Here is a 72089-nt window from a genome sequence, read left to right as displayed (position 1 = left end):
CACACAAGTGGCTCAGGTAGTGCAGCTCATCCAGGATGGCACATCAATGCGAGCTGTGACAAGAAGGTTTGCTGTGTCTGTCAGCGTAGTGTCCAGAGCATGGAGGCGCTACCAGGAGACAGGCCAGTACATCAGGAGATGTGGAGGAGGCCGTAGGAGGGCAACAACCCAGCAGCAGGACCGCTACCTCCGCCTTTGTGCAAGGAGGAGCAGGAGGAGCACTGCCAGAGCCCTGCAAAATGACCTCCAGCAGGCCACAAATGTGCATGTGTCTGCTCAAACGGTCAGAAACAGACTCGATGAGGGTGGTATGAGGGCCCGACGTCCACAGGTGGGGTTGTGCTTACAGCCCAACCCCGTGCAGGACGTTTGGCATTTGCCAGAGAACACCAAGATTGGCAAATTCGCCACTGGCGCCCTGTGCTCTTCACAGATGAAAGCAGGTTCACACTGAGCACGTGACAGACGTGACAGAGTCTGGAGACGCCGTGGAGAACATTCTGCTGCCTGCAACATCCTCCAGCATGACCGGTTTGGCAGTGGGTCAGTCATGGTGTGGGGTGGCATTTCTTTGGGGGGCCGCACAGCCCTCCATGTGCTCGCCAGAGGTAGCCTGACTGCCATTAGGTACCGAGATGAGATCCTCAGACACCTTGTGAGACCATATGCTGGTGCGGTTGGCCCTGGGTTCCTCCTAATGCAAGACAATGCTAGACCTCATGTGGCTGGAGTGCGTCAGCAGTTCCTGCAAGAGGAAGGCATTGATGCTATGGACTGGCCCGCCCGTTCCCCAGACCTGAATCCAATTGAGCACATCTGGGACATCATGTCTCGCTCCATCCACCAACGCCACGTTGCACTACAGACTGTCCAGGAGTTGACGGATGCTTTAGTCCAGGTCTGGGAGGAGATCCCTCAGGAGACCATCCGCCACCTCATCAGGAGCATGCCCAGGTGTTGTAGGGAGGTCATACAGGCACGTGGAGGCCACACACACTACTGAGCCTCATTTTGACTCCTTTTAAGGACATTACATCAAAGTTGGATTTGCCTGTAGTGTGGTTTTCCACTTTAATTTTGAGTGTGACTCCAAATCCAGACCTCCATGGGTTGATAAATTGGATTTCCATTGATTATTTTTGTGTGATTTTGTTGTCAGCACATTCAACTATGTAAAGAAAAAAGTATTTAATAAGATTATTTCTTTCATTCAGATCTAGGATGTGTTGTTTAAGTGTTCCCTTTATTTTTTTGGGCAGTGTATGATTATATATATATACAAAATGGTGCAGTTAGTTTTTATTTAATTATTTCACCTTTATTTAGCCAGCTAGGCAAGTTGAGAACAAGTTCTCATTTACAACTGCAACCTGGCCAAGAATAAAGCAAACAGTTCGACACATACAACAACACAGGGTTACATATGGAATAAACAAAACATACAGTCAATAATACAGTTGAAGGAAATCTTTTTACAGTGTGTGCAAATGACATAAGAAAAGGGAGGTAATGCAATAAATAGGCCATGGTGGCGAAGTTATTACAATACACCAATTAGACACTAGAGTGATTGATGTGCAGAAGATGAATGTGCAAGTAGAGATACAGGGGTGCAAAGGAGCAAGATAAATACAGTATGGGGATGAGGTAGTTGGATGGGCTATTTACAGATGGGCTATGTACAGGTGCAGTGATCGGTGAGCTGCTCTGACAGCTGGTGCTTAAAGCTAGTGTGGGAGGTAAGAGTCTCCAGCTTCAGTGATTTTTGCAATTCATTCCAGTCATTGGCAGCAGAGAACTCGAAGGAAAGGCAGCCAAATGAGGAATTGGTTTTGGGGGTGACTAGAGAGATATACCTGCTGGAGCGTGTGCTACGGGTGGGTGTTGCTATGGTGACCAGTGAGCTAAGGCGGGGCCTTACCTATCAGAGACTTGTAGATGACCTGAAGCCAGTGGGTTTAGCGACGAGTATGAAGCGAGGGCCAGCCAACAAGAGCGTACAGGTCGTAGTGGTGGGTAGTGTATGGGGCTTTGGTGACAAAATGGATGGCACTGTGATAGACTGCATCCAATTTGTTGAGGAGAGTGTTGGCGGCTATTTTGTAAATGACATCGCCAAAGTCGAGGATCGGTAGGATGGTCAGTTTTATGAGGGTATGTTTGGCAGCATGAGTCAAGGATGCTTTGTTGAGAAATAGGAAGCCGATTCTAGATTTAATTTTGGATTGAAGTATACAGAATGGTGTCGTCTGCGTAGAGGTGGATCAGAGCAGCAGCAAGATCGACATCATTGATGTATACAGAGAAGAGAGTCGGCCCGAGAATTGAACCCTCCGATTTGACACACTGAACTCTGTCAGAGAAGTAGTTGGTGAACCAGGCGAGGCAGTCATTTGAGAAACCAAGGCTGTTTAGTCTGCCGATAAGAATGTGGTGATTGACAGAGTCGAAAGCCTTGGCCAGGTCGATGAATACGGCTGCACAGTAATGTCTGTTATCGATTGCAGTTATGATATTGTTTTGGACCTTGAGCGTGGCTGAGGTGCACCCATGACCAGCTCTGAAACCAGATTGCATAGCGGAGAAGGTACGGTGGAATTCGAAATGGTCGGTAATCTGTTTGTTAACTTTGCTTTCGAAGACCTTAGAAAGGCAGGGTAGGATAGATATAGGTCTGTAGCAGTTTGGGTCTAGAGTGTCTCCCCCTTTGAAGAGGGGGATGACCGTGGCAGCATTCCAATCTATGGGAATCTCAGATGATACGAAAGAGAGGTTAAACAGGCTAGTAATAGGGATTGCAACAATTTCGGCAGATAATTTTAGAAAGAGGGGGTCCAGATTGTCTAGCCCGGCTGATTTGTAGGGGTCCAGATTTTGCAGCTCTTTCAGAACATCAGCTATCTGGATTTGGGTGAAGGAGAAATGGTGGGGGCTTGGGCGGGTTGCTGTGGAGGGTGACGGGCAGTTGACTGGGGTAGGGGTAGCCAGGTGGAAAGCATGGCCAGACGTAGAGAAATGCTTATTGAAATTCTCAATTATAGTGAATTTATCGGTGGTGACAGTGTTTCCTAGCCTCAGTGCAGTGGGCAGCTGGGAGGAGGTGCTCTTATTCTCCATGGACTTTATAGTGTTCCAGAACTTTTTTGAGTTTGTACTACAGCATGTACATTTCTGTTTGAAAAAGCTAGCCTTAGCTTCCTAACTGCCTGTATATACTGGTTCCTAACTTCCCTGAAAAGTTGCATATCACGGGGGCTATTCGATGCTAATGCAGATTGCCACAGGATGTTTTTGTGCTGGACAAGGGCAGACAGGTCTGGAGTGAACCAAGGGCTATATCTGTTCCTGGTTCAAAATGTTTTGAATGGAGCATGCTTATTTAAGATGGTGAGGAAGGCACTTTTAAAGAATAACCAGGCATCCTCTACTGACGGGATGAGGTCAATGTCATTCCAGGATACCCCGGCCAGGTCGATTAGAGAGGCCTGTTTGCTGAAGTGTTTTAGGGAGCGTTTGACAGTGATGAGGGGTAGTCGTTTGACCGCAGACCCATTACGGATGCAATGAGGCAGTGATTGCTGAGATCTTGGTTGAAAACAGCAGAGGTGTATTTGGAGGGCGAGTTAGTTAGGATGATAGCTATGAGGGTGCCCGTGTTTACGGATTTGGGGTTGTACCTGGTTGGTTCATTGATAATTTGTGTGAGATTGAGGGCATCAAGCTTAGATTGTAGGATGGCCGGGGTGTTAAGCATGTCCCAGTTTAGGTCACCTAGCAACACGAGCTTAGAAGATAGATGGGGGGCAATCAATTCACATATGGTATCCTGGGCATAGTTGGGGGCAGAGGGTGGTTTATAGCAAGCGGCATCGGTGAGAGACTTGTTTCTGGAAAGGTGAATTTTTAGAAGTAGAAGCTCGAATTGTTTTGGTGCAGACCTGGATAGTAAGACAGAACTCTGCAGGCTATCTCTGCATTAGATTGCAACACCGTCCCCTTTGGCAGTTCTATCTTGGCGGAAAATGTTACAGTTAGGGATGGAAATTTGAGGGTTTTTGGTGGTTTTCCTAAGCCAGGATTCAGACACGGCTAAGACATCCGGGTTGGTAGAATGTGCTAAAGCAGTGAATATAGCAAACTTGGGGAGTAGGCTTCTAATGTTAACATGCATGAAACCAAGGCTTTTACGGTTACAGAAGTCAACAAATGAGAGCAGCTGGTGAGTAGGAGTGGAGCTAGGCACTGCAGGTCCCAGATTAACCTCTACATCACCAGAGGAACAGAGGAGAAGTAGGATAAGGGTATGGCTAAAAGCTATAAGACCTGGCCGTCTAGCACGTTCGGAACAGAGAGTAAAAGGAGCAGGTTTCTGGGCACAATAGCATAGATTCAAGACATAATGTACAGACAAAGGTATGGTAGGAAGAGAGAACATTGGAGGTAAACCTAGGCATTGAGTAATGATGAGAGAGATATAGTCTCTAGAGACTTTTAAACCAGGTGATGTCATCTCATATGTGGGAGGTGAATAACATGGTTGGTTAAGGCATATTGAGCAGGGCTAGAGGCTCTACAGTGAAATAAGACAGTAATCACTAACCAGGACAGTAATGGACAAGGCATATTGATATTAGAGAGAGGCATGCGTAGCCAAGTGATCGTATGGGTCCAGTGAGTGGTTGGGCTGGGGACACGGCGATTCAGACAGTTAGCAGGCCGGGGCAAGCAAGCTAGCACAAGGGCCTTAGAGGGACGTCGCGATGGGGGAAAGTCTGTTTTTGCCTTCTCGTGCGGTGATGTTGATAGACCAGTCATGGATTAGTAGGGTTCCAAGTAGCAGAAGGGTCCAAGTCCAATTGGCAAAAATGGGTATAGTGGTCCAAGAAACTGGCTGATGGATCAGCTAACAGTCCAACATGCTCTAGATAGCTAGCAGGCCGCGGTTAGCAGAATGGCCCTTCAGGGGACATCGCGCCTGAGGGACCTGTTGGAATCCTCGGGCAGATTATTTCGGTATTCCAGTCATGAAGGATCGGCGGTGTTCCGTGCCCCGTACCGGCAGTAGAAGGGGTCCGGATATTGTAGCCCAGGAGTGGGCTTCAGGAGTAGCCCAGGAGCCCTAGCCGGGAGATGGGCCTAGCATGGGCTAGCTCCAGGCTAATTGGTGCTTTCTCCGGGATGGAAACGTTAGCCAGGAGTAGTCAACCCGGGTTGCGGTTAGCTAGCTGCGATGATCCAGATGAAAAGGCTCAGAGTTTGAGGTAGGAATCCGGGGATATGGAGAGAAAAATTGGTCCGGGATGCTCTGGTTTGAAACGCGCTGTACGAACTTTCGAGAGCTTTCCAAGCTAAAGTTTAGCTGATGACCGCTAGCAGTGGTTAGCTGGCTGGTAGCTAGTTAGCTGGCTAGCTTCAGTTGAGGGATTCCAGTTCCGAGGTAAGTAGAAATACTTTGGAAAAGAAAACAGATCCACACCACATTAAGTGAGGCGGGTTGCAGGAGAGTATTTTGAAGTATATATATATATATATATATATGTGTGTATGTATGTATGTATGTATGTATGTATGTATGTATATATACGATACACTACCGGTCAAAAGCTTTAGACACGTACTCATTCAAGTGTGTTTCTTTATTTTTACTATTTTCTACATTGTAGAATAATAGTGAAGACATCAAAACTATGAAATAACACATATGGAATCATGTAGTAACCAAAAAAGTGTCAAACAAATCAAAATATATGCGATATTTGATATTCTTCAAATAGCCACCCTTTGCCTATATGACTGCTTTGCACACTCTTGGAATTCTCTCTTCCAGCTTCATGAGGTAGCCTGGAATGCATTTCAAATAACAGGTGTGCCTTCTTAAAAGTACATCTGTGTTTGAGCCAATCAATTGTGTTGTGACAAGGTAGGGGTGGTATACAGAAGATAGCCCTATTTGGTAAAATACCAAGTCCATATTATGTCAAGAACTGCTCAAATAAGAATAGAGAAAAGAACAGTCCATCATTACTTTAAGACATGAAGGTCAGTCAATACGGAAAATGTCAAGAACTTTGAAAGTTTCTTCAAGTGCAGTCGCAAAAACCATCAAGCGCTATGATGAAACTGGCTCTCATGAGGACCGGCACAGGAATGGAAGACACAGAGTTACCTATGCTGCAGAGGATAAGTTAATTAGATTTAACTGCACCTCAGATTGCAGCCCAAATCAATGCTTCACAGAGTTCAAGTAACAGACACATCTCAATGTCAACTGTTCCGAGGAGACTGTATCAATCAGGCCTTCATGGTCGAATTGCTGCAAAGGCACCACTACTAAAGGACACCAATAAGAAGAAGAGACTTGCTTGTGCCCATAAACACAAGCGATGGACATTAGACCGGTGGAAATTTGTCCTTTGGTCTGGAATCCAAAATGTTGATATTTGGTTCCAACCGCTGTTCCTTTGTGAGATGCGGTGTGGGTGAATAGATGATCTCTGCATGTGTATTTCCCACCGTAAAGCATGGAGGTGGAGGTGTTATGGTGTGGGGGTGCTTTGCTGGTGACACTGTCAGTGATTTATTTATAATTCAAAGGCACACTTAACCAGCATGGCTACCACAGCATTCTGCAGCAATATGCCATCCCATCTGGTTTGCGCTTAGTGGGACTATTATTTGTTTTTCAACTGGACAATGACCCAATACACCTCCAGGCTGTGTAAGGGCTATTTTACCAAGAAAGAGAGCGATGGATTGCTGCATCAGATGACCTGCCCTCCACAATCCACCGAACTCAACCAAATTGAGATGGTTCGGACTGCAGAGTGAAGGAAAGCAACCAACTGGTGCTCAGCATATGTGGGAACTCCTTCAAGAGTTCCAGGTGAGGCTGGTTGAGAGAATGCCAAGAGTGTGCAAAGCTGTCATGTTTTGTCTATTAAAATAACATCAAATTAATCGTCAATACAGTGTAGACATTGTTTATGTTTTAAAGACTATTGTAGCTGGAAACGGCAGATTTTTTTATGGAATATCTACATAGGCCCATTATCAGCAACCATCACTCCTGTGTTCCAATGGCACGTTGTGTTAGCTAATCCAAGTTGATCATTTTAAAAGGCTAATTGATCATTAGAAAACCCTTTTGCAATTATGTTAGCACAGCTGAAAAATGTTGTGTCGGATTAAAGAAGCAATAAAACTGTCCTTCTTTAGACTAGTTGAGTATCTAGAGCATCAGCCTTTGTGGGTTCTATTACAGGCTCAAAATGCCCAGAAACAAAGAACTTTCATCTGAAAATCATCAGTCTATTCTTGTTCTGAGAAATGAAGGCTATTCCATGCGAGAAATTGCCAAGAAACTGAAGATCGCGTACAACGCTGTGTACTACTCCCATCACAGAACAGCGCAAACTGGCTCTAACCAGAATATAAATAGGAGTGGGAGGCCCCAGTAAACAACTGAGCAAGAGGACAAGTACATTAGAGTGTCTAGTTTGAGAAACAGACGCCTCATAAGTCCTCAACTGGCAGCTTCATTAAATAGTACCCTCAAAACACCAGTCTCAATGTCAACAGTTAGAGGCGACTCCGGGATGCTGGCCTTCTAGGCAGAGTTGCAAAGAAAAAGCTGTATCTCAGACTGGCCAATAAAAAGAAAAGATTAAGATGGGCAAAAGAACAGCGACACTGGAAAGAGGCACTCTGCCTAGAAGGGCAGCATCCTGGAGTCTCCTCTTCACTGTTGACTTTGAGACTGGTGTTTTGCGGGTACTACAGTATTTAATGAAGTTGCCAGTTGACGATTTGTGAGGCGTCTGACCCCAAACTTTTGAACGGTAGTGTATATATAACTGCATCATTTTGTTTATCTCTGTCGCCCCACACTTTCACCATTAAGATAATAAAGCATTTGACCTTTCCATTGTGTTAACGATGGAGGATTGGTTCTTTTCCAGTTTTGAAGTGTACGTTTTTTTTAGATGATTGACGAGAAAAGTATCATTCAACCCATCGGGTATCTCACTGCATCCTCATATGCCATGTCTTGAAATATGCAGACAGATGAATTAAAAGGCCATTTACATTGTAATACCTCTGACAGCCAACTTTCTAACTCCGCCAATAACTTTTGAAATGTATAGCATTCCCAGAAGGCATGGATTATTGAATCATTGTTAATTTTACACTTTTTTATTTTTTTATTTTTTATTTCACCTTTATTTAACCAGGTAGGCTAGTTGACAACAAGTTCTCATTTGCAACTGCGACCTGGCCAAGAAAAAGCATAGCAATTCGACACATACAACAACACAGTTACACATGGAATAAACAAAACATACAGTCAATAATACAGTAGAAAAAAAGAAAACAAAAAGTCTATATATAGTGAGTGCAAATGAGGTAAGATAAGGGAGTTAAGGCAATAAATAGGCCATGGTGGCGAAGTAATTACAATATAGCAATTAAACACTGGAATGGTAGATGTGCAGAAGATGAATGTGCAAGCAAAGATTCTGGGGTGCTAAGGAGCAAGATAAATAAATAAATACAGTATGGGGATGAGGTAGATAGATGGGCTGTTTACAGATGGGCTATGTACAGGTGCAGTGAGCTGTGAGCTGCTCTGACAGCTGGTGCTTAAAGCTAGTGAGGGAGATATGAGTCTCCAGCTTCAGTGATTTTTGCAGTTCGTTCCAGTCACTGGCAGCAGAGATGGGACATTTGAGACATGACTGCCGTTTTGCTGTAGAATTTGTGAATTTTGTCTCGTGTAATACATTCTATACATTAGTTTATACTGGATTAAGCGTACATTTTAGTTAACTGTAATTTCATTAGTTATGTTCCAACGTTCCTACAATCTTTTGCCAATATCAGTTCTTTTTAAGTCTTGGTTCCGGTAGTTTATATTTATTTCTAAGAGATTGTCAGTTGGATATGCTCTCTGGAAGGTTTTCTATATCTTACCTATCATATGAACATCCTTTTCTGACTCAAATAGGGTTCCCTCAATATTGCTCTGATGTCCAAAATATGTAAAATATACATTTCTTGACATGAAACTTTTAAGTTACATGTATTTGAAAATATATACATTGGTCAGTCCAAAATGTCTTGTTAATTATGTCATTGAAAAGTGAAAAAATGAAAGATCATATTCCTGCTTAAGTTCAGACATTTTATTTTTTATGGGCTTTTTCTAAAATAGAGATGTATTTTTCTTTCAATTTAATTTCTAACTCATTTTTAAATTTAGCCAAGTACAGTGCCTTGCGAAAGTATTCGGCCCCCTTGAACTTTTCGACCTTTTGCCACATTTCAGGCTTCAAACATAAAGATATAAAACTGTATTTTTTTGTGAAGAATCAACAACAAGTGGGACACAATCATGAAGTGGAACGAAATTTATTGGATATTTCAAACTTTTTTAACAAATAAAAAACGGAAAAATTGGTTGTGCAAAATTATTCAGCCCCCTTAAGTTAATACTTTGTAGCGCCACCTTTTGCTGCGATTACAGCTGTAAGTTGCTTGGGGTATGTCTCTATCAGTTTTGCACATCGAGAGACTGACATTTTTGCCCATTCCTCCTTGCAAAACAGCTCGAGCTCAGTGAGGTTGGATGGAGAGCGTTTGTGAACAGCAGTTTTCAGTTCGTTCCACAGATTCTCGATTGGATTCAGGTCTGGACTTTGACTTGGCCATTCTAACACCTGGATATGTTTATTTGTGAACCATTCCATTGTAGATTTTGCTTTATGTTTTGGATCATTGTCTTGTTGGAAGACAAATCTCCGTCCCGGTCTCAGGTCTTTTGCAGACTCCATCAGGTTTTCTTCCAGAATGGTCCTGTATTTGGCTCCATCCATCTTCCCATCAATTTTAACCATCTTCCCTGTCCCTGCTGAAGAAAAGCAGGTGTCACGGTTTTCGTCGGTAATGGAGGACCAAAACGCAGCAGGTATGTGTAAGCTCATCTTGACGTTTATTAACTTCCCAAAATGAACACCAAAATAACAAAACAAGTGAACGAACGATATACAGACAGTCTGGCAAGGCACAAGGCTAAACACAGAACAATCTCCCACAAACACACAGACAAACATACCCAACTAATATAGGACTTCCAATCAAAGGCAACACCACACAGCTGCCTTCAATTGGAAGTCCACCCCAATTAACTCTACATAGAAACACACTTACTAGACTACACATAGAAATACATAAACATAGACCATAAACCAAAAACCCGGAAATACTAAATCAAACACCCTTTTACCAAAACACCACCCCGAATCACATAAAACAAATACCCTCTGCAACGTCCTGACCAAACTACAATAACAATTAACCCTTATACTGGCCAGGATGTGACAGTACCCCCCCCCCCTTAAAGGTGCTAACCCCGGAAGCACCTTAAAAAAAACAACAACCCCAAACAACAAAAACAAAAATTCCCCCCTACTAAAGGGAGGGAAGGGAGGGTGGCTGCCGTCAACGACGGCACTGTGCTACACCCCCCCCCTCCCCAACCCACCTATATCTGGAGGTGGCTCCGGTTCTGGCTGTTCCAGGCAGTCGGGCCACTCTGGCAGCTCGGGCCACTCTGGCAGCTCGGGGCAGTCTGGCAGCTCGGGGCAGTCTGGCAGCTCGGGACAGTCTGGCAGCTCGGGACAGTCTGGGCAGTCTGGCAGCTCGGGACAGTCTGGGCAGTCTGGGCAGTCTGGCAGCTCGGGGCAGTCTGGCAGCTCGGGGCAGTCTGGCAGCTCGGGGCAGTCTGGGCAGTCTGGGCAGTCTGGCAGCTTGGGGCAGTCTGGCAGCTCGGGGCAGTCTGGCAGCTCGGGGCAGTCTGGCCACTCTGGCAGCTCGGGGCAGTCTGGCCACTCTGGCAGCTCGGGGCAGTCTGGCCACTCTGGCAGCTCGGGGCAGTCTGGCCACTCTGGCAGCTCGGGGCAGTCTGGCCACTCTGGCAGCTCCTGACTAGTGGGTGGCTCTGGCGACTCCTCACTGACGGGCGGCTCTGGCGATTCCTCACTGACGGGCGGCTCTGGCGACTCTTGTCTGACGGGCTGTTCTGGTGACTCTTGACTGACGTGCTGTTCTGGCGACTCTTGACTGACGGGCTGTTCTGGCGACTCTTGACTGACGGGCTGTTCTGGTGACTGTTGACTGGCGGGCAGCTCTGGCGACTTTAGACTGGCGAGGCTGGGTTTACGCACTAGATGCCTTCTGCGTGGTGCTGGTACTGGGCATACCAGACTGGTAACATGCACCTCCAGGCTAGTGCGGGGAGCGGGAACAGGACGAGTCGGACTGGGTTGACGCACTTCCTGGTCCGCACGAGAGACAGGAGCTGGAAACCCATGGCTATGGAGGCGCACAGTCGGTCTTGATCTTACCTCCTGCATAACCCGTCTTGGCTGGATGGAACTAGTAGGCCTGTACGAGCGGGGTGCTTGTACAGGGCAGACTGGGCTGTGCAGGGGCCTGATGGTAGCCGTGCATAGAGCGTGAGTTGGGTAGCCTGGTCCTCGGAGGCGTACCGGCGACCAGATGCGCTGCGCAGGCATCCTCCTACCAGGCTGGATGCCCGCTCTAGCACGGCACCTGCGAGGGGCTGGAACAACGCGCACCGGACTGTGCGTGCGTATGGGTGAGATAGTGCGCTCCTCAGCGAAACATGGCGCTCTCCACCTCATACGCTCCTCCATATAACCACGGGTAGCTGGCTTCCGGCTCTTCCTAGGCCTAGCCAAACTACCCGTGTGCCCCCCAATTTTTTTTTATTGGGGGTGCCTCTCGTGCTTCTCCCTCAGCGCGTCCAAGGCCTCGTACCTCCGCCTCTCTGCCTTGGCTGCCTCAATTTCCTCCCGTGGGCGACGGTACACCCCAGCCTGGTGCCAAGGTCCAGCCCCGTCCAGAACTTCCTCCCAGGTCCATCTCTCCCGCCAGTCCAACTCAAAATCCTTTTTCTTCTGCTGCTTGGTCCTTAGTTGGTGGGAGATTCTGTCACGGTTTTCGTCGGTAATGGAGGACCAAAACGCAGCAGGTATGTGTAAGCTCATCTTGACGTTTATTAACTTCCCAAAATGAACACCAAAATAACAAAACAAGTGAACGAACAATATACAGACAGTCTGGCAAGGCACAAGGCTAAACACAGAACAATCTCCCACAAACACACAGACAAACACACCCAACTAATATAGGACTTCCAATCAAAGGCAACACCACACAGCTGCCTTCAATTGGAAGTCCACCCCAATTAACTCTACATAGAAACACACTTACTAGACTACACATAGAAATACATAAACATAGACCATAAACCAAAAACCCGGAAATACTAAATCAAACACCCTTTTACCAAAACACCACCCCGAACCACATAAAACAAATACCCTCTGCTACGTCCTGACCAAACTACAATAACAATTAACCCTTATACTGGGCAGGATGTGACAGCAGGCCCAAGCCATGATGCTGCCACCACCATGTTTGACAGGGGGGATGGTGGGTTCAGGGTGATGAGCTGTGTTGCTTTCAGGAGGGACGGCCGGGTCTTCGTAGATTTGCAGTCTGATACTCCTTCCATTTCAATATTATCGCTTGCACAGTGCTCCTTGGGATGTTTAACCTGTTAGGGCTAGGGGGCAGTATTGACACGGCTGGATAAAAAACATACCCGATTTAATCTTTTTACCACTCCTACCCAGTAACTAGAATATGCATATACTTATTACATATGGATAGAAAACACCCTAAAGTTTCTAAAACTGTTTGAATGGTGTCTGTGAGTATAACAGAACTCAAATGGCAGGTCAAAACCTGAGAGATTCCTTTACAGGAAGTGGCCTGTCTGACCATTTCTTGAACTTCTTTTCCATCTCTATCTTTTACTAAGGATCTCTGCTCTAACGTGACACTTCCTACGTCGTCCATATGCGCTCAGAGCCCGGGAAAAAACAGAATGACGTCATCCCAGCCCCAGGCTGAAACACATTATCGCCTTTCTCAAGTGGCCGATCAAGGGACTCTGGGATTATGCGCGTGACCCGACCGCCCCCGCCTTTGTGATTTCTTCCTCTGTTTGCCGAAAAGGAGATTCCCTGTCGGAATATTATCGCTTTTCTACGAGAAAAATGGCGTAAAAATTGATTTTAAACAGCGGTTGACATGCTTCGAAGTACGGTAATGGAATATTTAGAATTTTATTGTCACGAATTGCGCCATGCGCGCGACCCTTCTTTACCATTTCGGATAGTGTCTGGAACGCACAAACAAAACGCCGCTATTCGGATATAACGATGGATTATTTTGGACCAAACCAACATTTGTTATTGAAGTAGCAGTCCTGGGAGTGCATTCTGACGAAGACAACAAAAGGTAATCAAACTTTTATAATAGTAAATATGATTATGGTGAGTGCTAAACTTGCCGGGTGTCTAAATAAGCGAGCCCGTGATGCCTGGGTTATGTACTTAGAATATTGCAAAATGTGCTTTCACCAAAAGCTATTTTAAAATCGGACATATCGAGTGCATAGAGGAGGTCTGTATCTATAATTCTTAAAATAATTGTTATGCTTTTTGTGAACGTTTATCGTGAGTAATTTAGTAAAATGTTAGCGAATTCCCCGGAAGTTTGCGGGGGGTATGCTAGTTCTGAACGTCACATGCTAATGTAAAAAGCTGGTTTTTGATATAAATATGAACTTGATTGAACAAAACATGTATGTATTGTATAACATAATGTCCTAGGGTTGTCATCTGATGAAGATCATCAAAGGTGAGTGCTGCATTTAGCTGTCTTCTGGGTTTTGGTGACATTATATGCTGGCTTGAAAAATGGGTGTCTGATTATTTCTGGCTTGGTACTCTGCTGACATAATCTAATGTTTTGCTTTCGTTGTAAAGCCTTTTTGAAATCGGACAGTGTGGTTAGATTAACGAGAGTCTTGTCTTTAACCTCTCTAGGCTAGGCGGGACGAATTCGTCCCACCTACGTAACAGCCACTGCTATCCTGTGGCGCGATTTTCAAAACCTTAAAAATCCTATTACTTCAATTTCTCAAACATATGACTATTTTACAGCCATTTAAAGACAAGACTCTCGTTAATCTAACCACACTGTCCGATTTCAAAAAGGCTTTACAACGAAAGCAAAACATTAGATTATGTCAGCAGAGTACCAAGCCAGAAATAATCAGACACCCATTTTTCAAGCCAGCATATAATGTCACCAAAACCCAGAAGACAGCTAAATGCAGCACTCACCTTTGATGATCTTCATCAGATGACAACCCTAGGACATTATGTTATACAATACATGCATGTTTTGTTCAATCAAGTTCATATTTATATCAAAAACCAGCTTTTTACATTAGCATGTGACGTTCAGAACTAGCATACCCCCGCAAACTTCCGGGAATTCGCTAACATTTTACTAAATTACTCACGATAAACGTTCACAAAAAGCATAACAATTATTTTAAGAATTATAGATACAGACCTCCTCTATGCACTCGATATGTCCGATTTTAAAATAGCTTTTGGTGAAAGCACATTTTGCAATATTCTAAGTACATAGCCCAGGCATCACGGGCTCGCTATTTAGACACCCGGCAAGTTTAGCACTCACCATAATCATATTTACTATTATTAAAGTTTGATTACCTTTTGTTGTCTTCGTCAGAATACACACCCAGGACTGCTACTTCAATAACAAATGTTGGTTTGGTCCAAAATAATCCATCGTTATATCCGAATAGCGGCGTTTTGTTCGATGCGTTCAGACACTATCCGAAATAGTAAAGAAGTGTCGCGCGCATGGCGCAATTCGTGACAATAAAATTCTAAGTATTCCATTACCGTACTTCGAAGCATGTCAACCGCTGTTTAAAATCAATTTTTACGACATTTTTCTCGTAGAAAAGCGATAATATTCCGACAGGGAATCTCCTTTTCGGCAAACAGAGGAAAAAATCCCAAAGGCGGGGGCGGTCGGGGTCACGCGCATAAGCCAGTGTCCCTTGATCGGCCACTTGAGAAAGGCGATAATGTGTTTCAGCCTGGGGCTGGAATGACGACATTCTGTTTTTTCCCGGGCTCTGAGAGCCTATGGAAGACGTGGGAAGTGTCACGTTAGAGCAGAGATCCTTAGTAAATGATAGAGATGGAAAACAAGTTCAAGAAATGGTCAGACAGGCCACTTCCTGTAAAGGAATCTCTCAGGTTTTGACCTGCCATTTGAGTTCTGTTATACTCACAGACACCATTCAAACAGTTTTAGAAAATGTAGGGTGTTTTCTATCCATATGTAATAAGTATATGCATATTCTAGTTACTGGGTAGGAGTGGTAACCAGATTAAATCGGGTATGTTTTTTATCCAGCCGTGTCAATACTGCCCCCTATCCTAAACAGGTTAAATAGCTGTAAAATAGTCATATGTTTGAGAAATTGAAGTAATAGGATTTTTAAGGTTTTGAAAATCGCGCCACAGGCTTAAAGTGGCTGTTACGTAGGTGGGACGAATTCGTCCCGCCTAGCCCAGAGAGGTTAAAGCTTGGGAAATCTTTTTGTATCCAAATCTGGCTTTAAACCTCTCCACAACAGTATCTCGGACCTGCCTGGTGTGTTCCTTGTTCTTCATGATGCTCTCTGCACTTTAATGCGGACCTCTGAGACTATCACAGAGCAGGTGCATTTATACGGAGACTTGATTACACACAGGTGGATTCTATTTATCATCATTAGTCATTTAGGTCAACATTGGATCATTCAGAGATCCTCACTGAACTTCTGGAGAGAGTTTGCTGCACTGAAAGTAAAGGGGCTGAATAATTTTGCACGGCCAATTTTTCAGTTTTTTATTTGTAAAAAAGTTTGAAATATCCAATAAATTTCGTTCCACTTCATAATTGTGTCCCACTTGTTGTTGATTCTTCACAAAAAATTACAGTTTTATATCTTTATGTTTGAAGCCTGAAATGTGGCAAAAGGTCGAAAAGTTCAAGGGGGCCGAATACTTTCGCAAGGCACTGTATGAGACAGAGTCCCACAGTGGAGGTGTCATAATAGTCATATGTGGTGGATGAATCAGAATTAGTTGGGTAACATAGATAATTAAGATGTTTTATTAGTATAATATACTTATGTGAGATACTTGTCATTGGAAAGTGTCCTTTGGACTCTGGTGTCTTTCAGTTGCATGTTTCCCTTAGCTGGGGCTCAGTCACTTGGGGCCCAGAGAGGGCAGAGGTCAGACTTGTTTTTTTACATGTCTTTGTTGCTATGCAGAATATCAGCAAGAGAGGAGGACAGAATGAAATATTGTCTTCATATGTGAATGTCTTTACCTATTCTTAAACCATGTGAAGGGATGGCGTGATTAATGGGGAACCAATTATTTGTCTCCACAATGTCTGTGCGCAGCTCACTTCCCTCAGTGAGCTTGTCCAGGAGTGGGGTCAAGAGGGGGTTTGCTTGAGATGGGAGTATCTAGAGTTGACAATTGATATATGCCATTGGATGAAATGGTGTTTTTGTTCTATGAAGTACCAGGGACGAGATTAGAACCTCGTCATTAGGGAACAAACTGAACGATAATTTATAGCGAATGCTATCTGGCTGTAGATACTCCTCTCTAAAGTAAACAGTCTTTCTTTGTGAACCGTTCCTAAATATCTGTGGTTTGTCATGTCAAAGGGGGGTGGATAGTTGCTATAAAATATCTCAGTAGCCGTTGTGTTGGAACCTTCCTGGTTCATTCGAGAGAGTGCATTATTGAAGATCAAGTGCTTTTGCAAAAATATCTTAATTATTAAAGATGTAGTTAACTCGGACTGGTGTGTTTGTAACTCTCCTCATTTGGTAATGCAGAAATTTGCCACAACACATAACACCTAGAGGTCAAACAGGGAAATGGTTCCGATTAGTTTTTCCACCATTAATTTTCCTATAGGGGATTTTAGAAACACTTCAAATAAGGGCTGTGTTTTGTTTAGGCTTATCCTGGCGTGACATTTTGATAACCATGTACTGTAAATCTCTCTCGGTCAAGATTACTTTTATGAATATATTCGGCTCTATTTACTCTCAAATTCAGAAATGCTAATTAGCGTCATAGTAGACTTCATGCAAAACTACAAATCCCTGCAAGTTCCTGCACGTCATTTCTATCTGACACCTTTGCTAACAGGTATTGTGTCAACAAGACAGTTGACAAAATTAATCATTTAAAGAAATATAGCAAATTTATTTGTTACACATTTAGCTAACATTAGATAGTTAATACAGAGATTCTTACCTTTGTCTCGATTCGGCAGTCTCGTCCAGATCGTCATGGTATTTGTAGTTCTTTATGATAGCCTTCATGAAACACAGCCCTTATTTGAAGTGATAGAAATTAATGGTGGGAAAACTATTGGAACCATTTCCCTGTTTGACTGCTAGGTTTTATGGGTATTATGACTAATTCTGTAGTACTCTATTATCATTCCCTTATACAAGATATCAGAAAAGATAAGATATCAGAAAAGATATCAGGACACCTTGCAATCATAACACAAAATGTGCCTACAAATACTTGTTACAAAGTTACAGAAAGCTAAGCCAACAACCACACAAACCGAAATTTGACACATTCTAAACGCAGGTCCAACGAATACATTTATTTGTTTTTTTGTTTAGTTTTTTTCACTCACCACGTGCTCAAACGTGGTGAGGGATGAACATGAATTTCTCTGGTCCCTACTGTTGCAGTCATGACGCAAGTGGCGCTATGCTGTCAAATTCTCCTTCATGTTCCTAGCTTGACCACCTGTTTTCAGCAACTGGTATTTTAAAATTTGGTTGTTATATTAGCAGGTTTTTAAGCAACAAACTAGGCAGGGCCGACTTAGAGCTTTACGCATCGAGAGAAAACACACATTGTCGTCTGTTCTTCTCAATGAGGGGTCTGGGCGCTCTATTGGGAACCAGTGGCCTTGAACCCTGCTCAATGCATTTCCTTCGGTGGACCTGATTCAATCCACCTTGGAGAGGGTCTGTCAGGAGGGTGCACTTTGGCCCAGACAACCCTGGTTCCTGGAGATCATCCACCTGTTGGGAGGAGACCTGTGGAGGGTTCTGTATCGTCAGAATCTATTGTGCCATGCACAGGGGAGAGTTTGGCACTGTCGTGTCTTTGGCTATGCCGGATTAAGTGATATGACATGCTAACCTATAAAATTCTTTCTCTGTAATTAATATTACCTGATTAAGCTAATCATGTAAATGTAATTAACTAGAAAGTCGGGGCACCACGGAAGAACGTTTATAGAGCCGTTATCTTCCGAATAAACTCTTAAAATACTTAGTAATATTTTACATCTGTAGCAGTCACTATTAACCCTTATCTTATTTTCAGTCTCATAACCTCTCTGGGCTAGGCGGGACGAATTCGTCCCACCTACGTAACAGCCAGTTGAATCCTGTGGCGCTATTTTTAAAACCTTTGAAATGCTATTACTTCAATTTCTCAAATATATGACTATTTTACAGCTATTTAAAGACAAGACTCTCGTTAATCTAACCACACTGTCCGATTTCAAAAATGCTTTACAACGAAAGCAAAACATTAGATTATGTCAGCAGAGTACCAAGCCAGAAATAATCAGACACCCATTTTTCAAGCTAGCATATGTCACAAAAATCCAGAAGACAGCTAAATGCAGCACTAACCTTTGATGATCTTCATCAGATGACAACCCTAGGACATTATGTTATACAATACATGCATGTTTTGTTCAATCAAGTTCATATTTATATCAAAAACCAGCTTTTTACATTAGCATGTGACGTTCAGAACTAGCATAGCCCCCGCAAACTTCCGGGGAATTCGCTAACAATTTACTAAATTACTCACGATAAACGTTCACAAAAAGCATAACAATTATTTTAAGAATTATAGATACAGAACTCCTCTATGCACTCAATATGTCCGATTTTAAAATAGGTTTTTGGTGAAAGCACATTTTGCAATATTCTAAGTACATAGCCCAGGCATCACGGGCTAGCTATTTAGACACCCGGCAAGTTTAGCACTCACCAATATCAGCTTTACTATTATAAAAGTTTGATTACCTTTTGTTGTCTTCGTCAGAATGCACTCCCAGGACTGCTACTTCAATAACAAATGTTGGTTTGGTCCAAAATAATCCATCGTTATATCCGAATAGCGGCGTTTTGTTCGTGCGTCCCAGACACTATCTGAAATGGTAAATCAGGGTCGCGCGCATGGCGCAATTCGTGACAAAAAACATCTAAATATTCCATTACCGTACTTCGAAGCATGTCAACCGCTGTTTAAAATCACGAGCCTGAGTCTCACAGTACTGTAACCAGCCACTACCCAAACGCGCTACTTTTTTTCAGCCAGAGCCTGCAAAGCCACGATTCCGCTTTTTGCCGCCTTCTGAGAACCTATGGCAGCCGTAGGAAGTGTCACGGGACAGCTAAGATCCTCACTCTTCAATAAACAGAGACAAGAAGAACGACACCTTGTCAGACAGGCCACTTCCTATAAAGGAATCTCTCAGGTTTTTGCCTGCCATATGAGTTCTGTTATACTCACAGACACCATTCAAACAGTTTTAGAAACTTTAGGGTGTTTTCTATCCATATGTAATAAGTATATGCATATTCTAGTTACTGGGTAGGAGTGGTAACCAGATTAAATCGGGTACATTTTTTATCCGGCGGTGTAAATACTGCCCCCTAGCCCTAACAGGATAATGAAAGTTGTAAATTCTTGGCTATCTTCACGAACCCTGGCTAACAAGTTGAATCAGCAATACAAAATTGGGTTTAATTATTTATTTACTAAATACCTAACTAATCACACAGAATTACAAATACACAGAATACAATGATGTCATACAGAATTCACCCCTGGTGAACGGAACCTGTATGAAAGCTGGTTACACAAAGGAAAGGGGGTTGGGCTTGAATGAAAGAGCGGGAAGATTTAGGAACACAGAAACAGCAGCTATGCTATCGTAAATACATTATCTTATGCATTCTAAATTACCGCCCATTTGGAAAAGGAAAATGCAATAAATATTTACTCTGAGCTGCGCTTCGGTAGATTGGTCGTAGATGCTGGCCGGGTTGGCCAACAGACCTTCCTGTCCTCACAAGAATGTCTCTGGTGGTAAATTGGATACGTGGTGGTATGTTCGTCTGTCTGTTAGACTGGATCCGTCGTCCGTCCTTTCCTAGCCCACGTTAGCAGCGGCCGCTGCTAACTCAACGGCTAGGAAGTATCACTTCTGTAGTGAATAAGCTCAAAGTTCATACCATTCGCCACCAAAGCTCACGCCGAGGTTGGCTTAGTTCTGTACTTGACATGTGTGTCCTTCTAACTTCTTGGGGCTATGTGGGACTCTAGCGTGCCACCCGTGGTGCACCCTATCAACAGCAGGTGCATTTCAAGAGCGGCAAATTTGAAACCAAATAAATGTCAAAATTCAAAGACAGGGTCACCAAAACCATAAAACCAGCTAAAATGATGCACTAACCTTTTACAATCTCCATCAGATGACACTCCTAGGACATTATGTTAGACAATGCATGCATTTTTAGTTCTATCAAGTTCATATTTATATCCAAAAACAGCGTTTTACTATGGCATTGATGTTGAGGAAATCGTTTCCCTCCAATAACCGGCAGTCAAGTCAGCACCACAAATTAAATAATTAAAATTAGAAAACATTGGTAAAATATTATATTGTCATTTAACGTAGAGGCTGCAGACCTCCCGTACTGGAACAACTGGTTATCTTTTCGTCAAAGGCTTATATAGTGGAGAGGGGGAGGGAGGTGTTTCATCGTTTATAACCCCTGTCTCTTCACAGGGTTGGGCCACTGATCACGCAGGGCACTTTCCTTATGAAAACCCAATTCTCTCATTTGGAAGCTAAAATGACCTTTAATCTCCTAACAAACAATTTCCATATCAAACATTTCAATTGCATAACAATTCCATGTGACTCTGATAACTAGAGGGTGGATACTTTCCCAGGTACAGTTTATGTCGTCCTGTCATCAATCATAATGTCTCAGATGACAACTGAAATGAAATCCATACTCATTACGTTATCAAGCATATTTCCAACTGGTGTTATTACCAAAAATATGGTTCCTTTTCCCCATTTGTTTGATGTTCCCAGACTCTCTATATTTAACACAGGCTATTCAAGTCCTTCAGTAGACTCAGAGAGGGGAAGGGAGAAAGGTATTTATAGGGGGGGGGGTCATAAACCTTACCCACAGGCCAACGTCATGACAGCACCCACAACCGCAGCTATGGGATCTGTGGGTTTGGCCCCTGAAAGGTTGCATTTGACGGCTAGGTGTTTACCCTCGAACCTGATTATGACTATACAGTTGGTGCATGCGCCTTTTATGAGAGGATTGTATACATATAAGGGGAGAGCGTTTGAGGGTCACTTTATGCACGAATGGATAGGACCAATGATATCTGTGTTTGTGAGCTTTTTTGTCTGTTTCGCTAATCCAGCTTGGGATAGGATGTTTTCTAAGCAACGTCTCTCATTGGATTGTGGAATCTCTCTCTCTGAGTTATGACAGCAAAGTACAAGGGTTGCCTAGCGGTGTGTGTGTTCACACTAGAGGTGTGGAGGCTGCTTGGGCATTGTCCAGGGCATAACAATTGGTGATATCTCTGCTGCAGCGAGTTGGGGTTCGCGACATACCTTTGAGGTTTTATCGCTTGGATATAACTGCTCCAAGTGTGGCTCATAGTGTTCTTATTGCTGGGCCCGGGAGTGGGTGTTAGGCAGGACGCAGGTTGCACATTTATCCAGGTTACCACAGTTCCCAGTAGGTTTGAGCCTTCAAATGAAAGTTTATTCGCCACATGTGCCGAATACAACAGGTGTAGACATTAGAGTGAAATGCTTACTTACAGGCTCTAACCAACAGTGCAAAAAAGGTATTAGGTGAACAATAGGTAAGTAAAGAAATAAAAACAACAGTAAAAAGACAGTGAAAAATAACAGTAGCGAGGCCATAACAGTAACATACAGGCACCGGTTAGTCGGGCTGATTGAGGTAGTATGTACATGTAGATAAGGTTAAAGTGACTATGCATATATGATAAACAGAGAGTAGCAGTAGCGTAAAAAGAGGGGTTGGCGGGTGGTGGGTGGTGAGACGCAATGCAGATAGCCCGGTTAGCAAATGTGCGGGGGCACTGGTTGGTCGGGCCAATTGAGGTAGTATGTACATGAATGTATAGTTAAAGTGACTATGCATATATGATAAACAGAGAGTAGCAGCGAGGGGTTGGGGGGGGGAAGGGGCACACAATGCAAATAGTCTGGGTAGCCATTTGATTACCTGTTCAGGAGTCTTATGGCTTGGGGGTAAAAACTGTTGAGAAGCCTTTTTGTCCTAGACTTGGCACTCCGATACCGTTTGCCATGTGGTAGTAGAGAGAACAGTCTATGGCTGGGGTCTTTGACAATTTTTTGTGTGTACCGCCTGGTGTAGAGGTCCTGGATGGCAGGCAGCTTAGCCCCTGCGATGTACTGGACCGTACACACTACCCTCTGTAGCGCCTTGCGGTCAGAGGCCGAGCAATTGCATTTGGATTTACCAAATGGAGGGCGAGGGAGAGCTTTGTACACGTCTCTGTGTGTGGAGTACAGGTGATCTAGAATTTTCTTCCCTCTGGTTTCACATTTAACATGTTGATGGAAAATAGGTAGAACTGATTTAAGTTTCCCTGCATTAAAGTCTCCGGCCACTAGGAGCGCCACCTCTGGGTGAGTGGTTTCCTGTTTGCTTATTTCCTTATACAGCTGACTGAGTGCGGTCTTAGTGCCAGCATCCGTCTGTGGTGGTAAATAAACAGCCACAAAAAGTATAGCTGAAAACTCTAGGCAAGTAGTGTGGTCTGCAATTTACCTCAGGCGATCAAAATCTAGAGACTTCCTTAGATTTCGTGCACCAGCTGTTGTTAACAAATATGCACAGACCGCCGCTCCTCGTCTTACCGGAGTGTGCTGTTCTATCTTGCCAGTGCAGCGTATATCCCGCTAGCTGAATATCCATGCCATCATTCAGCCACGATTCCGTGAAACATAAGATATTACAGTTTTTGATGTCCCGTTGGTAGGATATTCATGATCGTACCTCGTCTAATTTATTGTCCAATGATTGCACGTTGGCGAGTAATATTGACGGTAACAGCAGCTTTCCCACTCGCCTTCTGCTGATCCTTACGAGGCATCCCGCTCTGTGGCCTCTGTACCTGCGTCTCTTCCTCTTGCAAATAACTGGGATGTTGGCCTTGTCGGTTGTTCGGAGAATGTCCTGCTTGTTGAGGAAAAAATCCTAGTCTAATCCGAGGTGAGTGATCGCTGTCCTGATATCCAGAAACTCTTTTTTTGCCATAAAATACGGTTGCAGAAACATTATGTACAAATTAAGTTACAAATAACGCGAAAAAAACACATAATAGCACAATTGGTTGGGCGCCCGTAAAACTGCTGCCATTTCTTCCGGCGCCACTTGGGCGCATTATCAGGGTTACCACAGTCTCCTGTGGGTTTCAGCCTTAGGCTGCTGTGGCACTGCACAAGTACACAGGTTACTGCAGGTTTGCTGTAGGTTTGAGCCTCTGGCTGCCATGGTTAAGTGGCTCTGGTCAATGCTATGCAGTGCGCGTGTGCACTTTACCAAGTCACAACAGGTGTTGTTTTGGACTTGCGCTTTCATGTATGAGTTCTGACATTTCAGGCTTGCAAGGTAAGTATTGTTCTTGGAACCGTGGGGTCTATGGACTTGGGCTGTAGTGGCGGCATGTCAGTGTGCATTGCTAAGTTGCAGCAGGTTCTGGTTCCCTATATGAGGCTGTGACAGTTCAGGCGTCTTGGTTAAGTATTAGGGAAAAAAGTGGCTTCTGTAACCTTTTTTTAGATCCGGTGGAACCTGTATGTGTTTGGGCTGCCATGGGCCTCCTAGTTTGGTACCCTCTGAGCCGGCTTGGGGCGTGATTGTATGTCCCCATAGAATGTTATACAGAGTGACCGTCTGAAAGGAAGTATACCGTTTTGAATATAACCACTATTCCTTGAAGGAGGGAATGAGGTGTAACATATTTTTGCCCAGTGCTGTCAGGGGATTATGCTCGCTGAAATGGGTGCAAGCCTGTTGGGTGTGATTTCATTTTTCTTCCAGAGAATATGATTGGTTGTTGACTCCCCTATAGTATGTTATTCCTCATTCCCTTCTTCAGGGAACAGTAGTTATATTATAACCGTATGTTTTACGGTAATAATTCTAATGTCCTGTTGCTTCAGGATTATTTTCCTGCTGTAGCAAACTGTCTCAAATTAAGATCCTATATCTGGATCATAAAGATTTGCTTCTGTTTTGTCTTGAAGTGGAGCAGAATTTATCACAACAGGGGATATGAATTAGAAGTTCTGATAAACTTTCAGCTATTAGCATACTGTTGATAATACGAAAGTATTGTACTATTCAAATGACTCTTCAATCTACCCTCCGTGGCTGGTGGTTTTTGCAGATTGTGTTCTTGTCTTAAGTCTGCCCATCCATTTTCAGTGTATCGTGGTTTTTAAACAGGAGAATTGAATAAATTTGGCTTTTTCTACAATGTTGTGCTTATGAGTTTCTGTGTCGAAATAGCCAGCATCAACGTAGTCATATGAGAACGTCCTGTGTATGGTAATTGTGAAGGAGTTGTGCGGTAGTATTGCTCAGTTTCTTAAACACTGATTGCTGCCTGCCAGCATGGAAGTTCTGGAATCACATTTCTTGTCCTCAAAGATGGGATGTCATCCAGAACCTATTTGAGGTTTGTAATTCACACAAACGTTTGAGCTGTATATGTTCACTCACCTTGATTTATTGTCAATTTATCTTAAGTGAAATCAAAGTTTATCCATTGATAGCAGTTCAAGTGTTTTACAATTCCATTACTGTAGGACTCCAGAGTGGGTCAGCGGTCGAAGGCACTGCATCCCAGTGCAAGAGGCGTCACTCCAGTCCCTGGTTCGAATCCAGGCTGAATCACATGCTGCTGTGATGGGGAGTCCCATAGGGTGCCGCACAATTGGCCCAGCATCGTCCGGGGTAGGCCGTTATTGTAAATAAGAATTTGTTCTTAAGTCCGGGGTAGGCCGTTATTGTAAATAAGAATTTGTTCTTAACTGACTTGCCTAGTTAAATAAATAAAAGGACTGGGATTCAATCCAACCGCGCTATGTCAACACTGCACATTTTATAGGCAATGTTGGTAAACACTGCGCATGTCGGCTCAACCCACATTTTCATTGTGTTCTTTCGACCTCATAATGTGGAAATATAATACAAAAATACAGGGAAATTACATTTTTGACTGCACTTCCCTTAAAAAAAAGTCCACTCTACTCTGAAGTGTTGAAGGCAACACACAACTCATCTGACACAGCAGTGATCTTTAGGGAACAGTTTGTTCATAACACCTTTGGAAATGTATACATTGGCTTTAAAAGCAGTGATACCAGAAACCACTGCAAAGAACAGCTGACAAGTAACAAGTCTGACAATAAGACTACACAGCATGGCTCCTCTGAAGATCCAGGTTTAGATTATTCTAGGTGGGCTTATACTGCCATCTATTGGGACAATTGCACAGGGTGAATTCTCTCACAGCTCTGCAATGCTGTGAAACCATCAACCAAGAATTTCAAAGGGAGGACTGTTTTACAAGTCTTCAGAATGAGGTAATACAGTACAGAAAGTGCAATTAGAGCAATATGAACATGTTCATCTGTCGCAGTGTGATTATAAATAAATACAAAACATTCAAATCATTTAAAAGGCTTTATTCGTTTGGTAACAGCTTAAACAGCAGGAAAGCAGTATACTGTGTAGCGTATTTGTTTGTTTTACATTAATATCCTGTATGTTACTTTGTAATTGCAGAAGTTATGGCACTTTTGCATTGTAATCTGGCCAATTCATTGTGAATTGATTTTGTAGAAGTATCCAAAACTATTGAACTATAAACAACCATGACTATCTGCAGATCCCAGCCTAAAACCAAAACAATGTTTATCTTTCTAAATGTTTATCTTATTCATATACAACAATACAATGAGCTTAAACATGTTATATAAAGGTAGGGTGTGGGTCAGGGGCAGCATTAGATAATGCCTTGTGTTGTACAGAATTTCTCATAATACAATAAGAAGAGAGGTTAAAGAGTATGTTAAATATATAAGCAACTATATAAAGCAACTACATAGATTAAGCAACTACTGTACGTCAATCAATCACATTTATTTATAAAGCCCTTTTTACATCAGCCGATGTCACAAAGTGCTATACAGAAACCCAGCCTAAAACCCCAAACAGCAAGCAATGCAGATGTAGAAGCATGGCTTATACGTAACATATAAAAAAGGTGAAAATTGTGGTCCATCCAGATTTCAATTTCAGTCAACTACTGGTTGCAACCCAGTCACAGTCTTGTACTCTTGGAGTCAAAGTGCCTTAACATGTACTGGGTCAAAGACGAGGCGTGTAAATTTGGTGTCCGAAGTCCATTCATTTAACAGAAAAATATAAATATGTATGAATATAATATTAAATCACTCAACTCTTACCCTTCTTTTCACCCAGAAGTGTTTGTGTTGCAAACTATTAAATGAAGGGAGTTATTGAGCTCTAAAGTGTCAAATTGTCCTTCAGTGTAACTGTCCGGGTAAAAATTTGAATGACAAAACTGTTTTTAAAATGTAGAAATTCATCCTAAAAATATAAATGAACACTCATGGCATAATTGTGTTAGTGTTTGCAACAATATATAGAATAATGGGTGACATACTGTATCTAAAAAAATATTTTAAAACTTTAATAACTTTTGTCCGTAATTTTGAGTTTAATCAATGTCATTCAGTATAACAAAGGTAAAAAGCAATTTTAAAGCAGTGTGTGACATCACAAAGAAGACCTATTGAAGACCCTCTATCAATGTGATGAGGTAAATCTCTCTGAAATATTTGATGATTTCACCTTTTCACCCTCTAGTAACCTTTGTAACAAAAATGCATGTCCTTCAGTACAACACAGAAAATGTACTTTTAATTTTATTATTTTATAAAAAGCTCTATTAAATATAAAAAGTAAGGATAATCTTTATAGGTCAATGTCATTAATTTATATAGCTGGCCAAGGAACTGCCTGTTAAATGTGTTTATGTATGAAATCCATCCTTAAGTATCACGCTTTTGTTCTTCAGCACAACAAAAGTTTCATGTTATACCACAATGTCACCCGTTATGCTGAATGACAGTAGCTTTGTTATCCCATGATTTCACTAGTTTACACCATTTAATCATGCAATTCATATTTACTTGTTGTATGAATACTGAATATTATCATTGTAAACTATTATATGAAATTTTAAGGTATTTCAAGACACATTATCTTTATACTGTAGATGCCGTTGTCTAATAAGAAGAGGGCTGCACGGCACAGACAAAAGATTAATGCAGATCCAGTTGCTAGGGAGGAAAGACTATCCAGAAGAAAAGCAAGGTATTGTTTTCATGGTTTCATGCTACTGTCAGCAACAGAATAGGATATAATAGGATATAAAGCTGGGTGGATAACACTTAACATTAAGTTGCACTATTACACTGTAGTTAATGTTTTATTGCACTGCAGTTAAGGTATAACTGATGGATTATATTGGTTAATATAATATTACACACACACAATTATGGATTAAAAATTGATTTTGGTTAATAGCTGCTTCACATGTGGGGCACTTTATGAAAAATTGAGACTGTACAAGTTTGAATTGAAGTAGTTTGATGGCCATTTTATGTAGCTATTTTGTGTAGGTATCTTGGAATTACATTTGTGTAACTGCATTAAATAGAAATTTACCAGTTACAGTGTAACAATGTATAATTATAACATTAACTATCATGTAATAATCGTGTAATAATGCAATTTAATGCAACGTAAAGTGTTGCCACAGGCTCAAATTATAATAAAGTGATTGTTATTAACATTAGCAATGAAATAGTAACAAAACATGTTTGAAAGAGAAAAGGAGAGGGAGTTGATTTAACTTTTAAACTTTGATTAAGTGTTATCATTGTATAGACTACTTTTAATAGACTACTAATAACATTTCATGGATGTGAATCCTATTCTGTGCCAGTGTCATAACTACTACATTTTCATTTTGTAGCGATCAGAGAAGAAAGAAGGATGTCAATTCTGATCATCCACCGATCCATACAATGACACAATCTGATGCTGAAAAAGAGGGAAGAATTTAGATTAAATTAGAGGAGGCACCGTGAAAGAATCTAACAAATGAATGTGGTGATGAACTTAACTCCAGTATCCACTGAAGGAAACTCTTTTGAGCAGCCCCCTGAACAACTTGTACAAGTACAACATGAACCTGCACTTCCAGAACTGGAGCAACCATCTGAGTCCTTGAAAAATACTATTGTGGCTACTAATAATAGTTCATAGGATCATTATTGTTATTGCTGAAGGAATCACATTTAATCAATATTTTTGGGCCGCAGTGATATGTGTCATTCAGGGTAACAAAATATTGTCATACAGTATAACACCAGTATTTTATGTTAAAATGCAATAACTTTGTTTTGTTGACTTAGATAGACAAAAACAAATCTCAAAGGATGAAATGAAAGATATTTTCATTGATTTTACAATTTTTTTCACTATAAGGCAGGAAGTCTTTGTAAGAAACCTTCAATACATTTTCAGTTGTACCTGTGACATATAAAATAATGTCATTTTTTTCTGGGTAGTTATATTTCTGCCAGTCTAAGCATGGATATATAACCTTGGGATTATGAAAAATGGGCATAATTCTTCTTTTTTTTTTTACACTTAGCGTTATACTGAATGACATTTTACTAGGGTACATTCATATGAATCACTTTTTTTTCAATTATTGGCTTTATTCTTGAATATAACTAATATAAGGGCATATGTGACACTCCAATGAACATAAAAAAGGATTTGAAGGGAATTGTAATTGCTGTTTTATTTTTTTACTACTTTGAAAAGCTTATACGTCTTTAACCCAGTTTACAAAATACATTTTGTATTTTAGGGGGCTCAAATCAATTCATAGAGCTGAAGATTTGCACTGTAGTGCGATTTTAATTTAACGGTATTTCCGATTGAGCCGACAGCACCTTCTTTGAATGCAGTCTCCGCAAATGCGAGAACATTATCTTTAAATTTCTATTGAGCTTTAGCGCAGGTCTTCACTGCTATAGATTGAATCAAGGCCTTGGTATCAGTCCTTTCAGAGTTCTCCCTCCGTCTATCTACATGTGCTGGGAATCCATGATGTCCAGATACTTCGCCTCGATTACCCTTGGCAGCAGGTTAGTCCTGGTGAAGAGATACAGAGACACACATTAAACCCAATTAATTCAAAATCAAACTCACTACTGTAGTAAGTGTCATTGAACTACCTGGCTGGTTGTTTTCAAAGGTAAATACACCTGTTATAATCTTTGTTAATAGAAAGCCACAACAATCAATTATTGGTGATCTTGAATATTTAACCATGGGAATCAACCAAGCACGTATTTCTAACCACTAGAGGCTACTGCTACCCTTTGTTCAAAGCCGAAAGCGCCTGGTTCAGATTCACAGTTTTTTTGTGGACTTCTCTGCCCCCTGCTGGTTGGGAGGACTATACCAATAGAGGTACAATAAAATGTGTTCTATTTAATTATGTGACTGTTACCTGATGGGAATGAGCAGGATCATCAAGAAGGGGAAGATCATCTTAATATAGGGCAGAGGGTACATGCCAAACGCACACAGGATGATCAACTGCAGTATCTGCAGGGCTGTGAAGAAGTGCACCTTCTTCTGGGGCACCCTCCGAATGTAGTGGGTGGGAGGGTAGGACGTCTGAGGGGAGGGAGAGAAGATGGTTTAACATCATGGTTAACTAGGATGTCTGAGGGGAAGGAGAGGAGATGGTTTAACATAATGGTTGACTAGGCCGTCTGAGGGGAGGGAGATGAGATGGTTTAACATCATGGTTGACTAGGACGTCTGAGGGGAGGCAGAGGAGATGGTTTAACATCATGGTTGACTTGACTTGAGGAGGGAGAAATGGTTTAACATCATGGTTGACTAGGACGTCTGAGGGGAGGGAGAGGAGATGGTTTAACATCTTGGTTGACTAGGACATCTGAGGGGAGGGAGAGGAGATGGGGGAAGATCTTCAAAGTTAACATCATGGTTGACTAGGACATCTGAGGGGAGGGAGAGGAGCTGGTTTAACATCATGGTTGACTAGGACATCTGAGGGGAGAGAGAGGAGATGGTTTAACATCATGGTTGACTAGGACATCAGAGGGGAGGGAGAGGAGATGGTTTAAAACTTCTTATGGGCAGGTGGGATGGTAGCGTCCCACCTGGCCAACATCCAGTGAAATTTCAGAGCGCGAAATTCAAACTACAGTATTATATTTTACTTTCATAAAATCGCAAGTGTAATACATCAAAATAAAGCTTAATAACATCTTGTTAATCCAGCCGCTGTGTCAGATTTCAAAAAGGCTTAACGGCGAAACCATACCATGCGATTATCTGAGGACAGCGCCCAGCATACAAACAGATGAAAAACATATTTCAACCAGGCAGGTGCGACCCGAAAGTCAGAAATAGTGATTTAAAAAATGCCTTACTTTTGATGAACTTCTTCTTTTGGCACTCCAAAAGGTCCCAGTTACATCACAAATGGTCCTTTTGTTCGATAATGTCCTTCTTTATATCCATTAAAACTCAGTTTAGCAGGCGCGCTTCAGTCAATAATCCACCCAGTTTCCCTCCATCAAAATGCATACAAAATGAATCCCAAATGTTACTAATAAACTTTTCCAAACAACATTTATAATCAAACCTTAGGTACCCTAATACGTAAATAAACCATAAAATTAAAGGCACACACTTTTTCAGTTCTGCCAACAACTTTTCTATAGGATTGAGGTCAAGACTTTGTGATGGCACTCCAATACCTTGACTTTGTTGTCTTTAAGCCATTTTGACACAACTTTGGAAGTATGCTTGGGGTCATTGTCCATTTGGAAGACCCATTTGCGAGCAAGCTTTTACTTCCTGACTGATGTCTTGATATGTTACTTCAATATATCCACATAATTGTCCTACCTCATGATGCCATCTATTTTGTGAAGTGCACCAGTCCCTCCTGCAGCAAAGCACCCCCACAACATGATGCTGCCACCCCATGCTTCACAGTTGGGATGGTGTTCTTCGGCTTGCAAGCCTCCCCCTTTTTCCTCCAAACATGGTCATTATGCAATGGTCATTATGGCCAAACAGTTCTATTTCTGTTTCATCAGACCATAGGACAGTTCTCCAAAAAGTACAATCTTTGTCCCCATGTGCAGTTGCAAACCGTAGTCTTGTCTTTGTATGGTGGTTTTGGAGCAGTGGCTTCTTCCTTGCTGAGCGGCCTTTCAGGTTATGTCGATATAGGACTCGTTTTACTGTGGATATAGATACTTTAGTACTAGGTTCCTCCAGCATCTTCACAAGGTCCTTTGCTGTTGTTCTGGGATTGATTTGCACTTTTTGCACCAAAGTACATTAATCTCTAGGAGACGGAACGCGTCTCCTTCCTGAGTGGTATGACGGCTGCGTGGTCCCATGGTGTTTATACTTGCATACTATTGTTTGTACAGATGAACGTGGTACCTTCAGGCGTTTGGAAATTTCTCCCAAGGATGAACCAGACCTGTGGAGGTTTCCATTTTTTTTCTAAGGTCTTGGCTGATTTCTTTTGATTTTCCCATGATGTCAAGCAAAGAGGCACTGAGTTTGAAGGTAGGCCTTGAAATACATCCACAGATACACCTCCAATTGACTCAAATTATGTCAATTAAGCCTATCAGAAGCTTCTAAAGCCATGACGTCAGGTTCTGGAATTTTCAAAGCTGTTTAAAGGCACAGTCAACTTAGTGTATGTAAACCTCTGACCCACTGTGATTCTGTGAATGATAAGTGAAATAATCTGTCTGTAAACAATTGTTAGAAAAATTATTTGTTTCATGCACAAAGTACATAGATGTCCTAACCGACTTGCCAAAACTATAGTTTGTTAACAAGAAATTTGTGGAGTGGTTGAAAAATGAGTTTTAATGACTCCAACCTAAGTGTATGTAAACTTCTGACTTCAACTATATAAATAGATACATATATATAAATAGATACATATTGTATAAATATATACATACTGTATAGATAGATGCCCCTATTTTCCTCACTCTCACCTGTTCTTTGAGAAGGAGGAGCATGCGGTCAAACATCTGGTTGCCGTCGAGGGAGGTGGCTGCTATGTAGAGGAAAAGGCCGTAGAGGACAGGCTTGGGGATCCACTGCAGAGGGATGGGTAACAAGAACACTGACAGGCCGATCAGGATGTTAGCCGTCAGAGCCGTGATCCGCGTCTCCTTCACATTAACAATGCTGTAAACCGACGGAAAGAGAAACAGGTATTCTTGAAGAGAGAGCCTCTTGTTTGTACGCATTAGAAACACCCACCCGCAATCTTGTTTCAAGGGCCATTGAACAACAGATTCCGAATAGAATATTGGAGATTGCACAGACTACAGGAATAAAAATGTTAAATGAACAATCTTCGTTAAAGTAGGCTTAAGTTAGCTTCATCTGGGACTGTGCAATCATCCTTGTAAGTAACTGCTTCAAAAAATAATAAATGTTCACCACAAGTTATGCAGAAAACTGCCTCTAAATCTTTGGTCAAGCTGCCCTCACGTTTCATAGAGGTGTCCCCCCTCCACGTGCAGCTCCACCTTGGCCAGCTGACGTGCGTGCAGGGAGGAGTGTGGGAATGCGGCGTGCATCCACGGCAAACCCAGACACGACATGAGGATGTTGATGAAGCCGGTCAGCATCAGGTCCCAGTGGAATGCAGTTCCCTTCAACAACCTGAAACATTATCACATAGACACAGAACAGTTTGGCATTATACAATTCAGACATACATGGACTAATCGTGGACCATGAATGACATCGCGCTGGATAGGCTACCAACATACTGGGTGGATAGACGACCAACATACTGGCTGGATAGGCTACCAAGGTATTGGTTGAGCTGGTCAAAGCCAGTGCTTAATTTGTAAATAGCGAGGAGCCGGAACAAAAAGTGAGCGCGAGAGTGGGGCACCGAAAAGCATTGCATGCATATCATCATATTTGCGTAGTGGCATAGAGCAGTAGAGTAGAGGCACTTACAGAAGTAGCACACATGGGACCCTAGGCCACATTTTAGTCTGGGACATATTGGGGCTTTAATAAACACATTTCATGCAATTCTACCTCATTTTACATTAATGTAGACTGGCTTAATCTTTTTATGGAAATCTCAGACTTCCGACTTTAGTGCGTTCAAGAACTGGGTAATGGGGGAATTTAACACGGAATTCCAAGTGGGAACTCTGGCCTCTTTCTAGAGCTCCAATTTTTCGACCTGAAGATCACTGACATCATGATTCAACCTCGTTTTTTCAGAGTTAAAAGCACCATAATACCCCACAAATTATGGAAATGGCAGGCTACTTTGACACTGACAAACTGAGTATCTGAGATCAATGAAAATGACCGTGTCTTGAATCCATCAATAGTCTAGGCCTGTGTGTGTGGACGCATATTGTAGGCTACAATATGAGGAGGAAATTATAGTCCTAAATATGCTTTCCAGTTTCACTGACTCTCCCAATGAATCGCAGCTCACTCACTGGTGATGGCATAATGCACTCATGCCTAAAGTCTCTCTCTCTTGTTTTACTTTGTAAAACAATATTTGGAAGTTTATCAAATATTTGGTTAGCCTACAGCTGACAGATCAGAGTATTCTCTTTTCAGCATTAGACATTTGCTTTCCAACCTGTGTTTTCCACGATTGTAGACTATTTGAAATATTGTGAAAGGCCAGTTTTGTCTGCATTCTGTTTGTTCACTGACAGATTTGTTGCACGTTCCCTACTGTAGGCTATGCCTCATTTGGCTACACTCCACAGCTAGGCTATTTTTTAAATAAGCTATTTATCCTCTGTGGCAAATATTTTGTCTTTCTCATGATGTAGTAGATTATTCTGAATTATTTAATTTCTTTCGGAACACACAGCAGTAACTCCATAACTTTGGAAAATGTATTTCAATTTATCAGGCGTGCTGATGCTCCTACAGAACCCTTCGTGCGGCTGTAGAATTAACGAAGAGGCAACTCGAATGAACTTTGATCGCGTTTGTTAGAATTTTTACATTGCAAAAAATGACAATTTTTCATGCCACGAGAGGTTCCAAATCCGGCTCAAATTAAGCACTGGTCAAAGCCTTACGACAAAAACATATTTAATGAAAACCAAATACAATATACAGAATAATATAGTAGCGTTATAGAGTATACTATACAGTTGAGTGTGTTGAAAAATGCATGTGCTGTGCTGCAGCAAAAGTACATCATTGTGACAAACTCTCTTGCAGGTTTGTTTGCAATCATCAAACGATAATGTAATGATTCTGCAATATTCTCCTGGCGGTGCAGTTATATCCACTTTGCAGCACACGTTCTTTACCTAGAGTATAAAGTAAAAATATAGAAGATCCTACTTGGCTTCGGGGACGTGGGTGAGTGATATGACAATATTCTGGTCGATGAAGATGAGCAGCGCCAGGAGGAAGCCTAGGCCTACAGCGCTCAGACAGTTCATGCCCGTCAGCTTGTCAAACTGGGCCAGCCTGAAGATCTTCCCGTTGTGGAAGTTGAACACAGGAACTGTTTTGAAATGTTGGGAACAGTTTAGAAATGTGGCATGATTTGTCTTGTGGCATTTATCTAGTCTTTTTCAAGCCTTGCTTGAAACATTTTGATCAATGACAAATTGGCCATTTTAAAACAGACAATTCCCTTTTCTGAACAAAAATGTGTACTACTCACGCTCTACATCAAGGAAAAGGAAGGAACCAATGAAGGAGAATATAACGACAGCGATGGGTAAGGCACAGTCGGACACCACCTCTCTCACTTTGGCATGCAGATAAGGACTGTGGGAAGTAAACCAAGCCACATAGCAGTATGTCAACTATGCATTGGGCACAGAATAACATTTTGCTACTCTAAATTATATAAATTGAATTTAGCAGTAGACGGTTCGACAATGAAGTGTTAGTGCTGGGCTGGAACAAAAACAACCAGCAGACAGGAGTCGGAGAGATAAAGTGTGTCCTTTAGCCACCATTGATCTGGCAGTGGTCAGTCTGGCAGTGGTCAGCCTGGCAGCGGTCAGCCTGGCAGCGGTCAGCCTGGCAGCGATCAGCCAGCATATTAGTGCAACTTGATCTGAACTTACCTCCTCCTCAGCTGGTAGAGGGCATACCCCAACCACAGAGTCCCCAGCATGAGCAGGAGACAGAGGATAGGCCTCTCCCTGGTACACAGGACCAGAGACTCGGGCAGAAACACATGCGTGACATGCTCCACCACAGGGGCCCCATGGCTGGTCCCACTCCCCAGCCTCTCTGTTGCATTTGCAGCCTTCTCCATTAACTCCTTGATCTCTAGAAGCACCCGAGTGCTGTTATTGGTTGCCAGCGTGGGCCCATGGTAGAAGTAATTAAAGACTATAGGGAGAGAAAGACAGGGGTAGAAATAGGGATAAGGGCAGGGAAGGAAAGAGTTAATCAGGCAGCCCAAGGATAAGGGAGAGACCGAAACATATGTATACGCTCGTCTGCCACTTCCTCAGCCACTGACTTGTGCTTAACTCAAGGGTGTCCTCCGGAACACATGTCAGTTCCCTTCAGAGCCTGCCCGGGGGGAATGGTTTGATTGCATGCTTCGCTCGCCTCTTAAAGACTGATGGATATATGCTGGGTACATTTACTGTGCAGATGACGGGCAGCCCGCTTAGATTCCTCTACATTTACACTAAGACGGATTTTCCCGATGGGCGGAACACCTGAATATGTTGTGTAAATGTAAGCCCCCATCCCCAGACTCACTTTTGACAGTGCCTTTCACCGAGTCCCCAACAAAGGCTATTGAAATGAACAGGGCTATGATTTCCTCTGATGAGCTGTAAGGAAAGGGTATAAAGACATAACAAACCAAGGCAAAGTCACAACACTGATTACAAGTGAGTACCTTCAATGAATGGGATGTTTATGGAAGAAAATGAAGTCAAAACAGACAGGAATGTCACATGTTTAGTGGGTTCAGTAGTCATGCTGTCAAGGTCCTTTCCTAACTACAAAGTTGAGCCAAACAGAGCTGAGCCAAGCTGCACTGCAATGGCCTGCACTGGTCTGGTTATACATCCAGCAGAAGCCTGATTCACTGAATGGCTGTTTGTCCACTGACCGTTTGAAGAGCTTCATGAACAGGCTGACATTCAAAAGTGCTCCCAGGATGAGAAAGAAGCTGTTCCACAGGCCGATGCAGGCATAGAAGGCAGGGAAGTCCAAATCGTAGTCATCACAGATTCCCCGGATCACTACAAACACATAAAATATCAGACAAATAATTCAAGTCTAAAGGATATTGATGTAGTATTTATGTTGTCCAGATGTTTCTCTAAGATCATCCTCCAGTGTAGTAGACATACCGCTAATAAAGATGGCCAGGGGTGCAGTAGTCAGTGGGATAACCAAAGGAGCACCAGCAAACAGAGAGTAGATCACTCCTCCGATGCTCTGGCCAACGATGACTTTCCGGACATCTATCAAGAACAGACCATTATAATGTTAGCGTAGGCACAGATTTTATATATATTTTTTTTTTAAAGATACAGTGAGTGACTATATATATTTTCAGGATTCAATCAACAGAAAATATAATTTATTTGAATTTAATTGAAAGCTGAATTATTCAAACATTTCAGTCAGGGTCATTCAGGCTTTGACAGATGGACAGGCACAAGACAGGGGGATAGAGAGACATCCAGATGATTGTACCTAACTCTCCCCGCGTGCTCTCGTCGTTCAGCGAACCAAAGGCGATGTTAGGAAGTAGAATGGCAATGTACAGGAAGATGGCGGTGGTGGTGTACTTCAGCAAGGAGCGGTCTTTGCCGTACATACCTGTACGGACCAACAGGTGAGCAGTTTACAACTCTGCCAACCAACCAACCAAAGAGCAGTTTACAACTCAGCCAACTTCGAATACAGGTACAATCTTGGATATGAACTAGCTGTGATAATCGTAATGACAACAGCAATTGTAAGGTGAAAGATTTAGCTTTTTTCACAACTTTGGGCTATGTGATGTGTTAAATATGATAAACTGTATGTCATATTGAAGTAAATTATCGAAAAAAATAATTATCCATGACCGGTCTAAATAGAGGGGCCATAACGGCAAAGTATCTTTTAAAATGTAGTGACGAGAGGAAGGCTAATGCGTAAAAGTTATACCGTCTGTGAAGTCGGAGGGATAGAGTGGTAGTCGCCGACGAAGATCCTCATAGATACCTCGGCCAACTTTAAAGAAATCTGCACACTGTGGAGAAACAAACGTTTTATTGATTGGTTGCACTATCCTGTACTATTATGTGGTCTGTAGGTCTACTGCAAAGCACATGATCCTTTGGGGATGATAAAGTCTCTATATACAGTAATACAAGACACTAAACCAGAGTGGCCTGAAACCACAACATCCACCACAGTTGTGTTTGTTAAGGCACACAGAAAGAAAAGCCCTCTGGAATAAGTATTTGACCTGGATTATTGAGGATGCGTTGGTTGGTTATTCAACATCATTTTTACTAAGGTACTTCAAGCGCAACTTTTCTTTAACTGGGCAGGCATTTCTGTGTTGCATCTCTACACACTAAGCCCAGAAATTTCCCCTTGATTTAAGAAGGCTACATAATGAAGTACTTTGTCGTTACAAGAGCCTAGATGCAGTCTGCTGCCAGGGAAATACAACAGTTTGGCATACAGCTGAATGTGCAGTCCAGCTGCTTACCATTCCTGAGGACTTGATGATAGAGGGGGGAAAGGGATAAAATAAATTGGCTGAAGTATTACTACATAGTGGAGCGACTCTTTATATGTCTGGATAAAGGAAAACCTGAGGGTGGTCCATCGCCACATGGGGGAAATCTCATAAGGGGACCACACCACTAACAGGGAAAATACTTTTATCATGCCGCTTTAAAGGAATAGTTACTCAAAGTAAAAGTAAAGTAATGCTCTTTATTTTATTTGCGTTTTAGCTTATTTTTCGACTTACAGCATTTCATCCAAACCAAATTTAAGATTGTTAGCTGGTTATTTACATCCAGAATCTTTTGAATGAAACAACCACACTCTATGTTGAAAATAAGCTTGAAAAACAGTGAACTATCCCTTTAACTAGCAGGTACAGTGACTTCGGAAAGTATTCAGCCCCCTTGACTTTTTCCACATTTTGTTACGTTACAGCCCTATTCTAAAATGGATTAAAAATACAAAAAATACTCAGCAATCTACACACAATACCCCGAAATGTTTGCAAATGTATTAAAAATAAAAAACAGAAATACCTTCTTTACATAAGTATTCAGACCCTTTGCTATGAGACTGGAAGTTGAGCTCAGGTGCATCCTGTTTCCATTCATTATCCTTGAGATGTTTCTACAACTTGATTAGAGTCCACCTGTGGTAAATTCAATTGATTGAACATCATTTGTAAAGGCACACACCTGTCTCTATAAGGTCCCACAGTTGACAGTGCATGTCAGAGCAAAAACAAAGCCATGAGGTCGAAGGAATTGTCTGTAAAGTGCCGAGACAGGATTGTGTCGAGGCACAGATCTGGGGAAGGGTACCAAAACATTTCTGCAACATTGAAGGTCCCCAAGAACACAGTGGCCTCCATCATTGTTAAATAGAAGAACTTTGGAACCACCAAGACTCTTCCTAGAGCTAGCCGCCCGGCCAAACTGAGCAGTCGGGGGAGAAGGGCCTTGGTCATTGAGGGGACCAAGAATGCGATAGTCACTCTGACAGAGCTCTAGCATTCCTCTGTGGAGATGGGAGAACCTTCCAGAAGGACAACCATCTCTGCAGCACTTCACCAATCAGACCTTTATGGTAGAGTGGCCAGACACTCCTCAGTAAAAGGCACATGATAGCCCGCTTGGAGTTAACAAAAAGACGTCTAAAGACTCTCAGACCATAAGAAACAAGATTCTCTGGTCTGATGAAACTAAGATTAAACTCTTTGGCCTGAATGCCAAGCGTCACGTTTGGAGCAAACCTGGCACCATCCCTACAGTGAAGCATGACGGTGGCAGCATCATGCTGTGGGGATGTTTTTCAGCTGCAGGGACTGGGAGACTAGTCAGGATCGAGACAAAGATGAACCAAATGAAGTACAGAGAGATCCTTGATGAAAACCTGCTCCAGAGGGCTCAGGACCTCAGACTGGGGCAAAGGTTCACCTTGCAACAGGGCAACGACCCTAAGCACACAGCCAAGACAACACAGAAGTGGCTTCGGGACAAGTTTCTGAATGTCCTTGGGTGGCCAAACCAGAGCCTGGACTTGAACCCGATTGAAAATAGCTGAAAATAGCTATACAGCAACACTCCCCATCCAACCTGACAGAGCCTGAGAGGATCTGCAGAGAAGAATGGGAGAAACTCCCCAAATACAGGTGTGCCAAGCTTGTGCCATCATAACCAAGAAGACTCAAGGCTGTAATTGCTGCCAAAGGTGCTTCAACAAAGTACTGAGTAAAGAGTCTGAATACTAGGGGAATGTGATATTTCCGTTGTTGTTTTTTTTGCTTTGTCATTATGGGGTATTGTGTGTAGATTGATGAGGGGAGAAAACAATTTAATACATTTTAGAATAAGGCTGTAACCTAACAAAATGTGGAAAAAGTCAAGTGATCTGAATACTTTCCGAAGGCACTGTGTTTCCAACTTAACAGTGAAGCTGCTACATGTTGGCCATGTCAGTCCCAGTCAGATTGATGAGGTAGCCCCTGCCTACTTTTAGTGTTTTTTTGCTGCGTGGGTCCGTTTCTGCATGGATCATCTGCTTCTCTGTAGCTGGTTTCTTATTGACTATGGAGAGATGATGCCGCTGGTGCACCAGCTCTTGTTTGAACTCCTCCTGGGTCTTGGCGTCCAGCAGTTTCTGTCTGAAGGAGATGTCTGAGAACATGGTGGCGAATGTGCGGCCCAGCTCGATAGCTGTCTTGGTGCTTTTCTGGGGGAGCAAGAGAATACTTCGAGAATATTTGAGGAACATAATGGGACTATTAAGATATTAATCAGTTGCCAGTAGATTTCTCAACTCACAAAACACATAAATATGGGCATTACTGTAATATTGCCACAGACATATTGGTATTAGCGTAATGTCATGTTCTGCTTGTTAAATCGTAGATAGGTCAAATGGAGAATTACCGTTCTAGGTGGGGAGAGAATGAGGATGACATATCGAGCCTCACAACAGTTTGCTCCCCAGTTCTGTGGTCTCTCCAGACGGGCGATGCAGACGTGGCGTCTCTGGAGGCTCTTCACATTGCATCTGGACAGACGGACACAGACAGACAAATTCAGTCAAACCTCTTGTCCCTACTCAGAGGTTTGACTGTTTTTGGAAACATTACTTACGTAATGTAATAACAAGTAATGACCGATAATACAGTATGTCAGCTGTTACTCACAGGACACAGAGCCAGGACTGCTGGTAGCGGACTCCAGTGGCAGAAGCAGTCACACCCTGAATGGTCTCGGACAACAATTGCACTGGGGAGAGCAAACAGAGGGTACTAATATCAACGAGTGTATCTTTGTCTATTACATTGAAAACAAAGATAAATCATAATAAATGTTTTCACTGAAATATTAGGCCTACCTTGATATAATACTCCATCTCATTTATCACCAATACCTTGTGTGCTTCAAGGGATACTGTAAGATTGTGGGGATTCTACTTACCCAGAGTCAGATGAACTCATAGATATCATTTTTATGTCTGTACGTGGAGTTTAAAGATAATTGAAGTTAGCTTATTGTTAGCTTAGCACAATTGCTGGAAGTCTCCGGGCACAGTAGCCAGCTCCTCTCAAAAGCAGGGAAATTGACTATTGACTATTCCAAAGGTGGGTGGTCGGTCATTTATAGTCTGACAAAGCTATACGTAGTAATCTATAATTTTTACATACGGACATTTTACTGATAATCATAAGAAACGAGATTCTATCAACTTGCTCATTTTAGACCTACATTGGCTTATTCCAGCAATTGCCATTTGCAAACTGTACTTTGCATTTTATTCCCTGATGCACACCATTGTCCTCATCTCCTCCTGTGTCTGTGAACACAGTGTTCATGACCTCGTCCATGTCACAGCTCCCGTGGCCGTCTTCCGTTACATGGGTCAGCATGCGCCTTAGCACCTCGTCTAGAGTGGTTGCCTTATCATCCAATAGGATACTGGCCTGGGCCAGGAAGCCATCTAGGTCCCGGTGGCCACGCACTTCCTCCTGGAAGTTCATCGGCTTCACATACTGGTGGAGACAAGGCCAGGGAAGATGTCGGTATGAGTAGACTTGTAAAGGGTTCCAACACCATACAGATACACTATTCGTAACTCAAACTTTCTCATGCAAACATCCCATTGAAGTTAGTACTCGGTCTGGGTGAAAGTTTGATTTAAAAAATGTCATAATTCCACTGGGATTCACTTCTCAAGTTCCTTTAGCTAATATTAGAACTGTACAGAGAGTGTTGTAAAAGAGTAGCTTACTTTTCTTGATGTGTTCAGGAGCCCAACCCCAGGGTCATCCCCAGGGTCATCTGGAACTACAGATGAAAGGTTTAAGTCGGCATCGTTTTCAACAGACCACATAGGCACATAGCTCTCAAGAGATCTGTTTCTCCATATTTATAAATAGTCAGTTCTGACAGCAGGTGGAATAGTAGAAGGACACACAATGACAGACTGTTTATTTCCTTGACTTCTGAGGAAGTCTTGGCACTGACTAGTACCTCATTACTGTAACAAAATGTCAAAATATGGAAGCTAGACAGAGAATAGTGGTTTTTGGCAGCCCTTGGTAAATACTATTTCATTGATTAGTATGATGCACACACCCGTGCCCGCGCGCACACACACACACACACACACACACACACACACACACACTGACCTGAAATCCCTGTTTGGATCGGAGTGTCATAATGGTCCTTAGCTGTATTGTCATGGTTCCCCACTTTGCCCTCAACACATTCCTCCCGCTCCACGTCTCGCAACTCTGCAGACGCAACAACACAACAAAGGTCAGAGGTCAGGGATTAGGATGCCCTCTCCATTGTCATAAATTACCATGCAGGTCCTTCTATCTCTGAATAGTCTAGTTTACTTCTCTGGAGTACCTTGCTTGATGTTATGGTACACTCATATATGAATGATGGAAAAGTACAGTTATACTTTCAGAACCTTGCCCTCCAAAGACAAACCTGCAGAAAACGCATAGTGTTAGCCTAATGGATGTAGCTACTACAATATCGATTGATTCAGTCAGGACAAAAACCCGGTTTTGGTCTCAAGGTTAAGGTATTAGACAAGGTCAACAGTATTTAGAGTATGAAGCTATTGGTCTGCCCTCTGGCTGTAATACCATCTGTTATAGAACACACAGTACAGAACATTGAGGCCCTATAAAAGAATCCCCCTAAAACCAGACATGGCACAATATAACAATAGACGTCCCCTCGTAAATTCTTTCATCGTATTGAAGAGAAATATGTGTTGTAGATTCATGCATGTTTTATGAGAGAGAAAGAGGGCACGAAGACTGTATCCATAAAAAACAATGCAGCTTGATCTGGTAATTAGCTTGGCTGAGCTATAACTTTGCACACATGTGATATATGAGTATTCCTCCATGGCATCGGCTCATTTGTCATCTACCTAGTTGTTTACTAGTTCGTTACTTCGTTACTATCACTAAAGGCCTGACGGTGCTCATTGGTGCTTGAAATGAAGCATTAGCATAAATAACCACTGCAATCAGTGCATATTAGCCTTGCCCAGAGTGATCTACAGTATGTGTCTTACCACAGGTTGGTACCTAAACAAAATGGATACATTTTGTCAAACAATTAAGTATCACATCACATCATGTGATATAATGCCATGTCACATCCTATCTATCATCCTATCATGTGATATAATGCCATGTCACATCCTATCCATCATCCTATCATGTGATATAATGCCATGTCACATCCTATCCATCATCCTATCATGTGATAGAGATCACAGCAGACGAGAGCACCGCTGAGCAAAGGGATCAAAGTCAACAATGAAACTCTGTTCTATACTCACCCATCTCCTGGAAAACATATCCATTCTTTGACCTGCCAGATGATGGAGCCTCTGTGGGGAAAAGAGAGAGAAATATGGTAACTAAAAAAGAGGAAACTGGAAAGTCTGAGCTTTGCAATGTCAAAGAGTGTTTTCAGATATTTTCACTTGAATCGATAAAACAATCAGTCAAGCCAGCTATAATGTGTACCAAGAGACTGAACAAATCAATGTCGTAAATGTCTAATTACTCATGACATATTTGTACTCTGTCTGTACAACATAGATAGCATAGGCCTTCATTTGATCACCCTGTTGAAGGAGAACTTTCCTGCAGTGCCGGAAATATAAAATGTGTAGTGTAGTTGAGGTTTAAAAAGGCTTCTGAAGTTTGTGATTTCCACTTAGAAATTTCAGACTTGATTTTCCCTTAAGGAAAATGTATCAACCCCTACAAAAATGTCCTCTAATTATAATCCACCTAATAATTCACATTTCCTTTTGCTGCAGGATTACTTTCCTGTTGTAGCAAACTGGCTTAAAAGAAGATCCTTCACCTGTATTGGCTATGCTTGGTGAGATGCATCAGCAAGCATCATGATGTCCCTTCTCTTTATACTGTATGTAAAAGACTTTGTTATTTCCACATGGGATATCCTGTACCCTACATGTGACTAGGACATAGTGGAACCTGGCACCATACAGTGCAAAGTGAAAGGTTAAGGGTGTAGTAGAGAATGTCCCCAGGTCTCAGTGAAAATGGATCTGACACAGAGTGGATCTGACACAGAGTGAACCCAATGTTCCTGGCATTAGCATGCCTTCAGAAACAGCTCACAGAATGCAGGTGACAACAATAAATGACGTCCGTTAGCTTTCAAATCCACCGGCAGGCTCGTAGCACTGAAACGCCTGACAGAAATACAGCAGCAAGTTGTGTATTAAGTCCTAGCATTGCATGGTTGAAGTCAATTCCATTTAATCTGGAAGGTTTTTATTTCCTATGAATTTATAGTTTTATGTATACGTCTGTAAGGAGTAATATTGTATTTTGTAGAATGCCAGAGCGCTATGAGAAGATATTTAGGACATTGGAAGAGGTGTCTTCTCATATGTCTCTTATTTGTATCATTGAAAGTGTCAAGACATTTGATACCCAAAAGAAACACATGAATTCAGTTAAGTTACCGTGAACCTGACCCCAACCCCAGATGGTGTTTGAAGGGCATGAGGAAATGTTTGTGTGTGTAGTCAGGTATCTCATAGAGACAGTCCTGTTCCTAGCAAGGTACTGGAAAGAGTAGCCTCACAGCCTTTCTACCATAGAAATAAAATGACTAGAAGAGAGAGAAAAATTCAGACCACAGCACATTGACTTGAATGGGAGTGTCCATTCAATGAATTCTATTTCTATGGCTCCAATATACTGTATCTCTATGGTGATTAGAGGGAAGATTCTCATGCCTCTCCCATTTCACAGGGTTTCACCTCATCAACTGACTGAGCACCTTACGTAACAGGGCCCTTATGTGACAGTCTGAGCAATGTGTGAGAAGAACCTATGGTATTTTATGCCAGCCTTTTTGTGTGTTATACAGACGACCACCTGGCAAGTTGAAGTCTTCTGTCAATAGTGTATATTTTAGGTCATGAACATCTATAGGTATAATTATTATTATTTGTATTTTTTATTTTATTTCACCTTTATTTAGCTAGGCAAGTCAGTTAAAAACAAATTCTTATTTACAATGACTGCTTTTCCAAAAGGCAAAAGGCCTCCCGGGGATGGGGGCTGGAATTAAAAACAAAAATACATTAAATAAATTAAATTAAATGCATTATGCATAATGAAGTGGTCATAATGCACTGAAATACTTCCTCATATGGATGTATGATCCCCTTACAGTCTGTTATTGTCGTCTCAGAAAGACACTGACTAAATAACAGCCATTTAGTCTGTTGAAGATGTTTCCTACGTAAACAGTTGTAACAGTAAGGTGTACACGTGCAGTAAAGGATGATCCCTGTGGGCTGGTAAAGTCTTACCAAGACATGTAAAAAAAAAATGTAGTACCAATTGAAGCCTACTGTACTCCTCCCTCCACTACAACACATCTCCTCCCCAGGGCTTCTTCATGTGCTTGTGCTTGTGGATGTCCTGTTTAGAAGGCTGTCTGACTTCCTGAGGACGCTGTCTCGTGGTGTTGACAGAGATATACTGTCCTGCTGCAGGCCGCATGGCAACTTGGCCATCGAAATCAATCCCCAAAATAGTTTCCTTCCACTATCCTGCTCCTGGTTGTATCCAGTTGCTAAAATGTGTATCTTCCTGTTTGCTTTGGAAGGTGACATTTTTTTATTTTGTTTTTATTCAATCTGCTTTTAATTGACCACATGATCTCTTTTACAGTCACATTGTGCTCTGAGGCAGATTCTTGGACTAGAAATAGAGTTTTAAATTTGACGGTTTGATATTCCCAGCATGTTTTTCATTAAAATGGCTGTCTTGTTTCCAGAAATCCATTGGGGTCTGAGCTAACATGTCTTCAGAACAACTGCTGGAGGGAAATTCGATTTATCTCCTTTTATATTTCTTTTCTAATGATGCTGTTAGATTTGTCTTGCCTTCTATGGTATGCTGACATGTCATTCCTATGTTCTCTTTGAGGTACACAGTATGGTAAACTGTATGGTAAACTGTATGGTAAACGGTAGGGTTAACGTTATGGTAAACTGTATGGTAAACTGTAGGGTTAATGGTATGGTAAACTGTATGGTAAACTGTATGGTAAACAATAGGGTAAACTGTATGGTAAACTGTATGGTCAACTGTATGGTCAACGGTATGGTTAACGGTATGGTTTCAACTCTCCGAATGACAGCTAATGAGGGAATATTTGTGGTTTGGGGAAAGTTATTACCTTCAATAAGGACAAGAAGCTAGGTTCATACCTGGGGCTTGGCTCGGAAAGCCTCACTATCGTTGTTTAGAGAAAAGGCTATCAGCTTGAGGCAACTGGCCTTAGGAGTTTAGAAACAGAATAGCCTTGTCCTACTTAAGTCTTTTCAAATAGTACATTCAGCTAGTTGCAAAAAGTGGGAAATGTTATGAATTCTTTATTCTGTTTGAGCGGTATCTTTTACTCCCTTTGGGATAAATATTATCAAGGTCATAACCCCTCTGGAAGAATGGGATACATTTTGCTAAATCAAATGATTATCTCCCCTTCTGAAATACAGTCTCCCCATATTGTATAATTTATGTGGATGAGAAATTAAATTAATGAATAAAAAATGCAGGACTACCGTAAACATGAAAAGCAACCGCCAGAAAAAAATAGTCCTACTGCCTCACATGTACAGGGTAATAACATTAACGGCAGGTTGTGTTGTGTTGTGTACTGTAGACCATGTCACTACGCCAGTATGAAAGCAAGACATACAGCTCTTTCTACCACAATACCTTACACCTGTGAGAGTACTTTTGCATGCCAGGTGAAGTGATTACCTCATCAAGGTGCACAATAGGTTTGTCTCCGTAAACATAACTGCCAGACCAATAGTGTATGATTGTGGGTTTCTGGCATCCGAATCTCAGATGCCACCTACTGTCATTGTGCTCTCCCGTTGTTTCAAAGCACTGAAGCCCTACCCTGCAGCCGTGCTGATATTACAGATATGCACACACATGCTGTAGAAAAACAAGGAAATCAGTCAAAGTATATCAAGTTCTAGCTTGGTGCCAATGCATGAAGAGTAAAATACAACTTCAAACAGTTGCTTCTCCTTGACACCAATTCTGTGTGGCAATGAGGGATAATCCTTTTGGAGGCAAAAAAATGTAACGAAGAGAAAACCGAGCTAATTATCTTCCGTTTTTAAGTGGATTAAGTAAAACTATCTCAAGCCTGAACATGCTGGTTCAAAGTAAGGCCACAGGGAAGAGTGTCTTATTCTCTCCATGAAGTGCCTTATTAAATAATTCCATATGGTCATGATATTTGTATTATTAAATAAGTCTCAACAAACCATCCCAGGTCTAATAATACATTCAATGAGTGGAAACCTTGAAATTTACCAGATTAGAACATGTGGCTTTTTTCTACTGGATAATCTTACTTAATCCCTTGCCTGAGAAAATTCAACCAGAGCAGATTAACCCATGAAGACCACAGAAGAGCCAATACAGGAAGTGGAAAGGGGTGGATGCCCCAACGATAACTACAGAGATTGTCTGAGCTACCTGTATCATACATATTTTTAGGAAAAGGCTGTGCTATTCATAACTGCCCTGTTGTGCTATTCATATATAGTGCCCTGCATACTGTAACTAATTGGTTGGTGGCATGCAGCCATCTACGTTGTTTGTACAGTGAAAAGTTTGTGTGGTGAAGGACTTGAGTTGGTAAGAAGTTTTAGTTCAAATGAAATAAAATCAAATCAAATTTTATTAGTCACATGCGCCGAATACAGAAGGTGTGGACATCGTGGTTGTATGTAGCCTATATGTAGGAATAAGTAGAAGGTTATCTTGGTGTTTTGGAGGACGACTGTTACACAGGCACATCTTCTGCCCTAAGAAAACCCATAATACTATTCACCTCAGGCAAACAGTCCTGCGTCTCAAACAAAGAGTCAGTCACCAAGCAAACAAACCGAGTCATATCAGAAATGGTCAAATACGCATCAGATGATATCCTTGTTATGTTCACCCATGGGCAACCAGATAAAATGTGTCAGCCCACTTCAGAATGATAGTTAACGGGTGCAGCTGTACTTCCCATGGCACGGCCAGGGTTCCATTTACAGTCATATTGTAAATATTGACCCACACCATTTGCTTTTGAAATTTCCAGCTGTCCAGGCCAATAAAGGCATCTCATTTAGCATGAATGGTTTCAATATCAAGATGCTGGTGGAAAAATATCAAACATGATTCATACAGTAACCAGTTGTAACAAGTTATAAGCACATGTAGACAATGCCACAGATTCATTTAAAAACAATACTCACACATTATACATGTAAAATTAGACAAAAATCAAGGCAAGTCTTGTTGAAGTGTAAAAGGACAGTCCTACTCTAAAATTAAACTTATTCACTAAACATACAAGACTTCCCTCCGGGTTGTCAGGTGTAAAGTCTGGAAGGCAAATGACACATGCTAGCGCATGTCTGGCACAAGGGTTCTCGGGTTGCACAGCAGGGAAACCCTCCAATCCTGGGCAAACTGACTTACCAGATGGCACAAAATGAAGGACCTTTATGGCTTCCATAATTTCCAAGTTTTCAGGTGAGAGACCCTCCCAGGTCAACCCATCATCCTCAGAAGTTCTAGTAGGATCACTTCAGCTATACTCCCTATGCCCACAGTCCTCACTGGAGTTCACACTCCGGAAGGGAGGATATCAGTACCTCCCCTAGCACATGGGGAAGAGGAGGGGTGGGGGGGTGGGGGGGGGCTGTCAACTGCTGGGTCCTTGTGTCTGTCTTTCATGTACAAATAGTAACATGCCCAATTTTTTGATATTTGGTAAACCTGGTTAATTTCAATGTCTGTATGGCCTTCACTCATGAAAGGTGCCTATTCAATCAAAATGGATTTCTGGGACAACGAATAATGAACGCTTGGAAGTTAAAGGGACGTTGCATTTTATTTTTGTGTCTTCCAAAGCACTAATTTATGCAATTTGTTTCCACTCGCATTGCTACATCCAAAAATAGCAGCCAAGCGATTCAAGAGATCGGTAATTAACGAGCTAACAATTTTGGAGGAAAATAAGATGAAATAAACTATCACTTTAAAGCTAGAATCTGCAGTTGTAACAACAAGGGAGTTTGATTAAGCTGAACCACTGTGCACCGGTCTTTGGCTCGTGATGTGAACGGACAAAAGCAAAAACCCTTCTTTAATCAAATCGTAATCTGCCTCGTTCTGTCATGTCGTCAACAAGGCAGCATAATGCATTGTTCAAAACACCTTTTCCATAAAACATACATTTTCATAAAAGTAGGGTAAAGGGGGAAGGTAGGGTAAAGTGTTTTTTATCAAAAGCAATCACTTTTGCATGTGAAAACACTGAATACTACTCATTACTCCACATGCTTAACCCATGTCACGTTTGTTTTGAACCGACTTCGCCATCAGCCAGAGCAGGGTAGCTATGATTTGTCAAAACGAATACGTATTGATCTTAGCATGTGTGGACTATAAGAAGATAGAATAAATCTCATGTCTATCTCCTATTACAATCAGATCACTTTGAACCTGGTAAGAGCATTGTGAGTCTGCCTGTAAATGAAAAGCGCTCTACAAATAAAATGGATTATTGGTATAAATGGATTAGGATCAAATACAAAAAAATATTAAATGTGACATGCAGCTTTGTACACCTGATACAGATGTTGTTGTTCAATATGTCCTAGAACATTATATTGTATAAACAAAGGAAAATATAAGCCAATACCCATTCCACTACTTTGTTGGAATGGGTTTATATAAAATCTCCATGCAGGGTATGGCCTGAATAGGCTTACTCATCAGGGAGTGGAAGGTTGTTGTTGTAACACTGTGTACGATTGAAGACATAGAAACCGTTTTGGGCCTTGAGACCATGTCTACTGGCTGGGGCCTAGAAAACTGACCTTGATAGGAAAAATAAATAAATGAAGCAATGAAATGTTTTACGCCATAGTCTGAATTTGTCTAAAGATGCATCAGAATATCTGCAGAGCCTCATGTTTTTACTGTAGGTGCTTTGGATGCATGTGTCTTACTGATTACCAAATAGCATAATAATGAATTACCCTATTCTGTTGGGCTGGTTGGATATAGTTCCTCCTCCTCCTGTGGTTTGTCCAAGATGAAAAATATATTTTGGAGTCAGATTTGCATATCCTTAATTCCTTTTTACTTTTTGAATTTGATACGGTAAAATATTCTCAGAAAATAGTTTCAGAGGGAAAAGATAAAAGGATGGGGGACTTCAAAATCATTTCCCAACCAAATAATGAGCTTTGTGATTTTATGCTCATATTTTTAAAAGAGGTCTGCTCTATTTGGATGACCCTGTGTTATTTTTCCATGGATACCTTCCATTGAATTCCTCCTATCGGGATGTAATTACAACTGTCGTACCTGCTTGTTATTTCTGCGAAGGTTACAAACCTTGTAAAACTTTTTAAATTGACATCAAAGGCAGTTCCACAACACACCGTAGGCTCTCAGTAAACTTTAATTTCAGATAGTACAAAGATAGCATGTGTGTTAATAGACAGATGCCAAACAAGTCTAGATAGTAAAGCCTCTCACTGAGATGCTATAGGCATCGTAATAAGGTAGGAAAGGTACTGTGTTACCCCTGTGCATGTGGTTTCATTGCTGGTTTCCGTTGCCAAGTGTGATGTAGCCTGAGGCTAAAGCCAGGGGTTGGAGCAGCAGCTTACAACGATAGCTCTGAACTATACAAGCTGTCTGAGCTTGAGAAGACAAGATACTGCAGGATATACATGAAGTTTACGGATTTATAGAAGAGCGAATAATGAAAACCCCTCAAAATATAGTTAAAGATAAAGATCTCTGAATCTCTTGAAATGTTTTACGTGTCATGGTTGCTGTAGGTTTCTCGCTTATGGGTGGCACAAATTGTGAGGGGAATGGGAATAGCATATACAAATTAAATACTGTAGTATTTACTATAGTTAAAGCAGTGTTTTTGCAGACTGTAGTGTTTTTGCAGATATTACTGTAATATTTACTACAGTGCTTTTTTGCAGATAATACTGTAGTATTTACTATTGTATTCTACAGTACAGTATACTACAACATTATATAGAAAGTACTACACATGGTTGAGGGATACTACAGTGTGTATTATATTATTCTACAGTATACTACAGTTTACTACATAATTCTGTAGTAAGTACGGTAGTATTCTATAGTAAACTGTAGTATTTTTTCATGTGGGAGATCATTCAAATATAGGACTGTATGACGGACAGTTGATTTACACAAGACCTCAGGGCATGGAGAATTTTGCACCCTCCTTTTGTTGACATACACTTGAGCATTCAGCCTTAGGCAGTTTGGATAAATGGCTAACATACCACTCCCAGTCAGAGTAATCGACTTAAACATAGGCTTTCATACAGAGGCCCCCCTCCCCCAATCCTAACACTAACCATTAGTGGGGAAAATGCTAAACTGACCCAAGATCAGGCTCTAGAGACAATTTTATCCGACACCCATATGCAGCTGAGCTGTGGAATCTGACTGTGTGCTTAGCATAAGGTGATGGAGAGAAAGGGAGGCAGAGTTCCCAATCACATCAACACAGCACCATCTTGTGGACCAATAGGGAACAGCCTTACTGGAGTGTGTAACTGATCTGTCGTGATCTTAACCAGCTAATTGGCTGTTCATGACTCCAATTAAAAAGGCTTCTCTGCTCATATCTAGCATGACTGTAGGGATATTAAATGTTACCTTCATATAACCTCACCCAAAATGGGATACCGCAAGGTCCAAGTTCAGCTCAAACACATCAATTAAAACATATACATGACACTATTTGCTAACATCCAGTAAAAATGATACTGTTTACAGTAGTAGTTGCAGAGTCACATGTACAAAGTCTCTGTACAGGAGCCTTAAAGAGCCACTGAACTCTGTCTATGCTATTGGATAGATAGAAATGACCGCAGCTGTTCAGCCCATGTTAGTGGGCAAATGGACATCTTCAAATCAAAACCCAACCTTAATTTACTTGTTGTGACACATGGATGTTCCAAAATCCATTTTTGCAGAGACTGACTTTATGATCAAATTATCCTATTTACACTATGTACTCAATTTTGACACTAGAATAACTGTTTCTAACTCATAGGCTGTTTCCAAAGGGGTTCCTTGCTTTTTAAAGGCAGTCGCTCTTTAAAGGTGCAATATGCAGAAATAGCTCTGCCATTTCCTGGTTGTGAAAATTCTAATAGTTCTCCTAATTTCATTTTATGTGACAAGATAATCATTGTACCATCTAAACCACTGTGAAATATATTTTCAATAACCATAAATATTGTATTTTCAGCTGTTTGAAGCTAGTGTACAAAACCCCAAAGCAAAAGACGCAAAAACTAAACATAAAGAAAAGGAAGCATAGAAATAGCACACATAGAACAGATCTACCGCCTCTTAGACTTGCTTTCAATGAGAATGACAGATCAATAACTTACATTTCTATGTGAATTTGTTCGGGTAGCACAAAAAGTTACATATTGCAGCTTTAATAGCTTATTGATTGGTGATGTTTGTGAACCATGGTGCATGGTCAGCGGGTTCATTGCAGGGACACAAAGTTTTTCTCACAATAGCTACTGTAAAACATGAATCAAATACCATGTACAGTACAGACAAACTGTGAGAAACACTGTCTGGAATACTACTATAATATATATATATATATATATATATATATATATATTTGTACTTATGTCAAGAATTGTAAATTGTATTCTCTCATATGTCCAACACAAATATAGAAAAAAAAGATAAACAAATTGAAATGGCTTCTGCGTGCTCTCTAATTTCAAACCTTGGGCTCAATTAAATCTGTATCGCCTAAGACACAACCGCAAACTTCAAGGAGTTGGTCTAATGGGGTTTCGTGATGCTATCGGCCTCCCCCCTCGCTTAAGGAAGAATAGAGGAGCAATAGAGAACAAAAGATGAAAGCTCTCCCCCCCTGTGCCATGTCATCATAACAACTCACTGGAGAAATGTAAACTGTGAACTCATTTACTGAACTGGAGCTATAAATGTGTAACCAAATTCCCAATGGAAAAATAAAGCTATTTGATTTTAACTGGGTGCATGGTCAAGTAGAGATTGAACTCATGTTAGATCAACAATCCGGTTAACAATTTAATTGAAACTAGAAACTTGAAACTAAATATGCACACACACGGAGGGACTCAATGATCTTAAATCAATCATAGGGAAAACAGTCGGAGACAAGAAGAGTGAAATAAAAACTAAATCGCTGCAAAATCATAAATCATACCAAACAGTCTGAATGAGGTGGTCAAACACTGACAATAACACTAGGCCTTAATCAACTACAGTACTTGTCTTTCCTGGATAAGTCAGTAAACAACTACACTCCCCCGCAGTGAATAAGATTGTTTGAATACGTTTTACAGTTTAGGTACTTTTTCGTTTCATACTGTAATATGATTGTGTTCAGTACAGGAATACAAAAGAAAATGAAGGCAGTATATGGAGATTTATGACCTCATGATTTACCACTTGTCCATTCCTTTGTTGGCAAATCACTTTATGCTTTTTAAAATGTCTTTCAAATAAATCAGTTTAAAATGTTCCCATCAAAATGATCTTATTCAGGCAAAACTTCAGAATAGCACATGCTGTAGCTACAGAATTGTTAACGGGATATGTGACTCTCCATACCCTTTACAGATTAGCAAATAGCAAGCTGCGGTGGCTGCCTGGGGGTGGGACCTGCAGTGGCTGCCTGGGTGTGGGGGATGCGGTGGCTGCCTGGGGGTGGGACCTGCAGTGGCTGCCTGGGGGGGGATGCGGTGGCTGCCTGGGGGTGGGGGATGCGGTGGCTGCCTGGGGGTGGGACCTGCAGTGGCTGCCTGGGGGTGGGGGATGCAGTGGCTGCCTGGGGGTGGGGGATGCGGTGGTTGCCTGGGGGTGGGGGATGCGGTGGCTGCCTGGGCATGGGACCTGAAGTGGCTGCCTGGGTGTGGGGGATGCGGTGGCTGCCTGGGGGTGGGACCTGCAGTGGCTGCCTGGGGGTGGGGCCCGCAGTGGCTGCCTGGGTGTGGGGGATGCGGTGGCTGCCTGGGGGTGGGACCTGCAATGGCTGCCTGGGGGTGGGGCCTGCAGTGGCTGCCTGGGCATGGGACCTGCAGTGGCTGCCTGGGTGTGGGGGATGCGGTGGCTGCCTGGGGGTGGGACCTGCAGTGGCTGCCTGGGGGTGGGGCCTGCAGTGGCTGCCTGGGTGTTGGGGATGCGGTGGCTGCCTGGGGGTGTGACCTGCAGTGGCTGCCTGGGGGTGGGGCCTGCAGTGGCTGCCTGGGTGTGGGGGATCGTGACCTGTTCGGTGGCTGCCTGGGGTGGGACTGCAATGGCTTCCTGGGGGTGGGGCCTGCAGTGGCTGCCTGGGGGTGGGGCCTGCAGTGGCTGCCTGGGCATTGGTCATGCGGTGGCTGTGCACTCTGTGCACTTGTGCACTCTGTCGCCGGTTACGGGAGTCTACTTGAAGACAGAGGGCGGCCAGGTTTGGTGGGTACCCCCTGCCACCTCGGTCAAGCACCGCTTGTCTCTCTTCCCAGACTTCTTGATGAATGGATCTGGTCCTAAGTGGACTTTTGAGACCGGACTAGCTAAACGAGAGCTGCATAGCATGCTAGCCAGGGTAACTCGTCGAGGTGAGCTAGTTATTACTAGCTATACCTCCCTCCCCATGGTGAAGTTGCTGGAGTAGCTCTCCTGTTTAGTATACAGAGCTGTTTAGTTATTCTAAACGGACCGTGCTGTGGTCAAAGAGGCTAGATAGCCTAGCTTATGCTGACTAATGTCAGCTAGCATGCTTAACTTCCAGCAAGTGAAACTTACTAGATTTCCCCCAGCGTTATGGCAGTTGAATAGAGTGAAGGAAACAGGGTTTGCATGCACCTCCGATGAAGAAGCAGCCCCCGAGCACTTGGCTGGGGTGACCCCGGAGAAAGGTGCCTTGGCACGGGTCTGAGTGACAAGTGCGCCCATCCGGCAAAAATAATTGTGACAAAAATGCCCCCATGTTTGGCAAACAAGGCACTATGTCAGCCATTGCCAGAGCCCCCTGTGCCCATAAAGGTGCCAGGCTTCATGCAGGCTATACAGTCTCATGGAAGCTTGTCCATGTTTATTGCTGCCCCCTCTGTTACCCCACATTCCACAGGGTTCACAGTTAAATAAAGGTTAAATTAACACAAATATTTTAAAAATTCAAGGGGTATATCATTCTCCCCAGAGTGAGAGTGACACGTTGGGTCACTGTCCACAAGGGGGCGCCCCTCCCCCATAGGTGGCTCATTATTGGGATTCCTTGCTGATTCCTGCCTGTAGCTCATTAGTCCCTATGAGGTGTCTAGTGGTAAAGGTTATGGGCTCTATAGGCGATTAGTTGTTGGTAGCGGTGTCGAGGAAAGGAGCAGAGTTGGATACGACCACCCTATTATCCCACACGCTGTCTCTGTGGTTAAATGAACCCCCAAATAAGCTGTCTGTCTCCAGTTCAACGCTTTTCATTCCTGGGAATTCAATTCAATTACAAATCGCCCCTGTCTGTTACAACAGAAAGGGTACATTTTTTCAGAGCTGTCTGTCCCATTCCCAGCTAGGTTACAAGGCTCTTTGTCACCAGTACCTATGACTGGTCGGTAGGTTAACCTCAATAATAAAGGTTTTTCTCTGGGTCTATTTTTAATGTGTGCGGTCCAGCACTAGGTTCTAGCCGGTTACCTGAACGCATCTTACCACCTAAACTGAGTGAGGTTAGTTGTGACAACAGTACCCCCAAGTGGCATGGCCAATCGGGGTACGGCACTGATCGCCGGAGCCCGTGTACCAAGAGTGGGCCGGGCTTTAGGCAAACCTTGCCACATAAACACAGTTGTTTCAACTGAGTTCCACAGTGTTCACGGGTGTTAAAAGTGTTGTCCCCCGTATGTGAGTTCTATGAAAAGTGTTCCTTTTCCATGCTCTGACACATGGTTGTCAAGAGTGGTTGAAATGGAAGAAGAACCAATCTCTCCCAGTCCACAAGGTGGCGGCCCGCCCCATCAGATGGTACTTCACAGGAGTCTCGCTGTCTGCTCCGACCAATGGAGCGCATGCGCAGTGTCGCCCTGGATCATGCTAACAGTGATGTCAGGGTACAGGCTACAATTTGTTGTGTGTCCCCCACACTTCTGCAGCGTCATCACATCGACTGTTCATGAGGCGTCAGTGCCAGTTTTGAGGAAATATCCTCCCGTCTCCAGAAGGATATTTGAAGATCCGGGACTGCTGGTTCAGCCGGTATTCCTGGTTACGAAAAGGGGCGGGACTTTGCATTGTGTTCTAGACCTACGTGTTCTAGACCTACGTGCCCTCAGCAAGTACCTCAGAGTCTACATGCTCAGAATGCTCACGAGCCGCCGGCTGTTACAGCGATTGGCTGGTGGTGGAGTCGAGGGGGCAAGCAGTGTTACACACATCCATGTTACTGTCCCATATTCAGTCTCTAGGCTTCATAAGAAACCAGAAAAAGAGCTGTCTGACTCCAGCTCAGTGCATTCCGTTTCTGGGTCTCAAGCTAGACTCACTCGCGTATCACGCTTTTCTATCCCCACGGAGGGTGTCCGGGTTATGGCTTTGCTTAGCCACATTTTGGCTGGGTAACACTGTGCGCTTACGCCAGTGCCGTTGCCTACTGGGGAAGATGGCTTCTGTGAGGAAGTCGTTCCCGTGGGGCTATTGTTGATACTGTGCTAGCCACTCACCTGGACGCATCTCGCAGCCTTAGCCGATCACGTCGGGTGTCTCTGTTAGGCCTACGGGCCATGACCCAGTGGTGGGACCCTCTGTTATTGTCAGTGGCTCCTATGGGCTGAGTTGTATCCCGCAAGGTGATCACGACAGATTACCCAGAGTTTCTGGCGCTCAAGTGCTTCCCCCTATTTTTGTTGGGCAGGCTGGTGGCATACATCAACAGATGGGGAGAGACTGTCTCCCTCCTAACCTCTGCTCAATCCCTATTGCTGGGGAGAAGTGCGCACATGCTTTCGCTTTGGAGGATGCAGATCTTTTATCTAGGTGGGACCCTCTCTCTCAGGAGTGGAAGCTCTCCCAGGTATGGGACATTTTTGTCAGGGGGCGATGTAGATCTTTACGGACGGGAAATGATGTACAACACCTGTTAAGCCCCTGGGCTTGGCAAAGAGCGGTATTAAATTGAAGGAATGAATCCAAGCCTCACGCTTATCACCTGTGGAAGGCGGGCTTCCAGTGAGGCGCAGATTTCATTGGCCTTGTCAGGCATGATTGTAGATCCTTCAACCGAAGTCGCGAAAGTGCGACTCCAAATAGTATGTTGTACCTCTTTTCCCTCCTTCAGGGAACAGTAGTTCTAGTCATAACGTTACAACCGGTACATAAAACATTTACAGTTTAGTCATTTAGCAGATCTTCTTATCCAGAAGTGCATTCATCTTATGATAGCTAGGTGAGACAAGCACATATCACAGTCAAATATACAGGATACGAACATTCTATTCCAGCTAAACAATGGATATATAGCGTTTTGCAAAAAACACATACAATCTATGAATGAAAAATCTGAGAAAAGTTATATTTTACACACACACATGAAGGTACCCATAAGCAATTATAAAAAATTGGTGAATATAACATTTTGGTTTCCAGGTACAAACCAAGTGTGATGGAGTGAGAGGGTGGGTGTGTGAAGGCCGGTATATTCTTGCTCGGGAGAGAGGGTAGCCTAATTACACACACCTGAATATAATTAGCTTGGAGGTTAGGTGGTGGCTGTTTTAACCTGGCTTTGGCCAGATCTGTTTTTTGGTCTGGAGCAGCAAGAGCTGACATGCAGGGCCCTCCAATACTCTGAGGGAAATCGAACCCAACTGGACAGGAACCTACTGGATGTTACTTGGCCGTAGACCTGACCCCAGTAAGGGCAAGTCTGTTGGATCTCTGTTCTCTTTTGTTGGATACGCCGGTAAACAGCTTAGCTGTCCAGTAGCAGAGAGGGACCGGAAGACCCATGTAGAAAGGCTCAAAGTGGAGCTAGGTTTTGGTTTGGTTTTATTGTTACCCAGCGCTGTGGGGCATTCTCTTGTTTCTTTCCCTGAATAAAAGTCCTGGGTCATTTCCCTGGAGAAAGGTTCATTTTGGTGTACTCTTGTGTTACTTCACACTCTCGTCAGTTGTTGGCCAGCCCCCCCCCCACAAGGTTAACAATTACCTTTGCCATTAACGTTCACAGAGGTGAATTGGCCATCTGGTAATTCTAGCAAATGAATGCCAGATGGACTGGACCATTTTTTGGTTGTTGACACAAACAAACAAAAATATCTTTTTTATATAAAAATAAAACAATGGAAAAAGGTGACTGAGCCTATAAGATAAAAATGTTTTTGTTATTGTTGCACAATGTCTCTGTTATACTAATCCAGTGGTTCCCAACCTTTTTTGGTTACTGTACCACCAACTAAATTTTGCTCTGCCAGAAGTACCCTATAGTACCCCCTCGTCCATTTTACCAGTAGGCCTATGGTCTCTTAACTACCCCCTGTGGATAAGCCAAGTACCCTCAGGGGTCCTAGTACCCTGGTTGGGAACCACTGTACTATAATGAGCCATTAGCTGATCAGTGGGCAACGGCCGGCCCCCCTACCAAGATGGGCCAGCTGAGCTGAGGTCATGCAAACTCAAATACAGCATCAGTAAAGAGACCTGCTGAGCCTCTGTCATCGGAAAGGGTGCCTGTAAACATTGAAAGAGCACATTCTACATTGTCATCTCACTCAAAACGTCCTTTTTTGGGAGGCTAAAACCATGATTTGGTCAAACAGTAAAGTGCATTATCCTCAGGATTCCTGTAATGAAAGTGTCTGCCCCTGTGCCCTCGCCTCAAGCGCCACCCATGCGCTTGAAAGAAAAATGTGTTCCGATCATGTAACATTTCAAAATGCATTACAGGAAAAACACAGCTTTGGAAGCTTCGCCCCCTTGTCCCTGTCAAAGAGAGGAGGGCCTCAGCTTTCTGTAGGTATAATTTGCATTTCTCAATGTTCAAGTCAATAGCAACTATTTTACAACCAAGATATTTTATATGGCTTTGAGACACATTATGTTCCAGTCCACCCCTGAACATTCATCAAAATACTCCAAACTCAGTCCATATGTCTTACTTGACTGCTGACAATTAACAAGCTTTCAGAAATAACCCATATTCAGTGTTTCATAGTGTTAATCATCATTGTACTTGAACCATCATCAAGTCGTTGTAGACCGTGAGATACACAATTCTCTCTTACCTTCCAAAACACTACTGGCTGTGATGAGTACGACCCCCGGCTCCTTCTCAGTCTTCATCTCACCGTCAAGGTTGTTGTTTTGTCGTTTTGTCAGTCACTTCAGAGTCAGAGGTTGCTGGACACAGACCAGAAATGCTATGAGACGGTGTGACAGAGACTCGTGAGGCTTTGTGGGATGTGTAGCATGAGTGGTTACTGTCACAAAGCCAGCCAGGCCCCACAGGTAGAGAGGACAAGGGACTATCAATGAATAACATTTCACAGTCTTCTTAACCAATCACAATGGAGTTAGTCACTTATGCTTGAGGTAAGAAGGGGGGGTGTCACGACTTCCGCCGAAGTCAGCTCCTCTCCATGTTTGGGCGGCGTTCGGCGGTCGACGTCACCGGCTTTCTAGCCATCGCCGCTCCATTTTTCATGTATCCATTAGTTTTTTCTTGTTCCCTGCACACCTGTTTTTCATTCCCCAATCACACTACATGTCTTTATTCTTCTGTTCCCCCTCATGTCTTTGTGTGTGATTGTTTCGTGTTACGTGTCATTTTTGATGCGCTATTTCTGGTGTGCGTTTATTCCGTGTTTTATATTCACGAGGTATGTTTATTTGTTTGTACTTTATTATTGTGACTGTTTGCGCGTTTTTGCACTTTGGCATATTGGATGGAGGTTTCGATGCAGTGGCGTCCGTCTGTTGGTTTCTCCTGCCTAAATAAAGTGTGCGCCTGTTCACAACTCTCTGCTCTCCTGCACCTGACTCCGCTCCCAGTACGCACACCATTGACAGGGGGGTCACCTTTGATATTTACATGTGGATGGCAGATTGAACGAAGGACCTTCCACTTACCAATGAACTATCTCACTGTCATACTAAATGTTCTGCAATGGACCACCTTGGTTGTGGCTGCAGGACCAACTGCTGCAATGGCACTTAGCAGCCTGTGATGTAACAACTCCTAAATTCCATCAAAGACACGCTTTAAGGGGTGGGGTGTGCAGCCATATACACTGCTCAAAAAAATAAAGGGAACACTAAAATAACACATCCTAGATCTGAATGAATGAAATAATCTTATTAAATACTTTTATCTTTACATAGTTGAATGTGCTGACAACAAAATCACACAAAAATAATCAATGGAAATCCAATTTATCAACCCATGGAGGTCTGGATTTGGAGTCACACTCAAAATTAAAGTGGAAAAACACACTACAGGCTGATCCAACTTTGATGTAATGTCCTTAAAACAAGTCAAAATGAGGCTCAGTAGTGTGTGTGGCCTCCACGTGCCTGTATGACCTCCCTTCAACGCCTGGACATGCTCCTGATGAGGTGGCGGATGGTCTCCTGAGGGATCTCCTCCCAGACCTGGACTAAAGCATCCGCCAACTCCTAGACAGTCTGTGGTGCAACGTGGCGTTGGTGGATGGAGCGAGACATGATGTCCCAGATGTGCTCAATTGGTTTCAGGTCTGGGGAACGGTCGGGCCAGTCCATAGCATCAATGCTTCCTCTTGCAGGAACTGCTGACACACTCCAGCCACATGAGGTCTAACATTGTCTTGCATTAGGAGGAACCCAGGGCCAACCGCACCAGCATATGGTCTCACAAGGGGTCTGAGGATCTCATCTCGGTACCTAATGGCAGTCAGGCTACCTCTGGCGAGCACATGGAGGGATGTGCGGCCCCCCAAAGAAATGCCACCCCACACCATGACTGACCCACCGCCAAACCGGTCATGCTGGAGGATGTTGCAGGCAGCAGAATGTTCTCCACGGCGTCTCCAGACTCTGTCACGTCTGTCACGTGCTCAGTGTGAACCTTCTTTCATCTGTGAAGAGCACAGGGCGCCAGTGGCGAATTTGCCAATCTTGGTGTTCTCTGGCAAATGCCAAACGTCCTGCACGGTGTTGGGCTGTAAGCACAACCCCCACCTGTGGACATCGGGCCCTCATACCACCCTCATGGAGTCTGTTTCTGACCGTTTGAGCAGACACATGCACATTTGTGGCCTGCTGGAGGTCATTTTGCAGGGCTCTGGCAGTGCTCCTCCTTGCACAAAGGCGGAGGTAGCGGTCCTGCTGCTGTGTTGTTGCCCTCCTACGGCCTCCTCCACGTCTTCTGATGTACTGGCCTGACTCCTGGTAGCGCCTCCATGCTCTGGACACTACGCTGACAGACACAGCAAACCTTCTTGCCACAGCTCGCATTGATGTGCCATCCTGGATGAGCTGCACTACCTGAGCCACTTGTGTGGGTTGTAGACTCTGTCTCATGCTACCACTAGAGTGAAAGCAACGCCAGCATTCAAAAGTGACCAAAACATCAGCCAGGAAGCATAGGAACTGAGAAGTGGTCTGTGGTTAACACCTGCAGAACCACTCCTTTATTGGGGGTGTCTTGCAAATTGCCTATAATTTCCACCTGTTGTCTATACCATTTGCACAACAGCATGTGAAATGTGTTGTCAATCAGTGTCGCTTCCTAAGTGGACAGTTTGATTTCACAGAAGTGTGATTGACTTGGAGTTACATTGTGTTGTTTAAGTGTTCCCTTTATTTTTTTGAGCAGTATACATTGAGCAAACATTAACACCTTCAATGGCTAAGATGGTGCCAACAGATGGCACCTCGCATCGAGCTGCTAAATAACGTTCTCTTTTTTTCTACTGCTTTTCTCAAATGTTCTTACTCAGTTTGTTTTGTGCATTACTTCATACACCTGGGCAGAAATATTGGAATATGAATCGCTGGATACTCACTGTCCACCTGACTGTAACAAATTCCTGGAGATGGCGGAATAATGGTCACAGTTGTAAATATGTATATATTATAATTATTGTTATTATTATATTATATTTTTTATTTTTCTTGTTTCATTCACACCTCCACTGTTGGAGCTTGGATCTGAAGTATTTCACTGTACACTGCAACTAAATCGGCGACCGTGTGCGTGTGACTAAATAAAAATCTAATCTAATGCTTTCAACATACTTATGATGCCACCCATGGAGTTTATCTCCCACACGTGAAACATTTCTCAGATAAAACTACAGCTGTCAGCCTAAAATACAGTACTTTCAAATTTACCACAATTGAAGTAAACAAACAAAAAAAATGTGTTAGCATGAACCCAGGTCACCTCTAACCTCCCCAAAATCTCACACCTTTCCCAGAGCCCCCCCGGGCTCCCTTCTGCAGACCTAGACACTCAGCCCACCCCTACCCCTGGAGGGTAGCGCTCGTGGAAAGTTGTGCCATTGGTCTCTATCAGCTGCTTTGTAGTATTTTTAGGTCTGTCATCCCCTCGCCGTGGAAACCCTACACATCCCAGCCCTGAGGAGAGACACACAGAGTATAAAACAGACACAGGTTCGGGAGGTGAGATCTGCCAAGACATAGATGGGGAGGACACAGACAGACAGCCAGACAGATTGACCATTGCTGACAAAGCATCAACACCAGGTAGGAATATTTTATCTTTATTGGGATCCCCATTAGCTGACACCATGAGGACAGCTAATCGTCCTGGGGTCCATAAACACAACAAAAATACATTACTCTCTTACCAATCCCTTTTTTAGGATTTATTGAGATCATCACTTGAATATGAGGCATGGCGTGTGTGTTTACTTCTGGGCATTATTATGATTAATTTGCAAGTTATTATCTGTATAGTTCAGTTTGAGGTTATTATGAAACTCTGCAAGCTGCTGCGATAAGACAAAGGGCTCAATTCAATCTGTTGCGCTGAAGATCCACTTTATAGTGCGATTGACAAAGGCAATGAAACTGCATTCACGGTAAACGCTGCATATGTCGGCTCAATCGGAAATTACCAATACATTTGAATGTTGATCTTCCCGGACTCCTCGACGATACGTATTGAATCCAGCCCTAACATAGACTAACATAAGACTAACTGTACAGACTGCTGCTACTGTATATGAGTAAGATAGCACACTAAGACAACATCGTCTGCACATAGCACAAATAATCTGCAACTCACATATTGCTGTCACATTTTCAGAAACACACAGAGAAAAAGTTGTATTTTACCTTAATTAACATGTCAAGTGCAATAGCATGGTCTCTCTTCGTAATGACTTCATCTGTCATTTATTTGATGCGTTTACAGAAGTATATTTGTGTGTATAAAGGGCATATGAGTTCAGATGTATGGAGGAAGTAGATATCATAAAGCTACTATTTACCCACACTATCAATAGCAACCATCTGCTTTCAGGTATAATTTGATGCCTATTTTTTTTCTCCAGCAGCATTGCCTTGAGTTAGCCTAGAGTGTGAACCTTCTTTTTTACACCATTGTCTTTTTTGAAGATACCAAGTTTCAGTCTGAATTTAGTATTATTTGCCCTTCACTTCACAGTGCAGAGGTGCAGATTCAAATAACTTTCACTCTTATTGCAGTGTTATTATTTACACCTCTGTGTCCCAGGATCAGTTTTAATTGGTTTAATATTGCGTCTTTAATTAACAGTTACTTTTCTCTCTCAGTTTTCTGCTCCGATATAACCAAAACTGGAAACGATGGGCAATGTTCTTCACATGAGGCCTGTAGAGGTCCCTTTCCCAAAGAGATCCCTCAACCTCCGCAGCGTCCATTGCCCCCTCCCTACCAACATTCACCAACAGCACTCCTGCTACAACAGCAACAACAGCAACAACACTAAAGTGACCGAGGAGGAGTCCTACCCTCAGGCCACACAGAAGACCTCAGGTCAGGAGGTCAAAACTGGGGAAAGTGGTGAAAAGAAAGCCTCCAAACCCCAAGATGGCCACTCTAAAAACACCTCAAAAACAACGTCAGACGACGAACAAGGTCCGTTGGTTGTCCAGCAAGAGTGGAAGCTGGAGGTTCTGTCACTAAATAACAGCAATATCATGAAAAGCCACAAAACTGTAGAAACCGAAGCAACCAAAACGACAGTGGCAACTGTTGCCGGTGTGGCCCAGTCCAAGACTAGTTCTGTGTTTCAGAAATGGGCTGCCATGGAGTTGGAGGTCCAGAGACCCATGACCAAGCGACAGCTGTCAGATGAGTGCGCTGCCTACTCCCTCAGGGTGGTGAAGAAGAGTACAGTGAGGAGGGAGGAGGGTGACGTACAGAGGGATGTGGAAGGACAAGCCCCGGTGAAGCCCAAACTCCAGCCAAGGCCAAGGCAGAGCTCCAGTTCAGTGAAGAGTGGAAGCGTCTCAAAAAAAAAGCTCAAAAAGGAACTCTTTGCCACCACAGAAGTATTCAGCAGGGTGGATAACCATGCCATCAATACTGGAAAAGTCTGTTTCTAATACTGTATTATGTGTGCGTGTAGGATATTACTGTGTGTGTATGTGTGTCTATGCGTATATTTGTGCATCTTAGCGTGCGTGTGTATATTGTACATGCTTTTGTATATTTGTGCACTTAAATGCTTGTGTGTGTGTGTGTGTGTGTGTGTGTGTGTGTGTGTGTGTGTGTGTGTGTGTGTGTGTGTGTGTGTGTGTGTGTGTGTGTGTGTGTGTGTGTGTGCATTTAAGTTTCTTTTTCTCCATAAATCCTGTTTGTTTTGCAGTTGCGCAGTCAAAAGATCTTCTCAGTTCCGACCATCACCCAGACCATCACCCAGGCCATCACAGAAGGAGCGCAGAATGAGCTGGAGAAACTGAGAGCCATCTGGATCTGGCTCTGCCACAACATCGGTCAGTAACACACACACACACACACACACACACACACACACACACACACACACACACACACACACACACACACACTTTTAACAGCCGTACACTCCTACACACCTTCTCAATTATCCAACCCACGGCTTACTCACGACAGCGCAGCGACACTGCAGCAACCTGCCAACAACATAACACCACTTAGAACACTGTGCATCAGAGAGCTTTACTCTTGAGCCCCATACTATTCGGTAAGAGTTGGTCTCATTAGGCTCTTTACCATACTAGATATACATCCCAAACTTTCCATCCCTACACAGCTGTCCTAACAATGCTACCCTAAGGTCTTTCCACTGCGTATATACAGGGATCAGCTGTTGGTGGATGGGACCTTGCGGTTCAACCAAACGAGGACAGACGTTCATTAAAATAGACATTCATTCATCTCACTCTGGGTCCACTGGAAATGTTAATGAAATAGCTGCACAATTTCAGTCTGACGTGATAAGTGGCCTCGTTATCTAATTAAATGGGCAAGCATTCCCGTGGTTATAGTGGGGGATTAAATCCTTATAATTCAATTTAAGTTACACTGTGTCTTTTTTCATATGTCCCAATGTTAGACATGGAGTCTTTCCAGGGAAGTTGATTGCAGAATACCTTGATAGTGACATTTTGAGTTATGCAAGATAGTGGCATAATAATCTTGACATATCCTTCCCTAAATGTTATGGGGTGGGTGGTTCTTTTTGCAGAGTACGACGTGAGTGGCTACCTTGGCCTGACGGACAAGCTGTGCTCCCCAGAAAGGGTCATTGAGACGGGTCGGGGCGTGTGCTGTGGGTACTCCAGCGTCTGCATGCAGATGTGCCAGTAAGACAGCATTTGGTCCATTGAAAAATAATGAGTAAAAATAAAATAAAAACATCAAACACATTGACAATTGAGTGGTCTAAAACTGCATGCATTGTCAGTAATAAACACATCAGGCACTCCCCCCTTACATGTTTCCTGCTTCGTTGCAGGGAGGCAGGAATCGAATGCCAAGAGGTGTCTGGCCATGGCAAAGGTATTGGGTACAGGCAAGGCCAGAGCTACCAAAACACCAAGTCCCTCCACATGTGGAACGCAGTGAAACTGGGAGGCCACTGGTATCTACTGGATGCATGTTGGGGAGCAGGGAGAGTAGACATGGACAACAAAGCCTTTATTAAGAGGTGAATATGACTTCCAAGTAAAGCAATTGGCCTACATGATTGGTAACTGTGCTAGCACAGAGTTAAGTACATACTATACTGTTGAGCACAACATTTATTATGTTGACAAGCTGCCAACAGATGCAATTGAATCACTAAGAATAGCAAAGAACTAGTGTCTGATTAGCTATTCTAAAATAAACCCTGTGGGTTATTCGTGCATGGAATGTTAAGAACCGTGTTACTTGATAATGATGAAAACAAGTAATGATGATTGCCACTCATTACAAAAGCTATTTTTGTAATGGACCAATTTTAACAAGGTGGTCCACAGGACCATACATACAACAGTACTAGTGCCAAATAAGACTGGAATTATCTCACTACAATCATATAAAAATAGAGTTTCAAAAGGGTTCTTCGGCTGTCCCCATATGATAACACTTGGTTCCAGGTAGAACACTTTTTAGTTCCAGATAGAACCCTTTTGGTTCCTCCTCTGTGGAAAGGGCTCTACATGGAACCTAAAAGAGTTCTACCTGGAACCAAAAAGGGTTCTTCAAGGGGTTCTGCTATGGGAACAGCCCAAAAAAAACTTTTAGGTTCTAGATACCATCTTTTTATCAAAGAGTGTACTTGTGGAATTTATTTTAAAAACATTCTGAAAACTACTGCAACATCTCCCAAACATTGTCACTTTTGATTAGCATTAGCATTCGCTTTTTTGCTATTAAGCCATTCTCCTTGTCGTCCAGGTACGATGACTTCTACTTCCTGACAGACCCTGAGGACTTCATCAACTCCCACTGTCCAGATGAGCAAGAGTGGCAGCTTCTGGACGATCCCATCCCACTGGAGGAGTTTGAGAAGAGGGTTCTAAAGACCTCGGAGTTCTACAGACTGGGTCTGACCCTCCTCCATCCCAAACACTTCCTGCTGGTCACAGGTCAGTCCCGCATCCATATAAAACCGAAATGGCGGCACAGTCCATAAAAACCTGGAGACTAGTGCTCAAGGTTGAATTATACAACATAAATGGTAGGCTAACACTTTGTTGAAAGTGGACACTGTTCACAGCAGTTATTCACAGTTAGTCATAAAGTAGTTGTAGATGAATATGTCACTGAAGAGTTACCATTGAAGAGGTATCATCATTCAGGCCTATACTGTAAAATATGTTGATTTTGCTAATTGCTGTTTCTGTTTCTGTACAGAAAATGGTGAGGCCTCAGTGTCCATGAAGTTCACCAAGCCTGTCGACTTCACATACCAGATCTCTCAGCGGAACGGCTGTGAACCCAAAGCGGTCAACAGCTCATCTGGCCTGCTCACTGTGACCCGGGAGAGCATGAGGTTACGACTGCTGCCCCCTACAGGTGGCACGTATGACGTCATGATCTTTGCCCGGTCAGGCAACAACTCAGGCACGTTCAGCTGGGTCTGCTCTCTCCTGGTGGAGTGTCCAGAACAGAAACCAACTGAAGAACTCCCTGAGAACCCCTTCTTGTCCTGGGGTCTGCAGCGGAGCGCAGAGAGCCTGGGGGTGAAGAAGTGCAGCATCGGAGCAGAGGCTGCAGTGTCGGAGACAGGCTCCTTCGAGCTAGTCCTGCACACCTCCAGACCACTCATGATGCTGTGTGAACTGACCCAGAAAGACCTTGACCCATCCATAGCCAAGAGGTGTCTGGCAACTCAAATCCAATCTGACCGTCTCACCTGTAACGTCCTCTGTCCCTATCTAGGTTACTATCGGCTGTCTGTGTTTGTTCGGAACTACGAGCGGCCCCAAGACAGCTTCCAGAATGGAGGCAACTTCCTCTTGCACTGCACAGGAGGCGCTATCAACCTCAATGAGCTCTTTCCCCCTGCCCTTAGCACTGCTTGTGGGCCTGGCATCCGGACGCAAGACGCTGGCCTCTCCAAGTTCAGCCACACGGGGGCGGTGGTGAGCACCCAGCAAGGCAAATGCAACATTACCTTCCAAAACCAACAAGACCTGGAGCTCCACGCTGTGCTGTTCAAGGAACAACGCAAGAGACTGGGGCACCCACTCTGCCGGCACGTCTTCTTCACCTACAACAGCAGCAAAGTTACCATCAGCGTGGCCCTACCCGAGGCCGGAGTCTACAAGCTGGGCCTTTATGCCAAAACCTCCACTGACCAGGACTTCAGTCTGCTATGTGACTTTGTGCTGCGCAACAGCTCAGAGAGCAGCTGGCCTCCGTTCCCCTGCACCTACACAGCCTGGCAGAGGGGCAGCGTGCTGTTCGAGCCCCGCGGGGGTCTCCTGGAGCCCCTGTCCTGGGTGCTCTTCAGGGTCAGGGTGCCTGGGGCCCAGAGGGTGAGCGTGGTGGGAGAGCAGCTGATGGAGCTGCAGCTCAGTAAGAGCCGTGTGTGGGAGGGAGAGGTGTTCACCGGGGCCAGCGTGTCCCAGCTCAAACTGGCAGCCAGCGGGGGTGGAGGGGGCTCCACTGACATGGCCATTATCATGTCCTTCGACGTGCTGAGCCAGCAGAATGAAATGTAAAGCGATAAGCAGGTGGGCGGGGAGGCGAGGGATTAATAAGAGACTGTATAAACAGGTCTTTTACCATAACCTTGTTGAAGCACAGTAAAGCACGGATGGGTTAGGCTCAAGGAATAAGGTGCTCCATCAGAAATACCTTGGTTTGACAGAGGTACTGAATGCCATAAATGTGAAATTATATGTAGCTTTTGGTGCTGGTTCCAATTTGTTTGTTTGTTTGTTTAGTTCATAAGGAAATTATATCTGACTATGCCTCAAAGTTTCCTTTGCAAGGTGCTGTATGAAACACAAATTCATTCTTCCTATGTATAAATAATTATTAGTATGGACTTTGCTGCTCTGTATAAAAATGCATTTAGAATCATTATCATTTGTCAGAATCCTATTAAATTAGTAGTAACATGAATTGCTGAATGCTTTATGAGCTATGCAATGATGGATGAAACAATTATTATACTTACAGTACCAGTCAAAAGTTTGGACACACCTACTCATTCAAGGGTTTTGGGTTGAGGTCGGGTGATGGTGGAGGCCAAGTCTTCACTATTATTCTACAATGTAGAACATAGTAAAAATGATAGTTATTTTATCCTGTGCAATACTTTGATCCTATATTGTCTGTTCCACGTTATTGACTTGTGTTTTTACTGCTAAAGAAGGTGCTCGTGGTTAGACTTAGTGTTATCAACTTTTCAAAAGGTTCTGTTCTCTTGAAGGTTAATAAAACCCTTTTAGATTACAAATCATTGTTTCTTTTTTATTCAAATCTTTTTTTGTCTAGATGGGTGTTTCTCTATATTAGACTCCCATTGGATATGATTTTTCCATTATTGACAGCTTATATGAGGGTGAAATCAGTGTCTGAAGCCCTTTACACCTTTAGCTTGTACTTGGCCTCTAGCACAGAAACTAATTTCATAATGAACACTATGTATTGATACTGTATGTCTAAGTAATGCAACACTATCTCATATACAGTCTTCTATATAAGCTGCTATGGGCCCTGGCTCTGTGTACATTGTCACCACATCACCATCTATTTATTTTTGGTTTTATTTTACATCTGGCCTGTGGATCTCACCTTTTTTACTGTTGTGTCAGTTGCTATGTCAATAGCGAGCTCAGCATATTTTCCATTAGTCAGCCTGCCTGCTAGACGATGTCACGGCCTGGCTAAAGCCAGACATAGTCTTTAGATGTGTAGGATCTTAATTTGAGCCATTTTGCTATACCAGGAAAATAATCCTGCGGGAAATGTGAATTATTATGTGGATTATAATAAATTGACATTTTTGTAGGGGTTGATATTTCAATGTGGAAATTAAAAACTTTTTTAAACCTCAAATACACTACATGTTTTAAATGTTTAAAGTTCTACTGCAACAGGGTGATCAAATTAAGGTCCTACACTTGTAGGCATGGATCATGTTCATCCCTGTTCACACCATTCCCTGTACCTGCTGTTCGCTCACGCAAATCAAAGACTATTTTTCCCCTCTTGCACTTCGCTTCACACCTTCAATATTTATACACCAAAGAGAATGACAAACATTTGTTCAGCCAGTCTGTAGTTGTGAACATTGCTTGGCAACATCAAAGGTAGAGGCTAAGGCAAAGAGTATGAGACTGCATGTTTGAGACCTAGCAAGACACTGATCTCCATGAAATTGCTATTGTGGTACACAAGCAAACCATTCATGTCTAAGGGTGGTCTGGAGTCAAAGCCGCACAGTCTATTGTGATATACATCCAAGACTCGATAACAGCCAATTACAGGAGCAACATGTAATATTTAGTTGCACTTTCTATGAGATTTACACATATAATGCCTTATACAGTAAGTACATTTATAATGCCGTATAATACACGTATAGTTCCATATAATACTCGCTATAATGTATCATAATTGCTCATAAGAAGTTATAGTATCATTATAAAACATTGATATGCATTATAAGTGCAGAAAGCATAATTCATTATATCCCTACTGATCGGAAAATTGTATTTTCAACAACATATATTTGGAAAAGCCGACACTTAACTTGCTATCTAATTGTTTTATAGGAGACAGTGAAGGAGGCTAACGAGCTAGCAGAAGCTAATGACACGACTGATGCTAACTATAAGAAAGCTTGCAAGCTGCCACTGCTATTGGGAAAGCAGTCAGTGCGTCTTTTCCAACCGAAGTTGGACACATTAGCCGATGTTGTTAACTTAAAGTAGCAACAGTCAACAAAATTGATAAAATGTTTTCAAAACAATTCTAATAAATGCAAAAGTTGAACAAAGGATGAAGATACTTTTTATTTATAAATTCATAAACACAAAGGGGTGTAACAGGGCTGCAACCACAAAAACTTCCTCTGGCTAGGCCTACCTGCACCAGAGAGGAAAATGTGAAGCGAGAGGGATAACTGGGCCAAAAATCTGTCTTCTCCTGCAGGTGGCATTTTTTAATGTTGTTTTTTTTCACTCACCAAGCATGGAATTTTTGTATGGATGTCAATGAGAATGTCTGTTTATATCCAGCTGCCAAAGATAAGTAGAAAATTGGAAAGTGGTCAGAAATGTCAATGTAAAGTATACCTGTACCAGCCACATTATTCAAAGAATTTGTACAAATATTATCAATAAGGGTAGACCAATATAACCAATAAGAAAGTTCCAAACCTCTCTGCCAGTAATAGCTGGTTTTCCATTTTCCACTCCCCACTCAGACCACTCCCAGAAAGTCCTAGCGGGGTTCTTGCTTGGGAGATTGCTCTTTGCTAAGAAGCTATTTTGGTTTATTTTTTTACCATTGTAACGTCATAACGTCGCAAAAAATAACAGGCACAAGCAAGAATATGAAAGAGTCGTAGTAGTAAAATGAAAGCAATCAATCCAGGGAAATGTAAGTGACAAGTGGATCCTCAGATGGGTGGGGCATTGCTACTTAAAGACTGACCTGCCTATGCTAGCTAGCTACATTTTTTATAGTGGAGGGAAATTTGGTGGAAAGATTCATTATAGCCAAAACATGTAAATTAGATTGAACCCCATGGACATCAATAATGTCAGTGAAATTTTGTTCAGTTTTGGAACCAAGCGCAAGCTAGCTAAGTTACCTAACTAATG

The 72089-nt window shown here is 42.8% G+C and overlaps 2 protein-coding genes across 3 annotated transcripts; one reads left to right on the top strand and one right to left on the bottom strand.

The window, feature by feature from the left end:
- Positions 1-25890: 25890 nt before the first annotated feature.
- LOC106604467 (solute carrier family 4 member 11-like) lies at positions 25891-59781 on the bottom strand. 2 transcript variants are annotated; one of them, XM_014199105.2, is made up of 20 exons: positions 59570-59781; positions 43484-43534; positions 42303-42407; positions 41900-41955; positions 41441-41660; positions 40815-40896; positions 40552-40675; positions 40133-40351; positions 37565-37649; positions 37106-37231; positions 36757-36870; positions 36513-36645; positions 36155-36228; positions 35503-35773; positions 35091-35197; positions 34763-34928; positions 32906-33079; positions 32401-32596; positions 29841-30010; positions 25891-29479 (listed from the first exon to the last, which is right to left on the bottom strand). In XM_014199105.2, the coding sequence occupies exons 1-20, from the start codon at positions 59625-59627 to the stop codon at positions 29413-29415; spliced, it is 2598 nt and encodes an 865-aa protein (XP_014054580.1). In that variant the 5' UTR covers positions 59628-59781; the 3' UTR covers positions 25891-29412. The 2 variants fall into 2 exon arrangements, with proteins under 2 accessions (XP_014054580.1, XP_014054581.1); XM_014199106.2 differs by lacking the exon at positions 59570-59781 and adding an exon at positions 48702-48878.
- Positions 59782-62878: 3097 nt separating this feature from the next.
- ky (kyphoscoliosis peptidase) lies at positions 62879-69715 on the top strand. The gene is made up of 7 exons (XM_014199108.2): positions 62879-63032; positions 64086-64868; positions 65144-65270; positions 66005-66122; positions 66275-66466; positions 67201-67391; positions 67660-69715. Exons 2-7 carry the CDS (start codon positions 64119-64121, stop codon positions 68970-68972), a joined length of 2691 nt encoding a protein of 896 aa, XP_014054583.2. The 5' UTR covers positions 62879-63032; positions 64086-64118; the 3' UTR covers positions 68973-69715.
- The last annotated feature ends 2374 nt before the right edge of the window (positions 69716-72089 follow it).

The sequence above is a fragment of the Salmo salar genome, chromosome ssa05 (assembly GCF_905237065.1).
Source record: "Salmo salar chromosome ssa05, Ssal_v3.1, whole genome shotgun sequence".
Taxonomy (NCBI): Eukaryota; Metazoa; Chordata; class Actinopteri; order Salmoniformes; family Salmonidae; genus Salmo; species Salmo salar.
The sequence above is the reverse complement of the archived record's forward strand: the minus strand, read 5'-3'. Positions and strand labels throughout refer to the sequence as shown.

Excerpts from the sequence above, each read along its gene's own strand:
- LOC106604467 (XM_014199105.2), bottom strand. The coding sequence starts at position 59,627 with ATGAAGACTGAGAAGGAGCCGGGGGTCGTACTCATCACAGCCAGTAGT. Across the intron at positions 41,956-42,302 it reads GATCCAAACAGGGATTTCAG|TTCCAGATGACCCTGGGGAT; the intron begins GTCAGTGTGTGT and ends TTTCATCTGTAG. Across the intron at positions 35,198-35,502 it reads CTCTACCAGCTGAGGAGGAG|TCCTTATCTGCATGCCAAAG; the intron begins GTAAGTTCAGAT and ends TACTTCCCACAG.
- ky (XM_014199108.2), top strand. The coding sequence starts at position 64,119 with ATGGGCAATGTTCTTCACATGAGGCCTGTAGAGGTCCCTTTCCCAAAG. Across the intron at positions 65,271-66,004 it reads CTGGCTCTGCCACAACATCG|AGTACGACGTGAGTGGCTAC; the intron begins GTCAGTAACACA and ends TTCTTTTTGCAG. Across the intron at positions 66,467-67,200 it reads AACAAAGCCTTTATTAAGAG|GTACGATGACTTCTACTTCC; the intron begins GTGAATATGACT and ends CTTGTCGTCCAG.